The sequence below is a fragment of the Solenopsis invicta genome, chromosome 7, assembly GCF_016802725.1.
Source record: "Solenopsis invicta isolate M01_SB chromosome 7, UNIL_Sinv_3.0, whole genome shotgun sequence".
NCBI classification, from domain to species: Eukaryota; Metazoa; Arthropoda; class Insecta; order Hymenoptera; family Formicidae; genus Solenopsis; species Solenopsis invicta.
In genome coordinates this window covers 14,806,396-14,878,422 of record NC_052670.1, presented here as the reverse complement: position 1 = coordinate 14,878,422, position 72,027 = coordinate 14,806,396, and the positions used below count along the sequence as shown (strand labels likewise).

General features: G+C 32.3%; 6 protein-coding genes across 22 annotated transcripts; 5 read left to right on the top strand and 1 right to left on the bottom strand.

Annotated features, from left to right (window-relative positions):
• The first annotated feature begins 12,010 nt into the window (after positions 1–12,010).
• LOC120358203 (retinol-binding protein pinta-like) lies at positions 12,011–16,641 on the top strand. The gene is made up of 5 exons (XM_039451438.1): positions 12,011–12,311; positions 13,758–13,917; positions 14,378–14,483; positions 14,582–14,945; positions 16,121–16,641. Exons 1-5 carry the CDS (start codon positions 12,146–12,148, stop codon positions 16,216–16,218), a joined length of 894 nt encoding a protein of 297 aa, XP_039307372.1. The 5' UTR covers positions 12,011–12,145; the 3' UTR covers positions 16,219–16,641.
• A 3,489-nt stretch (positions 16,642–20,130) lies between these two features.
• LOC105199778 (nucleoporin Nup188) lies at positions 20,131–28,996 on the top strand. The gene is made up of 6 exons (XM_011167003.3): positions 20,131–20,433; positions 20,912–21,128; positions 21,310–21,777; positions 21,851–21,975; positions 23,778–24,306; positions 24,384–28,996. The coding sequence occupies exons 1-6, from the start codon at positions 20,405–20,407 to the stop codon at positions 28,800–28,802; spliced, it is 5,787 nt and encodes a 1,928-aa protein (XP_011165305.1). The 5' UTR covers positions 20,131–20,404; the 3' UTR covers positions 28,803–28,996.
• Positions 28,997–29,277: 281 nt separating this feature from the next.
• On the bottom strand, positions 29,278–34,318 carry LOC105199779 (mesoderm induction early response protein 1). Of its 9 annotated transcripts, none has more exons than XM_011167004.3 (5): positions 33,502–34,318; positions 33,213–33,348; positions 31,887–32,948; positions 31,491–31,618; positions 29,278–30,799 (listed from the first exon to the last, which is right to left on the bottom strand). In XM_011167004.3, coding segments are annotated over exons 1-5 (1,971 nt in total). In that variant the 5' UTR covers positions 33,504–34,318; the 3' UTR covers positions 29,278–30,156. The 9 variants fall into 9 exon arrangements, with proteins under 9 accessions (XP_011165306.1, XP_011165307.1, XP_011165308.1 ...); XM_011167005.3 differs by having other exon boundaries at positions 29,278–30,796; XM_011167006.3 differs by having other exon boundaries at positions 33,213–33,343.
• A 1,201-nt stretch (positions 34,319–35,519) lies between these two features.
• LOC105199781 (RNA exonuclease 4) lies at positions 35,520–40,611 on the top strand. 3 transcript variants are annotated; one of them, XM_011167009.3, is made up of 3 exons: positions 35,520–35,761; positions 36,708–36,924; positions 38,482–40,611. In XM_011167009.3, exons 1-3 carry the CDS (start codon positions 35,712–35,714, stop codon positions 39,040–39,042), a joined length of 828 nt encoding a protein of 275 aa, XP_011165311.1. In that variant the 5' UTR covers positions 35,520–35,711; the 3' UTR covers positions 39,043–40,611. The 3 variants fall into 3 exon arrangements, with proteins under 3 accessions (XP_011165311.1, XP_011165312.2, XP_011165313.1); XM_011167010.3 differs by lacking the exon at positions 35,520–35,761 and adding an exon at positions 35,939–36,054; XM_011167011.3 differs by lacking the exon at positions 35,520–35,761 and adding an exon at positions 35,972–36,092.
• A 120-nt stretch (positions 40,612–40,731) lies between these two features.
• Positions 40,732–47,992, top strand: LOC113004479 (dimethylaniline monooxygenase [N-oxide-forming] 2). 2 transcript variants are annotated; one of them, XM_039451436.1, is made up of 9 exons: positions 40,732–40,990; positions 42,407–42,675; positions 43,716–43,854; positions 44,178–44,439; positions 44,722–44,825; positions 44,911–44,998; positions 45,089–45,252; positions 46,517–46,872; positions 47,027–47,992. In XM_039451436.1, exons 2-8 carry the CDS (start codon positions 42,482–42,484, stop codon positions 46,847–46,849), a joined length of 1,284 nt encoding a protein of 427 aa, XP_039307370.1. In that variant the 5' UTR covers positions 40,732–40,990; positions 42,407–42,481; the 3' UTR covers positions 46,850–46,872; positions 47,027–47,992. The 2 variants fall into 2 exon arrangements, with proteins under 2 accessions (XP_039307370.1, XP_025993672.1); XM_026137887.2 differs by lacking the exons at positions 40,732–40,990; positions 47,027–47,992 and adding an exon at positions 41,098–41,321 and having other exon boundaries at positions 46,517–46,931.
• Positions 47,993–48,467: 475 nt separating this feature from the next.
• LOC105199817 (membrane-associated guanylate kinase, WW and PDZ domain-containing protein 1) lies at positions 48,468–68,762 on the top strand. 6 transcript variants are annotated; one of them, XM_039451427.1, is made up of 12 exons: positions 48,468–48,690; positions 56,200–56,277; positions 56,356–56,575; positions 57,653–57,730; positions 61,182–61,585; positions 61,665–61,853; positions 61,922–63,038; positions 63,940–64,075; positions 64,182–64,724; positions 64,847–65,017; positions 65,729–65,863; positions 66,830–68,762. In XM_039451427.1, the coding sequence occupies exons 2-12, from the start codon at positions 56,229–56,231 to the stop codon at positions 66,998–67,000; spliced, it is 3,213 nt and encodes a 1,070-aa protein (XP_039307361.1). In that variant the 5' UTR covers positions 48,468–48,690; positions 56,200–56,228; the 3' UTR covers positions 67,001–68,762. The 6 variants fall into 6 exon arrangements, with proteins under 6 accessions (XP_039307361.1, XP_039307360.1, XP_039307358.1 ...); XM_039451426.1 differs by having other exon boundaries at positions 61,919–63,038; positions 64,185–64,724; XM_039451424.1 differs by having other exon boundaries at positions 61,919–63,038.
• The last annotated feature ends 3,265 nt before the right edge of the window (positions 68,763–72,027 follow it).

Sequence of the window (72,027 nt, the reverse complement as noted above, 5' to 3'; positions counted from 1 at the left end):
GTTCAAAATCAGACCACCCCACGTTCCAAATTGGATATGCTATTTTTGTTGATTTTTAGATAGAATTTTAAAAGATTTTAATGTATTTTTTTGTATTGAGTAAAAATGAGCAATTTGACAGTCAAAAATAAAAATTTTATTTAAAAAAATTATGTACAAAAAAAATTGGTAACAGTTTATACGAGAAGTCCTGACCATTTCCTTCTGATTACTTCGCGCAATTGTTTCAAGGTCTCGCAGTATTGGTCAGCGGTCATCGTGTGCCACACGCGCAAAAACAGAAATTTTACGAGAAGGGAATTTTCAACCTCATCTCACGAAGCAACAAGTGCCTAAACCGCCATGAAAACTGTATCGAAAAATAATCCTAGGGATGATACTTTAAAGTGGCTATTTGGTTTTTATAAATAAAACGTTTCTTGTTCACTGCAGACTTTGTAACTTTACTTTTGAATCGCCCTTCGTATAATTAGAGTTGAAATCAATAAAATTTAATTATTTCGAAATTGTTCGAAAGCTATACTTTCCATACATTTTATATTTCCATACATTACAGTGATTATAAGTAGCAAATTTTTTATATTTTTTATTGCTTGTAATAAATTCATAACAGAATAATTTTTATACAATTTATTTATTTGTTTTCAATAAAACATTTTTCAAACATATCGTTTTTTAACGAGGTGATAATATTAATCCAGCAAAAAAATTTGTATATGGCCTGAGGAATCAATGGATCCAGTTAAGACTCTTAAAGACAACCAATCTTACCAGAAATGCCAGGAAGTCAGCATTAAAAATTGCATGTGACATAGAATTGGCGGAGAAAGGAGTCAGCTAATTGAAGGAACAAAATCCGTTGGAAACAGCCTTGTGTTTTGCTCCCTTACTGACAAAGTCAAATAAGAGGACAAAAAGCCGAGATGACAAAAAAGAAACAAAGAAAATCAACAAGGGCTGAAGATGGATACATCATCAACGAACCGTTCCAATTTCAACCATTTACTTATAACCCGTCGAATCGATGATGAGCAATGTACAGTGCGATGCAATGATTCGAAGGGTCATAGTAAATGGCTGACTTACCGATGCCACAGGCTCGTATATAGGGGAAAGTAGGGTTATTGTACGCACTGGGTAATTGTACGCTACGTGGTTTGGCACCTTCCCGATGAATAGAAATTATATCACGACGATATTTGTAGGCTGAAGGCATTTTTTAAATATATAACCATACGTTATATCATTTAAAAACGTAGTTAATTGAAAAAATAAGAAAAAGTAAAATCATGATTTTTCTTGGGATTTTGGCGTTCAGAAAATAAGGCAATAAGTCCGTATTTTTACTTTATCCATTTAATTTTGTTATATCTAACAAAAGTACGTTTTTTTCTGCGTTCTTTGAGCTATTGTTTATTAAATTTAATTAAATAATAATCAAGTAATTGTTTTTTTATCAAATCAAGTCCGCTGTTGACAATTTTACGCATCCATCTTGAAAGACGTGAGACCACGTGAGATCAACTATAGTGCCACTAGTACAGTGTAGTGCAGTGTAGTATAGTTAAAAGAATGGGCTATAACCTCATTTTTCCTCCGCGTCCATTTATCCAACTGCACGTACAATTACCCAAGGCCCGAGAAATTTTTTTGTTTATCCACTTGCCTCTTTTTGCTGAATATAGCATTACCAAATAAAAAATTGTTTAATATGACAATACATAATGATAAAAAAATGTTTAAAGTTTTTATTTTTGTACTCATATCAATTTCAACTTCAAAAATCACTCCACTGCGATAAATTTCCCTTATGTGCGTGCAATTTATCTACTTTCCTCTATATGTCAGACTGTGCCGTCGGTAAGTCACATCTAACAACCTCTTCGAATCATTGCACCGCACTGTACACAACTGCGTATGCTTGGGCATGTCGGTAAGATAATGCCGACATGCCGAAACGTACGCAGTTGTGTACCATCATACGCGTCTGTACGAATAAACCATCAGTTACCGACATGTATGACAACGCAACACCCTGTAGATTAACTTACCGACGCCACCGTCTGGCATGTATATTGTATATGTTAGACTTACCGACGCTGTGAATCGACAATGATAAACGCGCGTGCGCGATCGCTTCGGAAAAGACACGGTTTAAGGTGATGCTAAAGTCGTCTTTTTTTACCGACCGAACGTTAATTTTTGGGCATGCCGTTCTTCTAATTGCATTTACAGATTTAAAAATCCTTTTCCACAATTAAAGTATAGACAGTAATGTATAATGGACGCTATATAAGGATAAAGAAAACAAAAAAAATTGAAAATAATTTTCCAATTTTTTTCGTTTTCATTATCCTTATATAGCGTCCATTGTACGTTACTGTCTATACTTTAATTGTGGGAAAGGATTTTTAAATCTGTAAATGTAATTAGAAGAACGGCATGCCCGAAAATTAACGTTCGGTCGGTAAAAAAGGGACGATTTTAGCATCCCCTTAAGAATTTAAGGTGTATCGACTTGCTCAAATCACTGTGATTTTCCTGTCTTTGTTTCATAGTTCAATACTAGATGACAGTTTTGTATCAGTCCCAAATTTAAAAAGAGCGTTTTGGCAAAACAGAGCAACAAAAGAGATAAATGCAAAAATAAATGCCCAAACAAATGTAAACAAGGCAATTATTTAAAATAATTAAACTTTTAAATTTAATGAAAAATATTTTTATTCAAATTATCAAGTATAGTATACACAAGCTTGTTTCTTTTTTTCAAGACTCTTTTTTATTAAATCGTTATTAGTTTGCTGCGCGTATTGACGCATATATACGTATAGTAATATAATAATGAATGCAATAACTCAAAATATTTAATTTATGGTTTTCACAAGGAAATGTCAAGTTAAAATTTGATATTATATTATATCATTAACAGTTCTTTTTCGCATGCATCAATACAATCGATATTTTTTCTGAAAATCGTTAAAAAAATAAAGTATTAAAATATTATTACTTCATCATGCAGAATTCTTAATAATTTTTTCTATTAAAATATCATCTTTTTTAAAATGGTTTTCACAGAGAAATTTGTAAGTATCTTTAAACCCGAATACGCGCTTGAAATTAATGATATCCATTCCTTGCGACGTTTACTATCACATGGCATTCAAAATATAGATTTTTTGTCTTTACGTCTTTTCGTGCAATTAGAGATTACACAGTTTGATAATGTTACGTCCGAGGTGGTGTTACGCCGTCAATGAATTATCCATTATACAAGCCGAATTTTTGACACAAGATAAAACACAAATCTTCCACTAATCAAATATCTATTCCGCCCACTCCTCACCTTTTTTCAAGTCCTATAAAATGTTCAACTTCCCAGCACTTCCTAATTGACAATATGAATAATTTCCATAAAATAAACGTGCAGTCTTTGTCAAAACAATTAACTTAAATAATTTAATTATTGATAATTTATCTTTAGAAAATAACTTATCTGCTGATATTTAGCTTTTATAAAAACGAATAACCTATGCCTTTTGTAATGTCTAAATACACTGTAACAAAGTAATTTTAACAATTGCATTGTTTTTAGAATTCAACGCGAATTTATCCGGAATTGTTAAGTAAAACAAAAATTCATAACTCATTCGCACTAACTCACGACCTTCTCTTCTTTATTATTAATTTAATAATATATTATAATTTAAATATTATTAACTTAGATTCCTGTACACAGAACGCTTCTTTAATTAAAATAAAAAATTTCTAACATCTTTACAATGTTTCAAAGACGTTTCTGGAATATCAAAATATGCACTTTCAAAATCTTATAAAAATATTAGATTACGGAAATTTTTGAAAATTTATATTATTATATCAAAACGTTACTGACAATTTTGTTAAAAATTGTGAATTGTAATGCTCTAAAATATAATTAAAAATATTATTTCTCAAGTATTTTAATTTTAATTTTTAATTTAAACTTCCCGCGCTAATCGATTTGAGCAAACTGTTTTATTTTTATGTTGCTACTAGTGTTAGTGACATCTGTGCCAAATTTCATGTGAATGTCATCATTAGTCATATAGTTACGTTTGTGTTTTCTAAAAGTGATTTTGGCGATTTTTACAATGTCTGATTTTGCTGAGCAAAGAAGTGCCATTAAATTTTGTTTGCGGAATAAAATTTCGGCTGCGGAAACGTGCAGAAAGTTGCAGAGGGCCTTCAATAAATCGACTATGTCGCAGAAAAATGTTTATAATAGTACAAAGACTTCAAAAAAGGCAGAGAACGTGCTGATGACTTGGAACGCTCCGGACGACCATCAATGTCAATTGATGAGCAACACGTAAAGAAAATCAAGGAATTGGTGCTCGAAAATCATCGATTAATAATTAGAGACCTTGTCGATATGGTTGGCATTTCAATTGGATCAGTTCAAATAATTTTGAAGGATTATTTGGGCCTTAGAAAAGTCAAATCTTGTTTGGTGCCAAAAACACTCAATTTCCTTGAAAAAGAGCGTCGCGTTAAAGTTTGTGAAGAGATGATTTCTGACAATCAGGACGTCTACGAACGCATTATTACGGGAGATGAGACTTGGATCTATGCTTATGATCCGGAAACAACCGACCAATCGAGTGAATATCGTGCTAAAGGCGTCTATTGAAGAGATTCAACGTGAATCGCTGCGCGCTTTGAAGGCTATACCGGGAAACGACTTTTTGGCATGCTTCGAGGAATGGAAAAAACGTTGGCATAAGTGCATTGTATCGGAGGGGGAATACTTCGAAGGGGATGAATTTGATTTAGATGAATAAATAAAGATTTTTCATTTTGTAACAAAATTTACCTTACTTTTTGAACACCGTAGTATATTAAATTCAATTTGTCAAACAAATGTAGAAAAATTATTAAAGTCAATTTTCTTATCGCGTGCACTTTGGGTCATTTCTTATCTTGAAATAGAATGTTTACGTCTCGGCAGTAGTGACATGTATAAATTCAAGAGTTACGTTAATGTTTGCGTTTTCATGTTAGACACCTACAAGATCCGTAGCGCACGTTGCAATAGTCCACCAACCAATCATCTTGACTTATCAAACCCAACCAACGAAAAAACTCTAGTCATCGACCGCTGTGAGTGGTGGGGTGCTATCGGTTCCTTGTGCTATCAGAATCCGCCCGTTAGACACAGACTGTCTCGAAATGTTTTTGTTACCTTATGCGAGAAAAATATGCATTCAACTTCCATTGAGAACATTTTTCTCTATCTCTTATAATTTTGACGATACACGCTTCGAAAAAAAAAACCCGATTTTCTTCAAAGGAGTGTTTCACCCTTAAAAGTGTTTTAGGGCACGTGTAAAAAAATACGTTTCCCTTATTTTAATCTATACAACATGTTAAAGAGGAACGAAATCGGAGGGAGTCACTTCCGTAGCGCACGAACGCGCGGACGGGTGCGCGTACCGTGCGTATAGAGAGGTTTTTAATTATTTTTAGAAAACAGAAATGTATCGTAACTTTATCATATACGTTGAATTCGTAATAAAATAAGCTTTATTTTGCTTATAAAAAAAGTAAAAATTTTGAAAAAAATAAATAGGTGGGAGAAAGTAAAGATAGAAAAGATTTTTTAACATATATTAAATTTCTCTGTTTATTAAAGTTTTAACAAAATATATATTGATATAATAAAAAGAAACACGTGGGAAAATGTAATATGTAAGTAATTATATTTACTGCATACATACTGCATATTTTTTCTACTGAAATTATATTAAAACAAAAGTGTCTTAAAGAACAAAAATACAATTTGTTAATAATTATTTTCGCTGTAGGTATAATGCATATTTTATCTACTGAGATCATAGCAAATCTTGCAGTTATGAGCAAAAATAAAATTTAAATCGAAACTTAAGAATTACAAATTAATGTGTCACAATAGCATAATATAATCCTTTATACACATACACCGAAATTTCTGATACATAATTTTGATATCAGCTCTTGTATACAGATTTTATTAACTAATGCTTCATACGAACAAAGTGTATCAAAAGTGCAGCCATTTAAAGGTATTTAATTTCAAATAGTACACTTTTATCGATATTATTAATAATGCTTTGGTATATACATCTATAAATATATGTATATAAAGGAATAAAAATGCGTTAGAATTTAGTTGTTATCAACTACATAACATTTTTTAAAACGTTAATTATCATGTCAAACATTTTAACATTTAAATAACAAATGTTATTGCAGTTGATCGAAGAGATGAAATCGGTCGATCAACAGACAGTATAAGTCCAGAGATTGATATCAGACCGATGTAAAAACTGATTTGCAGCCATCTCCAATATAAGAGAGATTTATTGGACAGATGGAAAAATAAGATAGGACAAATCTGTTGAGTAAAAACAATGTTATGTTTAAAATTAATTTAGTTTAATGTTACATGAAGAAGAACAAATGCAATAAAATATATTACATTAAAATAAAATTAACAAAGGGATTAATAAATTTTAATATTAAAAAGTATTAGTAATTTTTTGCAATTATCACACTTAAAACAATTTAACGTGGAGCATCAAAGGAAAAATATATTTTACTTTTAAAACAATTGTGTCGATCTCTGATTTTATATGCGACTTTTGATTTTAACCTCTAATTATGCAAATTTGATCTTAATCTATTTTTCATATTTCATATAAGTATTATATAAATTAATAAACATAGAAAAACTTTTCGTACCTTTACATTACGTTCAATAAATTACAGTTTGATTAAAAACGTGACAAGATTACCTTGGATTATCTTCAGGAGTTGCAAAGGCGTCCTTCTCCTATGATGAGAACTAACGGAAAGAACGGAAGCGTGCAATGCTATTAGGTTGGAATCCCGCGTAATTCAAATTATATAACATCATCATACTGTCAATGTAATAATTGTTAGGTAATACGCAACATTGCAGTTATGTTATTATTCGGTAGTATTACATGTAAATAACAAAGTTTTATAACAGTTTTATAACTAAGTTATATTGTATATTTAAAGGAAGGTTACATAATTATAATATAATTAGAGGAAAATATCTGTTATATTATGTTGCTCCTATGTTATATTACGTTTATATTCGGTGTTTGCTGGGATAGTTTGTAACAATGGCTTTTTGTAAGCAATTATTATAGATATATGCAACAAAAGTAAGTAATTAGAGCTTTTATTAGGAGTATAAATAAGTTTCCGCCGTTTTTTATCAAAAATTGGGCATTTATTGTGAAAGAACGGTACCTAATGTTTTATTCGAAGTATTGTCCATCGCTAGCCACTACTTTTTCCTATCTTTCTGGCAGCATACGGATACCGCGTCGAAAGAATGCTTCATCTTTTGAAGCTATCCACAAATCGACCCAATTTTTTGTATCTTCATATGATGTGAAGTGTTGCTCAGACAGGCCATGTGCCATCAATCGAAACAGGTAGTAATCAGAAGGAGCAATGTCTGGTGAATACGGCGGGTGGGATAAAACTTCCGAATTGAATGTTTTCAGGTAGGTTTTGACCGGCGCCGCAACATGTGGACAAGCATTATCATGCAGAAGAATAACTTTGTCATGTCTGGAGTAGTAGTGGGCATGTTTTTCCTTGAGTAATTGGCTCAATCTCATCAATTGTGTTCGGTAGAGAGCACCAGTAATGGTTTCATTCGGTTTGAGCAACTCATAATACACGACACCAAGCTGATCCCACCAAATACACAACATGAGCTTTTTTCCATGAATGTTCGGCTTGGCTGTCAATGTTGAAGCGTGGTCCCCATGATTTCTTCTTCTTTGGGTTACCGTAGTGGATTCATTTTTCATCACCAGTGACTATACCATGCAAAAAACCGTTTTGTTTATGCCTGGCAAGCAGCATTTCACATGTGAAAAATCGGCGTTCAACGTTTCTCGGCTTCAGTTCATATAGAACCCAGTTTCCTTGTTTTTGAATCATTCCCAATGATTTTAAGCGATGTAAAATTGCTGGTTGAGTCACTCCTAATGTAAGTGCAAGTGCTTCTTGCGTTTGGCACGAATCTTCATCTAATAATGTTTCCAATTCCGCGTCTTCGTACACTTTCGGCCTTCCGCTACGTTCTTTGTCTTCGACGTCAAATTCACCGTTCTTAAACTTATGAAACCACTCACGGCAACTTCTCTCACTTAAGGCAGCCTCACCATATGCTTCTACAAACAATCGATGCGCCTCGGCTGCAGATTCCTTCAAATTAAAGAAGTAAATCAAAAGCTCCCCCAAATGACGCTTATTTGGCTCAAAACTCGACATTTTCGCACGAAAAAGGATATATGATGCTGATACAAAATCGCTAATATTTTAAGATTATGGTGTTGCCAGATGTACAACCTTACGATATAACGTTTTACAACAGACAATTTCAACCATAACATACTGGTGGCGCCATTTTTTGTGAAACGGCGGAAACTTACTTATACTCCTAATATATAAATATATATATATATATATATATATATATATATATATATATATATATATATACACATATATACATATGTATATATATACAATTATACTAAATACACGTATAATTTTAAGTCAACGTCTCTTTATTTTATGTACTAATGTCACACATATTTGTATCGAATGTAACAGATAGTTCAGCTTTGATTGCATTTTTGCCTCGAACTTCACCAAAAAGATCTGTTAATTATTTTTAAAAGAAGTTGATGTTCTATAGAATTCTCATTAAGGTGACCTCTTTCTTAATACAGTATTTCTCACGCTAAATAGTCTTTCTACACTTGCACTACTTGGGAGTGCAGTATTGTATTTAATAAAAAGTAATTTAACTTTTGGATCATTATTTAGCATCTCAATATTAAAATTGTTTGATTATAAAAATCGTTTGCTATTGTTGGATTGCTATCATATAACAAATTAATACACTCCATTTATACAAAGTAACGATAAAAGTAACTATTCAAATCGTTACAATTACTGACAAAATGTAACTCGTTACTCGTTATTGTTACAAATTATGAAACGTAACGCCGTTACTCATTCGTTATCAAAAAAAAGCAATTGTAACGGTAACGACATTACAAGTAACGCGTCACTTGCCAACTCTGGAAATATGTTATTTACGTAGTACTAAATAATTGGCCAATAAAAATTTATATTATCTAGCTTTTGGCTGAAATTATAATTTTGTATTGGAAAAAATATTTGTTTTTTGAGAGGATCCCATTGCGATTCCAAAATTTGTTTTATGGTGTGATATTCTACATATATTAAAGTATTTTTGAGAATTTTTTCAGATTTTTAGAAATAAATAAAATTGTTCAGTTTTTATTTAAAACTAAAAAATTATTTTTTTTGATACTATTAAATTATTGTCACTAAAAATAATATTTTTATCTGAAAGTACGGGAAAAATCCTAAAAAGTCATGTTTCTAAAAATTTTTTTAATTTTAGCTAAAAATGTTAAAAAAAGAAAAAAATTCTTTTTTAATTTAAACGATAGCCTTCAATATCTTTAATACAAAGCATTTAATGCTTACTTTTTTTATCATTAACCTTATACAGTACATCCACTAACATGTTTTCATTATTATTTAAAAAATCCCAAACAGTTTAGTTTAGGTGGACCCCTTTCTCGTAGAATGCCCCATATACTTTTACAAATATATATTTGTGAAAATATTATAATATTTATGGCTTGATCTCCTCATTAGAGATTCTTAATGAAAAGCATCATAAAACTAGTCTTTCTATCTAGAAACAACTCACTTTTGCAGTCATTTATTATTACGTGCTTCCATGGAAAATTAATGAACCAATAAATTATAAAAAACTTATAATTTTTTTTCTTTCTGTTAAAACATAATTTCCTAAAAATATGTCTTGCATATTCTTATCCCAGAAAAATCTTTGGATTAATTCTCTGTAAAAGCAAACGAATTGTTTAGTTTGCTTTGCTTAGAATTAATTCAAAAACTTTTCTGGGATTAAGATGTGCGAAAGCAAATTAGGTTAAGTGAGATTGATAAAATTGCAGCAATATAACAACACTAAAGCTTTACATAATAGTTACATTGCATCAATGTAACAAAGTGACGAACTAGGTTATTGGTATATAATTGTAATTTTGCTGTTACATAACAGCAATGCTTTCCTTCAGTCGCCTGTTACGTTGATATAATGTAACCATGATGTTCAATGTGTGGGAAATTGTAACTAACATGGACGTTACATGTAACAAACACGCTATATTGCGTGTTACCTTTAAGTTTATTGCATCAACATTGCTATTATATAGCTGTGTGTGCTGGGGAGTATTAGAGGAGAAGAGGGTATTATGGTTACTATCGACAATATGGCTACCCCTATTATTTCCGTTATTAGGTGACGTATTCTAATAATTGCTTATGGAATTATTTGTTTAGTAGCCCGCTGTTTATAGTGATGCTAATATGCTAATATATAATTACTGACAATTATTATAATGCATTTTTACTTTTGAGCATTTCTAAACTTTTTTAAGATACACTTTTAACATTTAATTACATACACTTTCTCATTATTTTTAAACTTGAGTGTATTATCACTCGAAGGTACATACACTCGAAGGTATTTTGTTATTTAACTTTTTATTTGGCCGTATACATTTTAAGTTATACAAAGTTAAAACATAGAATTTTATTAGTATGGTTTTTTAAGCGAAATTTTTATATTAAAATATTTCTTTGATAAATTGATCATCATTCTAAAGAGCGATGTTTAGAAACATTAAAGACATTATTTTATGCTTGTTGTTTAATGTTAAGCAGGTATAAAATGATATTTTTAATGAAATTTTTATTGGTATTTCTAAAGTTTCTGAACGCAGGAAAATTCTAAATCAGAAAAATTCTAAACAATAGAAAATTAAAAATATATAATTTTATAACAAGATACTGTGTTTTTTTAAACTAAATTAACTTTTTAAAATTATTTTTATAGATAACCATATTACAATCAATTATTTTCTTCCACCGATTATGCAGTGCAAAATCTAATGCATATATTTTTAATTTTCTATTGTTTAGAATTTTCCTGCGTTCAGAAGCTTTAAAACTTTCATTAAAAATATTATTTTATCCCTGTTTAATATTAAACAACAAGCATAAAATGTCTCTAATGTTTCTAAACACCGCTCTTTAGAATGATAATCGATTTATCAAAAAAGGATTTCAATATACAAATTTCTCTTAAAAAATCATTTTAACAAAATTCCATGTTATTGTGTTAATTTTGTATAACTTGAAATGCATACGGCCAAATAAAAAGTTAAATAACAAAAAAAAACACTCGAGTATATGTACCTTCGTGTGATAATACACTTAAGTTTAAGAATAATGAGGACCTCTATGTAATTGAATATTAAAAGTGTACCTTGAAAAAGTTTGGAAGTGCTCAAAAGTAAAAATGCCTTATAACAATTATTAGTCATTATATATTGGCATAAGGCATCACTAACAAACGGCGGACTAAACGAATAACTCCATAAGCAATTGTTAGAATACATCGCCTAATAACGGAAATAATAGGGGTAGCCATATTGTCGACAGTACCTATAATACCCTCTTCATTTTTACTTATTTTATCAGTTGTATTATTATAATGTTTATCTGTAGTTAGACATAAAATTTTAAATAGATGTTGCAGCAGGAAACATTAATAACAGAAAAATAGATTAGACCAGACAGCGCATAGTTACATTTGTGGTCACAGTTCAAACAAAATCTCTCTCTCTCTCTCTCTCTCTCTCTCTCTCTCTCGATTTTTTTTGTACACATTATGGCCCTCCATTAATAAAAACTGTATGAGTTATATTTATTCTTCGTTATTCCCCTTCCCTTTTCATTAAGTTGTTTGCTACTGATAACAATACTGCAACGATCCGTTTCGTGTTACATAAGATATTTGGGCGCGATTATTAAGAGCGTCGATCGACAGTTGGCAGAGTAAAGTAATCGAGAGTGCGAGTTTATAAAAAAATTTCAAAATTTTTGTGAGTTCGTCCGCGAAAACAAGGTTTTATATTCACTATAACTTACATTCATTATCATCGCTATGACGAACAAATGCGACATCACGCATTACGCTTGGCAAGAACTAACTAGCGAGGATAAAAAATATGCAGCAATACATTTGAACGAGACCAATGAGACTAGAAAGAATGCCATCGCAGAGATTAAACGATGGATTAAAGAAAATGACAACTTGCCCGAACAAATTGGTAAGAATGATAGTGGTCACATAATAAACGCGTTAAAATATGATCACTTAATGAAATTCAAATACACTTCATTAATTTTTGAACAATAAAACGAAATACCACTTATCAGCGTCGAATAACGTTACTTCTGATATTCAGCTTGTTGAATGAGTTGAGGAATAATACATGTTTGAAAAAAAAAAACAAAAGAATAGATGATGAAAGAAAAAAATAGATTTAAAGAAATAAAATAGATATTGCACTTTAATCAATACATAAAAAAAGTAAAATATTTTAAGATGTAGTATCGGAAGAGATGTGATGTATAGTGGAATTATCAAGAAACTTTATCGTATTATTACATTTTACTATTTTTCAAAAGTTTCTTATTTATTTTTTTACTTGTTTATTTTATTGAGAAAAAGAGAAGAAATCGTTTTATATATTTAAAATATAAATATGTTTATTGTGGTACATGAATTATTAATAAAGATAAAACAAAGTTTGAATACGATGATGTAAGATTACGATTCAAAAAAAATGAAAACAGAATACAATCCATTATCTTATTTATAATTAGAAGACCAACGATTAAATTCAACAACGTTTACGTAACGAATATTATCTTTACGTTTACTATATAGCGTGTCCCAAAATGCATATTCTACGAGATAAACACAAGCGCATATCGATATACACGGGCAAGGCAAAAATGTGAAATAAGAAGTAGGATTTAAAAATCTTATATTTAAAAAATTTTAGGTGACCTTTACCCAATCAGTAGACAATGTTTTTTAAATATTTATTTTTCATTATAACGTTTTTTAAATATTAAAATATTAAAATATTTTTAAACATTTAAAAAACGTTATGATGAAGAATAAATATTTAAAAAACATTTAAAAAGCATTATCTACTGATTGGAGGTCGCCTTAAATTTTTTAAATAGAAGATTTTTAAATCCTACTTCTTATTTTACATTCTTGCCTTGCCCGTGTACATCGATATCCGCTTGCATTTATATGTACGTTACGTACATACATTATATGAAAAGATAAAGGAAAAGGACTGCACTGGAAAGACATTAATGACCGCTAGTGTAGCTGACATTGAAACGTTTCCAAAACATTTGTTACTTTTTTCCATAAGAACTTTCCAAATTATGAAATTCAAAATTTACCACCGGAATTAGCATTACTCATAGTGAATTACGTAGAGATTGCACGGATTTATATCTCTTTTCACTCTTTTGCATGTACATACATAACACAAAAGAGATGTAATTCTATATAGTGTATAATGTATCAAAAATTTCAAAATTCTTCTTTCTCAAGAGTAATATACGCACTCTTTAATTGTAATTATAACTGTATTTAATATTATATGAAAAATCTTTTATTGGTCTTAGCACTGTTTCAAGTAGAATTATAACTTTATATTTGAAGGAAATCTTTAATTTTTACGCAGATAATTTTCTCATTTTACAATTTTTGAGAGTCGACAAATTTGATCTCGAAAAAACTAAATACAGAATCCGAAACTATTATAAGCATCGGTCCAATGTACCGGAATGGTATAGCAGTAAGGATCCGTTTCAACGGGAACTGCAAGTGATACTTAATCTGGGGTAATAATCATTATTAGAAATAATTTTTTTTAACTTTCTTTTAATATTTCTATTATATTTTAGTAATAAAACGTGTTTAATATTTCTTAGAGACAATTAGAGGTACATACAATGTTACAATCAAGTTTCCAGAGATCTATAAGACACAGAAGGATCGTAAACACTTACTAATTTTATCATTTAATATAATACCCACTAGTTTTTTTTAACAACGTTTACATGTTTTATACATCGAATTAAATGTCTAAGAAAATTTAATGTTTCTGCACGAATTACTTTTAGTTCTCTCGTCATAATCTGTTCGATTAATGATTTTAGTTCTCAAACTTATTGTTAGTCTATTTCATTACAATTTTTTTTTTTTTTTAAATTAGCTGGTACTAAATTGTCACATTGTATTGCTGTAAAACGAGAAAGTATATTTCTTTTAAGAATTCAGAAATGTTTCGTTTGCACCTAGAATATTTTTGCCCTTGCGAAAGCAGGATAGTCAAGGAAGAACGGTTTACCTTGTGCGCGCAGCTCGGCATGACCCGAGAATACACAAAATATCAAATCTAGCTAAGGTAATGTTAAAATAATGTATCGCTTAAATAATTTGTAGCGGATGCTGTCATGATAATGTATTTTTAATGTATATGTCCATTATTTTTGATGCTTTTAGATCTGTGCAATGGCGTTAGATGCTTCGATGAAATATAATGTCACAGGATCTGTATATGGTTATACATGGTACGTAGATGTATCCAATGTAACTACAGGCCATATTTTTCAATTGACACCGTCTACGTTAAAAAATTTGGTCGATACATGGCAAAAATGTTACCCGCTAAGATATCAGAAGATTGTTCTTTTCAACGTACCAACATTCTTTTATATTGTTGTGAGGATTCTCAGATCTTTCATGACACAAAAGTTAAAAAACAGATTTTACGTCTACTCCCACCAGAACTGTTTTGAAGAGATTCCAACTGATGGCTTGCCTGTCGAATATGGCGGTACCGGTGAAACAATTCAGGAGTTAACAGGTAATTACGGTAAATTACATAAATGTTAATGGAATACTGGATAATATAATATAAAAGATGTATTGCTAATGTTTACTCTAAAGCAGGTATTGCTGGAGAAAAAATAAACGTCTCAGAATTAAGACACAACCAACCCACGTAGCATATAAGGGTTTCAAATACGTTTTTAAAACGTATCCATAGTTTTATAACCGTAAAAAACCATTAAAAAACGTTTAAACAGAAACGTTTTTGAAACCATAGTTTAAGAAACGTATTTTTTACGTTTCTTCTGAGAATACTGTAAAAAAGTTACGTTTCTACTGTAATACTGTAACAGTTTTCTTAACATTAAATAGAATAGAAATGTTTCTTAAAGTAAAAAAAATCGAGAATTTTTCTCAAGAATTTTTTCCGGAAATTTTCAAGAGGTCACTCATTCAAGTTGTAATCGTAAAAGAGTATAATTCTATATGTGTTTATATAAATAATATGGTTTAATTATATGTATTATTTTTTCAATAACATATATTGACTCGATATACATGTGTTAACACAAATGTTCACAGATCAATCATCAGGCATCAATTCGCAGCAATCTTACAGGTCAAGCAACGTTCGGCGAGGTTACGACTTGAATGAGGGTGACCGCTTGAAAATTCCAAAAAAATTCTTGAGAAAGATTTTCGAATTTTTTTTACTTTAAATAACTTCTATGTTATTTAACATTAAGAAAATTGTTTTTGACAATTACTTAGAAATTCTAAAAGAGTAGAAATTTTAAAATTTTTTTATCCGTAAAAAACACATTTTTATAATGGTTTCTTAAACGTTATTTTATCGGAAAAGAAACGTTTCAGTTAACTTTTTTCTGAGTGGACATTTTAACGCATGAGAAACGTTTTTAAAAATCGGTAGTAAAACGTTTCGGAAAAACGTTTATAAAACGTTTTTGAAACGTATATGTGCTACTTGGGAATTATTCAAGCAACAATCGTTAAAAGTAGTTAAGAATTCTTTGCATATCAAATATATATGAAATTATTACGTATTAAATACGTATTTAAATTAGCATGTAATTTGTCGTATACACACACCCACACAAACACACACGCGCGCACACGCACATATATATATATATATATATATATATATATATATATATATATATATATATCAAATATTTATTTTTGTAGAATATTGGAAGAAATTTATCGAGGATAATCGCGACTGGCTTACGAAGGATGAGAATAATCAAACTATCCAGACAACCGAATCTACAGAGGATTTTTAGCATATTTATAATTTTCTGACAACTTAGGACAATAAATGATCAAAGCATTAAAACGAACAATCATTTGCTAACAGTGTTTAAAAACTCTAAGAATCAGTCATTGGATTTTAAAATGTACAATGAAATACTAGTTTATGCACTTTATACTGTTTACCTAGCACTAAGAACTTAAAGATTATGTTTTTAATAATATTTTAACGTAACGTAATATGTTCGGAATAAATTTGGAGACAAGATAGGGTACGAGAAACAAAAAAGTGTTTTGTACCCTATCGTGTAATAAATGTGTAATAAATAATTATTTTAAGTTATGGTTTATTATGATACAATGATTACAGATAAATATATATGCTTGTTATAAATGTAATTAAATATGTTTATTATTATAATTGTAAGATGTGCAATAAAAAATTATGTCTGTAAGTTAAAATTTGTTATACATGTGTATAATAAAGCCACATGTGTAATTATACTTATTATAACTGCGCGCAAATTCACAGGAAACCACATTATATTACGCTTAAATATGAACATGTTTAAGGAATATTATTATTATGCCACGAAAAACAATCATTCTTTGGCAAGGAACTCGAGCCTCTTTGTGGTTAGCTAGGTAATCAGCAAGTATATTTTTTAATTAACAGCTCCAACAGCTGCACGGTTCAAACTTACTCTGAACAAATTCTAGATATTAGATGCTGCAATATCTCTTCTCTATTCTCCTGGAATTATAACTCTATTGTCATTCTTTTAATCAACATATTCAGGGGTACAATATTTTTCAAATCCTTGTTGATGTTGTTCCGTTTTCATTATAAAGTTATTTAAGCTACTGTCACATGTGTATATATTTTTAACAAATTCTAGTAGTTGAGCTAGTTAAGTCCAAAGGATACGCCATCTGAAACATAAACACTGGTATTGACAATGATACTTTCCGGATGAGATAAATGTAATATTTTATTTCTTCTATCTTGTTGATAAAATTCCGGAAGCATTTTCTATTAATCGCCGAGCTCGGGAATGTCTGTAGTTAAAAATACGTACGTTGTGTCTCAGTTAAATGAATTTTGTCTAGAGTATGGGCGTATCAAATTATGATGTAAAGGAAATATCTCGTCACCCACAAGAAAATAAGACATCATGATATTTGTGACAGGCAAAGGAGATGGCGGGGGTGCCTTTAGTGTATCATTTTCCACAGTTTGATCAAATTCTGTAGCACTATAGATGATAAGCTCTTTCCCTCGATGAACCACTGGTACTAAGCTAATCGAATGAAGAATTTGCTTGATCGAAGAAAGGTCGCACAATAGCGACGGGGATACTTCCTTTACAAATGTCGTACATATATTGAAAGAGGAAATTTATAATAGATAACAAAATAAAAACAATAATAATAAAAAGTACAAATAATTTAATTAATGTTATTCATGTAAATAATAAAAGAACTTATTGGAACATTAAATGGATGAAGCTTATCACATTTTACACACGGTTTTATCTTGTACAATTCAATAATAAATTTGCAAGTATACTAAATTAAAGCTCGCAAAGCGACGGCATTTGTACGACTGTTCTAAAGGTATATGCTTACAACCATTGACAAAATTATTAGGCACCCTTTTTTCTAAATTTCTTATAACTGAATGTGCGTAAGCTAAAAAATAAGTCATAAAAAATAATGGTCGACCAAGCAAATATTAGTTTATGTGGTTACTTAATAAATAAATGATAACATTTATAAAGATAATGTTATGTATTTTTTTATAAATTGAAGAAATTGTTAAATAAATAGGGTGCCTAATAATTTTGTCAATGGCTGTACATAATTTACTCAAGCAGAACAACAAGTCGAAATGACATCAAAGTGATTCACAATTATGTTAAAATGACACCAAAGTGAATCGTAATTGATCGAAAAGTGACTTTTAATGATCATTTTGCAGTCACTTTGACATCATTTTGACGTCGTGATGACTCCCTGTTCTGCTTGGGTACTAACTTTACTTCGAACATTCTTCATATCTTCTGATTTTCACCTTTAACATTTAATTTTTTTGCAATTATATATTTCTCTTGATTACTTCAAAATAAAATGACATCACACTGAAATAACAACAATTACGGTATTGTAAGACATTAATTTTTTGTTTACAGAATAATAAATGTAATTAATATATATGTAAGTTGAATATTTATTTAATGGTCTACATGATTCGACTAGAATATTTGTTCTCTTCAGCATTTTACAAATAAGGAGACTTCATTTACAAAAAATTATTACTCACACATTTCATACCTTTACTGTCTAACGCCAGCTCATCAACTAACAACAAGAAAACTAACATAAAACTAATTTAAAATTTAATTAGAAATTTCACCTTTTATACTGCATTTATATAATTCAATTTACGTGTTTATTATATGCAAAGTTCGATTAGTGTAGAAATATGCATAACAACGCGCCACTTGGCGCGTGCATTTTGGATCATTTATATATTGAAATTTACTTTTTACGTTTCAACAATATTGACCTTAATTTGTATACATTCAAATGTTACGTAAATGTTTTTCTTATTGTTCGCAATTTCATAATATTTACGCAGACTGTTCTCAAAATGTTTTCATCATCTCTTATTACGGAAAAATACGAGCAAAACATGCTGCGTGAAATACCGAGCACACGTACCATATGCTTATATGGAAAGATTTTTAATTATTTTTGGAAAATGGAAATGTTGCAACATAACTTTATCATATACCATTGAATTTGTAATAAAATAATTTATTTTGCTTATAAAAAGAAATAAAAATTTTGAAAAGAATAGGTAAGTGATGGGGTAAAGTATAAGAAAAAATTCTTTTTAATTTTTTATTATCACTGTTATAAAGTACTCTCCAAGCCATATTAACTTTCAATCAGTACATTTTTTTTATCTCTTAGTTTCGACGATATATGAAGAAAGAAAAAACCAATTTTTTTCAAATGCGTATTTTACCCTCTTAAAGTCAGTATTGACATGTATAAAAAAATGTGTTTTTTATTTTGATCTGTAGTACAACATATTAAAAGCTTGTCAAAATCGGAAGGAGACACTTCCGTAGCGCACGGACGGGTGCCCGTACTATACGTTTAAAGAGGTTTTTAATTATTTTTGGAAAATGGAAATGTCGGAACATAACTTTATCATACATCATTGAATTCGTAATAATATAAGTTTTATTGTGCTTATGCAAAAAAATAAAAATTTTGAAAAAGTAAGTAGACGGTGCAAAAAATATTAAAAAATTTTTTTTTATTTTTTTTACTGCTGTTATAAATTACTCTTCAAGCCATTCAACTTTCAATTAGAATATTTTTTTCTATTTCCTATAGTTTCGCCGATATACGCTTCGAAAGTAGAAAATCGATTTTCTTCAAAAGGGTGTATCACCCCCTAAAAGTAAGTATTGGAAAGTATTAAAAAATACGTGTCTCTTATTTTGATCTGTACGATATATTAAAGGGTCATCAAAATCGGTGGGGGACACCTATGTCCTTTTCCTTGTAATATAATGTGTAATTATGTTCGACACATTTCGTTATCTATCTCAAAATTATCGATGGTCGGTATTCATAGTCGATTCTTATATTTAAGATCATCTTAAGTATCATCTTAAAATGCCATCAACCAATCAGAGAGTCGTATTAGCATCTTAAGACATTACTTAAGACAACCTTGAAATAAGAATCGACTATGAATACCGACCTTATGAGATCGTATATAGCACAGATTAAAACCACGAGTTCATAGACATTACCGATATGATCGTGGAAATTGGCTACGTAGTTCAAGGTCCATTTTTTATGACATAGAGGCGTTTTGAAGTAAGCTCCACGATCGCTCTCAGGCTACTCTCTGGTTTGAAAATACTCATGCCATATGCCGCATGTGTTCGTTTCTTTGAGCGAATATTATCGCTCATATCAATTGTACCTAATATTACCCGCCAACGGCTACCATCAGATATAAGGTTATGTAGTAGATGTAGTAGTGTTAGTGTTTATGTACATTTAAAGCAGACCATTAAGATTGAAACATAGAAAATATTTTCTTACAACTATACATAGCGTATTTGTTTATGTAAAAATTATAAAATTTGACACAATTTTGAATACGGTGATATTTTCACCGTATTCAACATGGAAGTAGCACCAATGGGCAACTTGTCGTGAGTATACACACATTATTTCTTTTTTTTATAAATGATTAATATTTAACTGGTTTCACCAACTCCAATTAACCTAATAAGTCGATTAAATTTATAAATTGCCAATTGCAAAATTTAAAACCTAACCTAATTTTTTATTATTTTACTGAAAGATTTAGTTATTACTTTAAAGTATATATTATATATTACACAAGTAAAAATTTGCAGAAAATGAAGAAAAACTTATCATTAATTTTAAGTTTTGTAATTGATTATTTTAATTGACCAATCAAACTACTTGGAAATGATGAGATCAGCTTTATCGAAATGTGGAATATCTTATTGTGAATGAAACAAAAATAAAATAAAAATAAAATTTGTCAATTTTATGTTAATATTATTTTGTTACTCGTTTTGTTAATACTTTTTTTATGTGATTCATAAATTTATTTATTGAATAATATAAATGAAATAATAAATAATAATAATTTACGTAAAGCTGTAGCAAGGAACTGTGGTCTATCATATCCAGCACAACATGTTGTTGTGCTAAAGAGACTGTTGAAGAAGAAATAAAAAATAGCACTGTTTTACTTAAAGAAGGACTTCAGTTTTTTAAGCCATATACAGATGCATCATTACAAAGCATTTCCAAAAGAGATCCACCTCCTCTACAGCAAATGTATGATTTGATAAGTAAACTTGCTCCACTCCTTGTAAGTATATTGTTTAACACTTGTAAATTCTTTTGTAAACAATGTTGTCTTTAGGTAACTTACAGTTTAGATAATTTTATATATATATATAACAATAAACACTGCTTATAAGATTTATATGGATTACAATCTAATTTTAATATCATGTTTTTATTTATATTATGTTTTTAATTTACTCAAGAATCTAGATGCTACAATTACCTGGGACCTGGTGTGCAATTTTGTGTCCTACGAATACAGAAATTGCGCTGAGACCTTTGCATCACAATTATCTGATCTTACTTCTATAAGAGCATTAATCGATGATATCTGGAATTTTTATTACTCTGAAAGAGTGACTCTGATAAAATGCCTTAAACTTATGATTGAATATAAAGATAACAAAAGACATCCTCATCACAAGGAATTTGCAAAATTTTTTAGTGAGGTGCTAATGGGAAATTTACTCGAGTCTCTACGAAAACAAATAGAAGCATTGAAATTTGTAATTTCTCCTATACGATCGCAATTCTGTACAGAAGATCATTTACATCGATTGTATAATAGTACTTTAATTGAAATGCGCGAGCTACTTCATATACTGACTGTGATTGTAAATGATGTACATATTCCTGGTTACGAATTTGCTAAGTTATATGGCAGTATTGGGGTAAGGCTCATGCTTAAAAATTTTTTATATTTTTACGATAAAAAATTTTGCTAAATGGTGAATTTTTTTTTAGGGTGAACCTAGACGATTAGTCAGTACAAAAAGTCATGAAGACAAAGAAGCTATCACTAAAAAACTTGAAGAAATACAGTATAGTCAGACAGCATTGTTCCTTGTAACACTGGATGTAAACAAGCAGTAAGCTAATATAGTTACTTTGCACAATTAAAAGACAATGAGTACAATTAAAGCTTTAAAAATGAAAAGCAGATTTAGCAGCTCAAAAAAGTCTATCTTTTAGTTTTTTAACTTTTAAATTTTATTTTGGCCTTAAAAATTTTTTATTTGTTGGGAAAATTTAAAATTAGCATGTAAATCCTAAATATCTAGTACCATAAATTATTGTTAAGCTTTATGAATGTATTAATTTATAAATAATATGAAGCTCTGAGAATAATAATTCACAAAGATTATCTGAGCTGTTATTTTTATGTGAGTTATTGAGTGTATATTACATTAATCAATACGTACATATTACTTCTGTTTTGCAAATCATCACATAAGATCAATTATATCCATGTACATGTAATCTTTCTTTGATTTACTCTATAAATTATAACATATATTATGACAATTATAATGGCATTTAAGGCTCCTGAGTACTTGCCGCGGCCATATTGAAGTTGTGACGTTAGAAGTGAGAAATTGCATGAAATGACACGTAATTTTGTTAAACATGCCATTTGTAAATAAAGCCAATTTGGATAAAACAAACTAAGCAGATGGCTTTAAAACACTTCTAGATATCAGTCACGACTATTCTTTTTCTGCTTAACAGTCAGTAAATAGTCGTAAAAGCATGTAAAGTGAAGCTATTGAAATAGGAAAACACATGGTCAGGTAATTTTGTCAAACATGCCATTTGTAAATAAAGCCAATTTGGATAAAACAGATTAATCAAATGGCTTTTAAATATCGGTCACAACTATTCTTTTTTTGCCTAGCAGTCAGTAAATAGTCATAAAAAGCATGTAAGTGACGCCTATTCAGACAGGAAAACATACAGATAGCTATTGAAAGGAGTGAAAAATGTACTTTTATGTATAAAATTTAAAGAAACTTTACTCGCAATCCATTTTTACGAATTTAGTAAATACAAGACAAGTCATATTTTCACAATGAAACATATAATAACAAAATGACATGCACGACACATCTCGACGTCAATCTGTCACGTTTCACGTGTATTAATTCTAATTTTGTCCGCGACGGAATGTCGCTACTGTCAACGCGGAGTTCTCGCCTGAGGAGTCAGGAGCCTTTCAATTTGACACACATTTTAACAGAGATAAAATGAGAATTCAAAAATTTCAATCTTTGTGAATATAAATATTAGTTTTTGTTGTTAGTGAAACATGATAATGTTTTCATCTCTAATAGTTCATGTTCTGCTTGATAAAAAAAATACCTATTAATATTTACAAAGGCATTATCAATGAATGGAAACTATTTTAAATCTTGACTATGGTACTACAGAGCATTATTGTTTATTATATTTTTTAAGGACTTTCTCTCAAAGTACTTTGTATTTTATTATAGTCTTTTATTACTGGAAATTATAAAATTTGCGCAAAAAATTTTGAAGCATTAAAATTCTCTTTAATCAAATAAGGCCTTTTTCACTTAATTTGTATTATTCACATATCGATCGATTTTTACTTAATATTGTTTATTTAGTTTTATACTTTTATTAACATACCGTTTTTATAATAGTATCTTTTATATTTAACAGTTTTGTGTTTAACAGCTAATTTCAATACTTTTCCAACAAATTAAATTTCTTTTTAATCAAAATTTAATTCAACAGTTTAAAAACTATAAAAAAACATATTCTTTTTACTTGTCATTCCAGAGGCCAAAATTGCCCCATCTTATACATTTTCTTTTATATTGTGATAATTTTATTTGTGTATACGTTTTAATTTATTATCTCTTTGTAGTGCTGATATGGAAGATTGGATAAATGGTGTCAGAAGTAATATGCAAGAAATCTTTGAACACAAATGTGTCCGTGAAAGTTTACCACAAGATGGACCGTTACTTCTATCATGGATGTTAGCAAATTATGCGATTGATCCAGATAACATGGACATGCTAAATCGCTACAAGCCGTTTGGTATCAAAGCCATACAATTGAACGTATTCCAGTATCTGCGAAATTTAATAAGCTGCGAAATGTTTCAAGAAGAAACTCATTATGCTGAAATCGTGCGAAGCAGCACTTACAATCTTCTCTCTTTGATGTGCGTCTTTGTCGATGAAGAACGATTAAGTGGTTTAAATGGTATATTCGATGCTTTGGCTGCCATAGTCAAATTTCCAGAATGTGCAGCTAGATTCTGGAATGAATCATCCGACAGTATACAGTCGATTTATAAAGTTGCCAAAGAATTATATCCTTACAAATTTGAACCGTTAACCAATATAGCTATTGGTCTAGCATCTTCAACAACTACGAATGCTAAAAAGGTAATAAATTATATATGTATATCAAATTTATTTCATCAAATATTTCATGTATTATATGAAATGAATTTTTTATTTAGATTGCGTCGGAATTGGATAATTTACAAACAGTAACTATAGAGATTCCTCGTCAAAGAGATTATAATAAGCCATTACAGCCATATGAAGCGGATTGTATAATTCAAAAGAACTCATTTATTATACCCAGCAATTGTGTACGCGAGAATATTACTGTGTTATCAAATGAGAAGGAAATAGTTTTGTTTCGTACAAAGGCGAGTTATTGGGATGCCTTGCATCATAAAATAGAACAGTTATTTTCTCAAGCGAGCGGCGGAATTGCAAATATCAGCGCAGTGAAGACTGACTTACCAGAAAATGTTTGCCAAGGCCTGAAATTGTTGGAAGCATTATTGGGTCATGATATTGAGATACCATCGAGTATGGTTGCTTCTACAGAGTTAAGTTTGGAAATTATCAATCGATTTTCATATCCGGTGCTACCAACAAACTTATATAGAATTGTTGCCGTATGCATCAGCATTTCATCAAAATTGGTCTTGAGGTATCCCGAAGATATTATTTCGCGAATGCGATCTGGTGTTTATCCAAAATTTAATAATTGGGATCAAAAGCCATTAGACTTCGCGGAAGCGATTTCCTTCGATAGTGGTCTCATCGCGTCATGGCTCTCAGGAATAGAAACCATTGAGCATACGTATCCCATTCTACGCGCATTTCTGGACACATTGTATAATTATTTAATCGCCAAGTACAGTAAAGAGGCCATGTACACTATTGAAATACCGGGTATGGTATTTCTACTGCAAGCTGTGTTACCCAAACTAGACTCGTGGTATTTTGAATCAAATGCAGAAAGAATCGATTTATGGTTGAAAAGTATGTTTTGTATTCATCGAGCTTTGGATTCAGCTTTACCGAAAAATGACATTCGCAATGAGTTGCAACTTGTTGTAGTATATAGTCTACTCTACTTAGAGCCTCGTCACGCGTTATTGAAATTACTGCGAACGGGCGAACGCACATTGCACAATAAAATGATCACGGAGACAAATTGGATTAGTGGAAAAGGATTCAAGATTATCAAAAGTGTAGAACTCGCTCTGTCGATAGTCAATCGACTGTTGATGTTTAGAAAATCTTTAGGTCTTGAATTGAGCGACAGATCACCCCTCGAAGTTGCTTTGTATTCCTCTCCAAGAGTACCCAATGGACTTCTTATAGTACCAACTATTGTCAATTATCTATATGTTTGGTTTAGCCCTTCGTTACAAAAAATGGCTGTAAGACTACTGAAGAAATTCGCGGAAGAATTTTCCATGTCTTTGCTTGTTTGCATGGGAATGGATGGAACATCTATACGAGAAACTTTTGCATTTCGATTAACTCTACCGACATGCGCGATTGAAGTCAAAGTCGCTATCTTAGAATTAGTTGCCGTATGTCTGGAGAAACAACCTGGTTTGACAGAAGCTCTCTTCAACATTATGCATCAAGCAGAATGCAAGAGGATCTTCCCACGTCCAGCCGATGAATTTCTTACCGAGGGTTGCAGTCAATTTTTGGATTCATATTTAGAACGAATGTACAAAGAAGACGACATTGTATGTGACAAATTGTACGACAGCACGATGACAGTATTGCGCGCCATGTGGTATCACAGAAATGAGATCCTTGTCAATTTCTTCCGGAAACGAGAAAAGTTCTGGAGCCACTTATTTGCACCACTTTTCAAAACTTTGGTGGCGGGCGCAAAGGGTTATTCTCAACTGTTAGATGTAATTACGCTAGAATTATATAAAAGTCCATTATTAGAGAACAATTTCTCAAAAAGTCTTAAGGAACTGTTGGACAAATCCAAGGATCATTGGAAAAAATTAGCTATGTATGTTCTCAATGTTTCTGCAAATAGCGAAAGCGAGAATAGAGAACAACACGCAAGGCAGAACAGACTCATAGAACCGTTGTATGAAATTAATTTAGAATCTTGGTATCACTTTATTGTTATGCTCACTGATGATCGAACGGCGAAAAACTATCCAATTAACGTAACACAGGCGCATCTCCTAACTCAACTAGCTTTGGATTCTCTACTAAAGCGAGTAAAAGAACCTAATGATTTTAGCAGTGGCAAGATCCCAATGTTACTAGCTTCTTTATCTCTGAGATGTATTACCTCCTGGAAACAGATGTGCGTTGGTGACTCGAGGGATTTTAAAACCAGGCTGTCGCAGCTCACGCAAGAAATAGCACAAACTTATCGCGGTTTTGGAAAAGCCCTACGGCAGACGATGATCTCGTTGCTGCTTGGATGCGTACAACTGGTCAAAAGTACCTTGGCCGAAGACTCGGCAAGCCTGGAGTATCTTTTAGCGCATTCTTGTACAATCGCTATTTGTGAATTAGAGGAATTGAAGGAAGCTGCTCTTCAATTGGAACGTCGAAAGCAACAATTCTCTGTCGAGCTCAAAATTGATGAAAAAGATACGCGGAAGAAGGCGGATTGTCACAGCGCCGAGACACTTCGTGGTATACGGGAAAGTCTGCCGGCAACATTGGCTATCAGCATGGTGACGCAATTGTTACGATCATATGTCGAACGAAATGCAAACTTCAAACATCGCCTGAGAGCTAGTTGCGTGCAGCTTCGTCAGATGATACCTGAACTGATGGTATGCGTCGGTTATACACTTCAGAAATATCCATATCTAAAGTTCAGTGCAGCGGCCCTGAGCCTGCTGGGCGTTATATCACGTTCACCATACTGTCCATATCCTATCAATGATAATGACATTGCAAAACTCTGGCTTAGCTTGATTCCACCGGCAGACATCTCCAATAGCATGCTCGACTCGCTGTACGACGATTCGGCGAATGGTCAATGGCGTTGTCAGGATTGGTGGCCATTGTACACCTTGGGTTTAGAATATTTGATAGGTCTGGTCAGCAATGAGACCCGCATGATGTTTGTCAATCATATAATTGTTTTTTTAAATTCTCATGAACATCAATTGATGGTGGTGTCTACATTATTAAGACACACTGCTGATCTACTAGCTGCCGATCTAATACAATCGCTGGTCGCACTTATACATGCCATAGCCACGCAAACGTGTGTTTGGAATGCGATTCAGCCAAGTGTTCGCGAGACTCTTATCAAATGCATGTATTTGGCGTACGATAGTACGGTGAACCTGTTGCTGAGGCCGCGGATACTCAAATTCATCATTGACGGTATCAGCGTGGAAAGTGCTGAAGAACTCGAGTCCTGCGATAATCGATTGCCCAGTGGCGAACTGAAACTGCTAGTGAACAAATTGATCGTGATAAACACAACCTGCGCGCTAAGCTTCGTTCATTTTTCACCGAAGCTGAACACTCTGGTGGATACAATATATACCCAGGACTATTGGTACACGCCGATGGCTGAGATGAACTTTGGACCTCCGCAGATGAGCATGAACTCCGGTCCACGACTCACATACGGCACGATCATCAGTTCGACGCAACTGTTTACCCAGGCTCTTCACTCTCGCTCGCATCCCGTTGTTGCCTCATTACCTGCGGCTTCAACGTCGCATCCTGGACGCGAAGACAAAACGGATTCGGCGAAGAAGGAATGGGAACGTGCCGCACCAGAAAATCTCCGGCGCATGCATACGAGCAAAGATTTGCGACGAATCATTCATGCGGCCTCTGGTTCCACCTCCAGAACGTCATCCAACATTGGTGGAGAATTTCTAGGATACGTCAGTGGCCTAGACGTCACCGTGCCATTACTTAGCAGTCCTAGACTCGTACGTCGGCCCTACGATCCATTGATATGTGAAAACACTATTCTTTCGAGAGCAACCGCTTTAGCGACTGGTAGACACGTCACGAAGAGTAGCGGCAGCGGGGCTGCGGGAGCTCCGGGTAACGGTAGCCCAATCGTAGCGAGAAATCACAGATTCAGCGATCCATGGTTTGAATCCATGGATGAGAACAATACACGCTTGGCACTAGAAATTAATCTTATTCTGATACTGTCGCAGGCTTTAGAAGGGGTGAAAAACCCCAGGCTGGCTTTGCGAGATCGTCAACTTATAGCAAGAGAGACCGATACCGAGCTAGGAGTTTTCTTCGAATTTCTCGAACACCGCGGTACTCCTGATATCTGGCAGGTGAAGGGTTCTCTGATAGATGCGGATACAAGAAGTTCCAGGACAATTCAAGATACGAGCGATCCAACGCAAACGAATTTACCGGCGAGACTCCAAAAGGATAGTACTATTGACAAAGCACCGGTGTGCTCGCCTGACCACGAAAATTCTTCATTGGAGATGCACCAAACAGAGACACGAGAGAAAAGACTTGACGACAGTGTACTCACTACTGGCGTTTTCAAAACGAATGTCAGCAGTGTACAGTTTTTACCATTAATGGGAAAACTGCTTAAAACAGTTGTCGAGTCGTTAGATTTGGCACAATTCCGATAAACTATATTAAAACATAATTCTTAATATATAATTCATCATTTTTTTTCAAATAAAAAGTAAATTGAATACTCTAATGAATATAAATGATGAGTACAAATTAAGACCTACGTTTTTATACATTACAAATTATCACTTTTTTTACATAATTGTGAATAAATAATTTGACAATTAAACATGTATAATATAATTGAACATTGTTTGTATGAATATTTTTGTTTTGTGAAATTTATGAAAATGTATGCAAATATTAATCGATAATGTAATAAACATATTCATTTATACATTATGTATTATATACAACACACACACACACACACACACACACACACACACACACACACATATATGTGTGTGTGTGTGTGTGTGTGTGTGTGTGTGTGTGTGTGTGTGTGTATATATATATATATATATATATAAAATGAAACACGACCAGGAGTGAAAAGGCCAAGGGGAATCTAAAAAATAATATTCAACGTTTTTCTAATTTAGCCTGTACTTTTTTATATCAACACTATTTATAAATGATTAAACATAATATAATATGTATCCAGTAAATTAAAAATATTTCGTGTCTCTTAAATAGTTCGCTAGGAAAACGTGAAATACAAACTATATGATTTTGTACACAGCCAACTACTTAACGAGGGAAATGAATTATTAGGATCGCTATTTATGGCGCATCCTTTACAGTAAAATAATGATCATGTTTCTATTGACTTTCATTTTATCTTTATCATTCCAACATTTATCAGATTCCACTTTATCGAACTGATAAATCGTTCCGTGAAATTTCATATATACCATACTTTTATAAATTTATTGCCAATCCGAGGACAAGTATGTCTCGAACAATCGTGATCAATTACATGTTAATTATGCAATACAATGATTTAGCCATGAAAGTTTACACTCTCACAATGTATAATACTATTCCACTTCTCTGTTGAATACTGGCGCTTTCCAACGAATCTCTTTCGAAATGCGTCTTTTTGTATCTGGAATATCTCTATGTTCATAAACAGAGAGAAGAAAAATAGAGAAAGCTACAGTGACCCTCGCTTGTCTTTGCCGCGTTTATCTCAGTTTATATCTTTAATCTTACATATAATATATGCTCTAATCTTCCACGCAAAAGCGCGTCCTTCCAACTTCCGCACCACTATATAACATCGCGCACTCGCGCTAAGGACAATCAATAATTATATTACGCGCGATACAGTATAAAAATATAATCCTTGATATTAACGAATATTATGCGTTACGACAATAGCGATGGTGCGAGTGCCGAGTTAGACACACCGCGCAAGGACATCCGTCGCCTTTCAGGATGAACACCTGAAGGTCGAATTAGACGCTAAGGGGGCAGATGAGGTAAAATGTTCTCAGGCGAGGGCGTATCGTGAGATTCATTGCTTCTGGATGATGTTACTCGTTGATGATAGTAATTATTAGAGACAGCAGTGGCGGCAACAGTGGCGGCAGGAACGGAACTAGTGGTAACTGTATTCGTCGAACCAAGACCTGTGACCATTGCTGCAGATGTAGTGGTTGTAGTGGTATTTATCGTTATCGTTGTGATGACTGAAGAGGTAGGTTGACTTCGGGGCGTTAGACTACTCCACGTTAAGGGATTCACACAACCCGATTCGGACGAGAGACAGTCTGAATGACGCGTCGATGACGAACAATATGTCGGTGTGGTCAAAGCGCTGGAATTGCATATTGACGAAGATACGGTAGTCGCACCTGACGTTACCAAGGGCGGTGGTGGTGGAGGCGGTGGCGGTGGAGGTGCCGTTGGACCATTAACATCTGCCAATGGATCAACTGCGTTTCCATCCCAAGCATCAGTTGATTTGGACTCATCGTTGTTAGTCACGCTAGTGCTCGATCTTTGCCGCTTGACGTCACCATATAGCAAACAATGAACGTTCGGCGAACTACTACGATCTCGCACTCCCTCTTGCTCCTCGAGGAATCGGTCCATATAGTCCCTGCTTGCAATTTAATGGTTCTGTCATTCACGCTTGCAATAATTATATTAACGAAAACAATTACATAAAGTGTATTAATTGGGTAATGTTATTATTGAATGTTATATTAATGTTATATTATGTTTTAATAGATTGCATATATCCAATACATATATCCAGAGTTGGATGAGTTAATATTTTTTAACTAAATCAAATGGAAATTAATGGTTTATAAAATTCATTTAGTTACGTTAAAAGTGAACAAATTAAAAATTAATTTTGAAAAGTATTTATATTAAATTAGAAAGTAATTTTTCGAAATAAAATTACTCAAAACAATTGTAAAATAAATTATTAAATAGATTTAATGTTTTATTTGTAAATTAAGTTTATATGGAATAACAAAAAAATATTCTTTTTTATGTAGGAAAGTATTTTTTCTTTTACAAATAAATTTCTAATTTGGGAAAAAGGTAATAAATTAAAGTTTATGTTTCTCAAAAATAACTAGTTAAAATTAAAAATTAATTACTTAAAATTTAAAAAAAATTAAAATTTTAAATAAAATTAAGTTGAAAGTTAAAACATTTAACTTTTATTTTATTTAACTTTTAACATTTTAACTATTCAATTCTAAATATATTTACTTAAGATATTTCAAAGTTTTCGTGTTTTAAATGTAAAATTCAAAAATTAAGATAGAGAAAATACTCACGTGATACCGGGATGAAGAGCATATTTTTTCTTTTCTAATCGCGCTTTGTACGTAAATATGTCATGCCGTTCCGTTTTTTTCCACAAGTAATAAAATTGTACTAACTCTCCAACCGATCTCGTTCTCACCTATAAAAAAAAAAAAAAATTTCTTTCACTATAAAGTTTACTGATATAGCAATAACAATTTGCATAAATATATTAAATTGTATCTCAATTAGCAAAAAACTTTTGCAATAATGTTTTTTTTTTATTCCATGCAATAGTAGCATTACCAAATAAATTAGTAGCATTGCAACTAAATTTTTGTACTTTTAGTAAGTTGGAAGGACTTTATTTTTAAAATTTACTTTAATCTTTAATAATTTAAAGTTTAATTTATATATATGCTGCATACCTTATTTTTCTGTATAAGGTGAAAATCCTTGCCATAAGTGCGCAATCCAGATTCAAAATTATGACATTCTTCTTCTGACCAGAGACTTACTGCATCTGTAGGAGGAAGTACGTTCATTCGACGTCTTCGTAATGCCTCTTCAAGATTGTAGCCGCACTGAAGTAGAAGATACAAAGCCTGCTCATCATCTCTAATATGTGAGCCAGCTGGCAATGAGCCTCCCTTTACCGCCGGAAGTTGCGCACGTTCTAAAAATTCTTCCGTATCTTCTTCAGATATATGGCTGGGATCCCATAACATTTTATCTTCGTTCTCATATGGCAAGGCATCGTCGTAACGACACAGGCCTTCTGGTATCGCCGCCTGATAGTCGGTGCCAACCATAATAGTTTTCTTCCAGTCTTCCTCGTCTGGACTGTAATCACAGTCATCCTCCTCTTCTTCACTCTGAGGCCTCGAAACACTCCGTAACAATCTCGAACTGCCACTGCCTATGTTCGCACTGACTATCCTATCTTCCGGACCATCAATCGCGCCACCGGCGCTACCCTCTTCAATAGTGCTATCAGCCGCACTGGCCGTCCCTAAATTAACTATACCAACGCACGCAACAGCATTAGCACTGTCCGTCGTAGGTGACGCTCTAGTTTTCTTTCCACTTCCACTTTGGGTGCCCGTCATCGAGCATTCTTCAACTTCAGCATCTTCATCGTCGTCCTCGTCGTCATCAATTCTACGCTTTCTGTTATCCCTGCTGCCAGGTCCAATACCGCTATTGCCCTTCGCTGCTGATCCCGTCAACGACGACGCCTTATCCTTCCCCTTTACCAGCATCTCTGTGTAAAACTGTTTAAGGTCCGGTTCGTTGCTGGTTGCATCAGCCTCGTCATCGTCGTCGTCGTCGTCCGCATCGTTGTCGCCCTTGTCCGAGTAACGCTCCTCGGTCTCAGGGTCGCCGCTTCCCGATGGCAGCAGCATATGATCAGAACTGTTCGAGTTCTCCGTCGAGGGATCACCGTATCCATACATGGCAAGAAGATCTTTCAGTGGCATATCACCTTCCTTGCTCAAAGAGACAGAAATAGATCATTATTACATCGAGCTTTTACTCTAACGAGCTAAACAACTGGAATCTCACTACGAGAACGCACTTTGAGTCCAAAGTGTTGTAGAAACTTATCATAATTGTAATTATTTATGGGCTCGACTTTTTCATTTCTCAGGCTTGATCCTAGAACGGTTGGGATCAGAAACTTTTGTTACAAAGTGACAGATGCGTATACGTATGTGCAAAGTGCCAATATATCAGATATCGCGACGATATACCTTTTGCAAGTTGGACAACTCGTTGTGAGAATCCTCGCTACCTTCTAAGGCTTCTTCCTCGTCCAACGTTCGTTCGTCATCAAAATCATTTACCATCATTTCTGTCGCTGAGCCCATATCATAATCTCGATCTGCCCTGCAATGAACGTACACCGTTACAAGCGACCAACGACTCGGCGATTGGCGGTGGCAACAGCCTACACTTAAGTCTACGTCTCCCTCGGTCTACGCGAAACAAGTTACGATTCCTACAAATTAGTACGCTACGTAAGTGGATGTACGCACTTACATGATTCTACAATCCCTATTCACCGAGATGGGAACATAACACACAAACGGTAATATACACACATCAACGCGTAGACGGAGCACCGGAATGTGTCACCACAACAGTACAACGACCACGCTCCCCAGCAGTCTGCGTTGTCCCTCCGCGCCACGGGGAGTCGGTGGTTCTAACTTGGGTTTAGCTTGACGAACTTGAATGTCCCACAGGGCAGGCGGGATAAAGACGTAAGACAGGTTTACATTCGGAACGTCACGAGCGGGCGAGGGGGAGGAGGGGGTCTCTAACCTCAACCTGACGTGACCACTTGTGTCACTTAGCGGTACTCACGACACCGGCGTCACGAGATCTGTCCTCTCGTCACGGCGCGACCTGACATTTCACGAAACGTCACTGGATATAGCCCGGGTAGCCGCCAGTCCCGTCGAGATGCCTCGCTCACACCGCGAGCGCGGACCTACGCGACTCCTTTCCCACCGTCCTCGTTCGCGGACGACAACAAACCCAGTCTCGACTTGGGCATACGAAACATCAGAGACACATAAGGCACAACATTTCATCGAGCAGAAAGCGTGCGACTCGCGACGTCGCGACGTACGTCACACGCGGGAGATCGCGAGTTTACAGGCGGGTCAACCAAACGACGCACACTCCATTATTTGTATTCGTCGCATTCGTTCCCCCCGAGCTCTGTGTGTTCGGAAAATGGACGCGACAGCCGAGCGCAGCCGAGAGAGCGTCGTTACCCCCACAAAAGTGCGTCGTATGTACTCGCTCGCTTCCACTCGCTTCCGTGAAAGAGAAAGATGGAGCGTCCGCGTGCGTAATTTCGGGACGCAACGTGATTGATCCGTAAACATAAGACATAACAAAGATGGGGGAGTATCGGAAAATATCTGTCGTGAATGGATGCATCCAGACGCGCAACCGCTCATTAATCGGTCAACTAGCAATTTAATGTGATTGGTTGGATGTATTGGCAACAACCAATCACATTTGCTACTTAGCTATCAGTGGTTCAATTTCCACTGAAATCCTCAATTTAATTCTATTTCAAAATTATATGTGTGTTATAAATACTTGATCAAACGAGAACAAGTTGCAAGAATTATTATTTTAAATTATTTGTTTAAAGTGTTTTGAAGGATAATTGAAAAGGTTTGTGAATCATTTAGTTTATTCAAGACTGGGTTAGATAGTTTATAAATTTAAAATTTTTTTAACATATATTTTATTTAAATTAAATTATGTTAATAGCTTATTAAGTTAATTTAGTTACGTTAAAAATTATATAAATTAAATATATGTATATAAATAATTAAAAGTTACGTGTTAAGAGTATGCTAATCCAACAAATAAAAATAAGTTAAAATAATGGATAGAAATAAATTTATTTTAAATTCAGTTTTTAAAGTTAGATTAATTAAAACAATTACGATATAATAGATCATCAAATAAATGTAATATTTTATTTTTAAATTAAATTTATATAAAATAATAAAGAAATATTGTTTTATATGGGAATGTATTTTTTTTTATAATTTTTTGTTTGTGTTATAGATAAATTTTCAATTTAGGAAATAAATTAATAAGTTAAAGATTACGTTTTAAAAATAATAACTATAGAACTAGTAATTAATGAAACTGATCAATTTTCCATTGGATCCATCAACTAAAAAATTTTCTATTAAATTATAGTCAGAGAGGAACCTAAGAGCGGACACTTCGATAGAAACGCTCCAAGGTCCATTTTCACGTCGGTAAGGTCCATTTTTTTATGGTTCTCAGCAGTGCTATGTGTTAATTAGATAAAAATGAACAATAGCTGTCTTTATCTAAGTAATGCGATATCTCGTCAAAGCGATATCTAATGTGAAGTTTATGATGATATAACGATGTTCAAAAATACAAAGTTTTCATTGAATATCGCTCATTACGTTCAATAGTTACGTGCGAAAATTATTAGCCAATTGGCAATGTGGACAATCGAGCGCCACTATACTGTGATGAGAGATTGAAATACCGGCATAGAATTCCACCATATGTTAGTGCATGTTCAAGCATTCATATATTATTCGTATATTATTTATAAAATTCAATTACAAAAAAGTCTCATCGTTCGAATAATCGATAAATTTTCAGTATTTCTGAAAGTCGAGTTAAGTTGCGCCTCATAACTTGCGCAACTGCAAAACTTAGCATCGTAGAGTGTAATGTTATTCTTAATAATCTTTGTGTGTTTCGTTGTTTGGATACTAATCAGGTAAGAACCGATTCGCTATCTTTGGCTGCACAATAATATCTCTGAAAGAAGATTTAATTGTATAAAATTGTTCTTTTGCAATGAAAGTAATAGTCATATTCTATAAGGTTAGGATTTCTACAATACCGACTGTAATGGTAATTTCCGCCAACCAATCATAGTTGAGCATTTTATAGAATACCACGTTAGGTTATGACTTTATATATGCATATATATGTTCTGTGGATTGTGCTGGTTGTGCTACAGTTTAGAATTCCACGAGATACGTTAGAATGTACTATATTTGTTCAAAGGTGTGGAGCGAATAAAGTTACAACTTCAAAATAATTAAGTAAACGTTATAATTACAAGAGATTTATAATTATATGCATATTATTATCGACAATGTTGTTATCAACAATGTAATAAAATAATTCTGTCTGCTAACCTTGAAATTCTCTGGATAAATTTTCTAGCACTAATTCAAGTTTAAAACTTAAAAATTTAAGTTTAGAAATTTTAGTACTTTAAAATAATAATTGATAAGATTTTGTATTGGAATAGTGTTTAGTTATTTTATCTTGTAATTTATAAAATTGAAATAAAGTGTTAAAGAAAATGTAAAAGAATTCTTTATATGTTGATGCTAATGTAAGAAAAATATACTCCAGGATTAATGTTATGTGCAGTTTTAATCAATAAAATGATTATTACATTTTGTATGTTGTCCAAAAGTACTATGAGAAGAAACATAGAAAGTTTTTTAACATTTATGAATTGTATTATTAATTCATAAATATTAATTTGTATTGTACATACATTACTCGAGATCTTTAAGTATACCATTATACAGTATACAGATACAAAAATACCAAATGTATTTCAATGATAAGATTAAGTAGTTATATAAACTGTTACTACTAATTTTTAAAGGAGGATAATAACAAGAAATTTTTTTCTTTTCAAGAATGGACAATGTATCGACCAGTACAAATAAAAAGAAGAAAAACAGAATGGCAAGACAACTTGCTCCAAGCACCGAACGGAAGACATCTGGATGCAATTGGGAGACATATAAGAATTTGTTTTCCAAGACGAAGATGGAAGAAAGTACCATAGAGAAAGACATCTCACAGAATAGGCATCCAAAGTTAAAAAAAGTATACACTACTCCACTTTATATGGTAAATATATTTGTAATACTGTTTTGAATCAATTTTATTTACTTTTTAGAAGCTGCATTGTTATTAAAAATTTTTTTTTACTGATTTTTCTTAAAATATCGTATAAGTGCAAAATATATTGATATTTTATTTTTTATTTTTATTTTTTGTTAGTGCGTAGCCTCTTTGGTGATAAGAAGGACTATATTTCAGTGATCAATGTTACATACACTTTTATTTTCAAATTTTAAGTGTAGATAATGTTTCTCGTAGTGTAGATTAAATTTAATTGTAGTTTAATTTACTTTTTATTTTTTTAAATTTCTAAGATATTCTTCAAAATCCTTTCAAATTCTTAGAAAAGAATAAAGAGTAAGTTATTTAGTAAGTGGTTAAGAGTAACCAAGATTAAAATTAATCTACATTGGTAAAAAATGGTCATAAGGCTTGTTTGCACCAATTAATTTTAATCTTGATTTAATTTATTTTTCATTGTTTTTTTATCTCTAAGAATTAGAAAAAGATAGAAAGCAAGTTAAACTGAGTTTAAAAGTAATCTACATTAATGCAAACTAAAATAAGTTAATCCATATTGGGCTTAAATTGCATACTTCTTGAATTTGCTAATATATTTTTATTACAAAATGTGTGAAAAGTGAATGTTGCAAAACTGCAACAAAGTTCTCAGTAAACAAAAATGGATTGAAATGAATTGAAAATTTTAATTCATTTGAATCTATCTGATTATCTACGTTAAATCCAATTCAATCTATAAAAATAGATTGAAATGGATTAAATTACTCCATGAAAATGAATGAATTTATATTAAATAATATGATTAGAGAGATATGTCAATGCTTCAAAAGGTATTAAAATGGATTCAAATATTTTTTAAAAACTAATATATATTTTTAAATAAAAACTTTCTGGCTTTAGATTTATTAAAACAATGCATTTCCTATTTACAATTTTTAATTGCATATCATTTATTTCACAGATCAATTAAAAAAAAAACTTTTTGATTTAATTGGATTAAAAAAATTACATTTTTTATTCACGATTTTGATTTGAGCAGCATTCATAATCAACTTTTTAAAACTTATTTCTGGATTGAAAGTCATAAAAAATGTAAAAAAAATTAAAAACAAATACGAAAGTTTAGGACTCATATGAATAACAATTCAAAATAGGCAAAACGAGCTTAAGCATCGTGCTGGATTGTTGTGTGCCAAACAAAAACAAATTATTCAGCAGTCATTTTCAGTAAAAAAATCTTAGGATCTATACAATAAACCATTAAATAATAAGTCTTATTACAAACTTAATGCATCAAATTAATTAATAATTAAAATCTCACCAAGTATATCTGCAACATCCGTTTGTAAAAAATGTACTTTATTAAATTTTTAAATGTATATAAAGGCATTGGGCTTTGAAATAGATTCTGTTTTTCAGAAGTATGCATTGAAAATGTTGAAATGAATCCTTTTCAATTTATTTTCGTTTATTAAGACAATGTTGACTACTACAGAATCAATTAATGAATTATATTTCTTGATATATATCTACTAATTGCAGGAGCCACAGAAGGAAAATGCCAAGTATAAAGAGGACAAGAAGAAAGAGAACAAGAGTCTGACAAAACAACTCGCCATGGATTGTGAAATGGTCGGAATTGGCGATGGCACAGAGAGCATGATTGCTCGAGTGTCAATTGTAAATAAATATGGCAACTGCGTATACGACAAATACGTTAAGCCGAGGGAGAAGGTTGTAGATTACAGAACGGCGATCAGTGGCATCCGACCGGAGCACATACAGAATGGAGAGAGCTTCAGCGTCGTGCAGAAGGAAGTGGCGGAAATCTTAAAGGGTTGCATTCTAGTGGGTCACGCGTTAAAGCACGATCTCAAAGTGCTTTACTTGTCACACCCACGAAGGTATTGGCGGGACACCTCTAAATATAAACCCTTCCGTCAGATATCCAAGGGAAACACTCCCAGTCTGAAGAGGCTCGCGCATGAATTGTTAGGCAAAGAGATACAAGTTGGCGAGCACAATTCCGTGGAAGACGCTAGGACGGCGATGCAATTGTATATGCTGTATAAAAATAAGTGGGAATCGGAAAGAAAACATTGATAAGTGAATCTTTATAGACAATATTATATTCGCAGGAAGATTTTTCTCAAGTCTGTTACAAAGCATTGTGTCCACAGACCGAAAAAATTAATATTTTCACATTACTTTTATTGATAAATGCGCACATTTATTTTTTAAATTCTGTAGCATATGTAACGTACTATATGCTTAAAAACATTTATCAATAAAAGTGATATGGAAATATTAATTATTTGTTCCATATAAAAAAGAATATGAAATTTTTAAAGAATTTGATAATCTCTCTAGGTACACATTTGCGAATGAACACCGAACGAACACGAACGTTTGCATCCTTCATTTTTTTATTGTAGTTCATCACCAGCATTCGGTTAGATTCGGTGTTCGCTATATGTGATAAATCAAGATTTTTTATATTTATACTATACATTTAAAAAGAATAAAAAAAAATTAATATTCAAACAGACAATAATTAGAATTGTACAATAAACGCGTTTAGAAATAAATTACATATCCAATAATTCGTAACTTTTATTATTAATTTTTAAGATTTTTATTTAGTCTCTTCCATTGTACTTTGTTAACCATCAAGAGATCAACTAATATCGGTATTGCTCTTATAAGTACGATTACGATACGATAGCGATAGAAAAAATTATGATTTGAAATAGATTTATGATTTATAGTTTGAAAAACTAACAATATTGTACACATGCACGAATCGTCTTTGATGTACCGCCTCCTAAAAGAATTGAGTCGAACACGAATCGAACATTCTATTTGTATTTGCTTTGGCGTATATATCTACTGAATGATAATCTTAAATGTTCGCGTTCACTCTTCATTCGGGATTTGTTCGCAAAATGTATACCCAGCTTTAGACATAGCTTGCTTACATGGAAAAACTTTATGTAGTTTCTTATCAAAAGAAATATATTTTCATCTTTATTCAATAATAATTCTATTTTTATGAATTAAGAGGAAAAAATATCTAATAAGAAATATATTTTCAAACTGAGATTTAAAATTTTCTATTATTATTATTATTATCATCATCATCATCATCATCGCAACAATTATGTATTGCTCTAATTTATAATAAATTACCAGCTGAAATCTGTTTTGGCCCGGAAGATTTTTAAAACAATAATAATATACAATGGATGATGAGCCAAGCTGGATTATCATGCTTACATTTATAAATAATACAAATATAATTTTTGCTGAAATTTAAGATTAAATTCTTTAAAGATTTTATATTGTTTATATATGAGAAAGTAATTATTAATTTGATACCTACTTTTTTGGCATATGTAAGAAAAGGAGAAACAAGAAGTCTATTCTTTTTGACTAAACTTCTTGCACAATTTATCTTTTCTGTTTTTTTTTTCTAACGTAAAAAGAAAAAGAGGAAAGATTAACCGTTCAAGTAGTTTAATTAAAATTAATAGGCATAAACTTTCTCGAAACTCAAGAATAATATAGTGCAAATTTCGACTATTTGACTATTGTATGATCATAGCTATGACCATGTTTAACTATATATGTATATTTAATAAGTTGTAATATATTTTATTTTAATTAATAAAATCGGGATACATATTTTATTGTAAAGTAATCACCTTCACATCACATAATATAATTTCAATCAGTTTTCTCTTCTTCATATTTCTTCTTTATAAACGTCACAGATTTTTGAGGAATAAACTTAAAATTAATTGGCATTGAGCATAGTGTTAATCATCACATTCAGGGATAGCAAAGTTGTAAAAGAGGTTGAAGGTCGAGCTTTGTGTTTATTTGTGCGGGATATACAACCTTATCGGTATCACTCTTGTATTTCCCCCTTACTTTAATGATCACTTGATACTCCATTCGGACATTTTTGTTTTTCGCTTCAGTTGTGACACATGTATCGCTCACTCCACTGGATCTCCTTCTGATGCTCACATTTTGTATTTTTCCATTGGTGAGTTACTAGATCGTGCTTTATCTCGAATTTGATTAACATGTCACACACGTTTGTCTTGTCTTATCGAATCTCGGCAAGCAGTTCTATTTGTGCATATGTGGCGCGTACATCTAACATAGAAGTTAATCGTATCTTCAAAATTTGATTCGCATCTTTGAGATTTAACCGACCGTTAAATGTGAAAAGTTTTAATAAATGATAAAAAAATTTAAGTAAAATAATATATAAATTACTATACCTTTTCCTAACGCATGATAAAAGTGTGTGAAAAAAAGAACGAGTGTTCGACTTTCGATTGAACCTGTTGCACCTTTCACAAGTCTAGCAGGTTCGCCAGAAGCCGTAGATAATCGATGCCGTCGTGACCGATTTCGACAGGAAAAGTTGCATAAACAGATATCGCGCTCATTCGCAGATCGTTATTCATTAGTTTCTCATTAAGTATATAGAGAAAATTTCAAAGCGGTACTTTTCTCTCTTCAGTTTAATTCACTTTACCTGTCCACAAGTCGTGATACAGTTATTACTATTTTCGAAAAAAAGTCTATAATAAAATATAAATGTATAAGAATATTTTGTAACACAAAGTGGAGACAAACAGGGAGAAAATTTAAAAAGTGATGTGTTCTAGATGATAAAATAAAAATCAAAACTAAAAAAATTATGATTAAGCTTTGCTTCTTGATTACAAATGTTTAATGTTCACGTAAAAAGTGCGCAAAACACGTGAATATTTAGACATTATAATTGAAAAACAAAGCTTTCACCGAAATTTTGTTATTCTTGATTTTCATTTCATCATCTAGAATCACTCTTTAAATTTTCTCCCACCTGTTGCCGAATATATCCTATAATAATATCTAAAATTATATATAATTTATATATAAAAATTATGTATAATTATATATAATATCTATATATTTTCTTTATCTTGTATAATCTTTTTTTGTCCATCTAGGAAAAATAACTTTTAAGAATAATTAAAAAAAAATTAATTTTGAAAACAACTTTTCTCTTGCGCATGTTAATAAATAAATAATGAATAGATAATTATTCACGCGTTTATTATCTATCAGAATACATTTATCTATTGTTAGCTTATATGTTTACTTACTTTTTCTTAGGTAAAAAATAAAAAAAACAGCGAGTATTAACAGAGTCTCTCGAAAAAAAAATTAACTCTATTTTTTACAAATTTTCAATTTTAATTTCAGCCAGAGCACAAAAGATTAGTTAATTTTATCGATTTTCTTTGTTTTTTTTTTCCCATTTCATGGAGCTGATTACGCTTTGACCTTTGAGAGACTTAATTATTCTTCCATTCTTATCAGAGATAAATTTCTTCTCCAAGAACGATATAAATAAGCGCGGTCCAGGATTCTTATATATTGTGGTTCATTAATTACGGAATAGGTTGCCGGTATAGCACTTTCGCTGAAAGGATTCCTCGTGTTCTGTGAAGCTTAAACAGCTAACAAGTGCGCAATCATGAGAATCGCCGTAATCGGCGCTGGAGCCGCGGGGCTCGCTGCACTCCACAATTGTATTTCCGGTACTTACGGCGATCAAGTGGTGTGTTACGAAAAAACAGATCAAATCGGTGGAACCTGGGTCTACCGGGAGGAAACTGGTTCCGATAGATACGGTTTGCCGATTCACACTAGCATGTACAAAAGCCTCAGGTACGATGCATATGTTTCTTTGCAGACAACTTTCGTTTTTTCAAAAATCCTTTTAATACAAACAGCACATAATAAATTCATCGCGATTATTTTAATCTTAAAATTTGTCAAAGTTATTACACTAGTCAATGAATAAATATAAATAGTAATATAATTACTTTTTCGAGTAGAAAAATTTTTTTATTAATTTAATATTCATATTTTAATCTAATCTGTGTGAAAATTAGATCTGAAAAATCTAAATTAGATTTAGGTCTAAAAAGTATCAATTTGCAATTTATTATTTTGAAGTCTTATACATTTAATATTTTTTTTAAACATTGATTTACTAGTCAGTGATTATTCAGTGACTTGTTTAATAACCTTACATCTTATTTTTATATTTTGCATTGTTATAAAAAGTTTTACTACATTATACGTAGAAATAAATCCTCGGTAAATTTTATCCTAGCGCCGGTGTATTATAACACTGGTAAAATACTTTTAAAAAAATTTTTTATATAATTTTATATATATATATATAAATTGATTTTAAAGCTGAATGTTTTTGGATCCATTTATAGGAATTGAGTAAAACACACTTTCTATGCCTTTCAATTAAGAAGTAGAAATAATTTTCAGTTTTAAAAAGTAGATTGCGAATACTGTTCAAGTCAAATTTCTGAATAAGAAATACTGAATAAGAATTTTTTAATCCAAATTGAAAAAAAGTTTTTCCATGAAAATGGACCGTGAATGCTACTCGAAAAAATGTGAATCAAAAATGCATTATTATTTCAATTCATTTTAATCCAAAAAAAGTTTTCATTTAAAATGTGTATAAGTTTTTGAAAATATTTGAATTTATTTCAATATCTTTAAAAGCTTTGTCATTTTTATTCATGTTATCAAATAAAAATGCATTTGTTTCTATGGAATCTAATCCATTTCAATCCATTTTCTTGGATTTAAAGTACGCATTCGGATGGATCAAATGAATTAAAATTTATTTTAGTCTATTTTCATTTATTGAACGGCTAAAATTAATTTACCTATTCTAGAACTAATTTACCAAAGGAAGTAATGGGTTATCCGGATTTTCCGATACCGGAAAAACCTGAGAGCTACCTGTCGCGCATGGAGATACTGCATTTCCTGAATGAGTATTGTGATCATTTTGCGCTACGTCCTTACATTCGGGTAGGTATATTCAACTATGAACAGAAATAACACAAAACTATATCTGCATTAAATATCATAACTACATTTTATCTAAATTATCATTAAACTTGAATACATAAGCTCTATTAGTAATAAGATAATATAAATTTTAATAAGTATTATTACTAATTTTTAAGAATAATAATATTATAATACTACATTAATTGTTATGTTACACCAATACATTAATATAGTAATGTAATAGTATTATAATTGTGTGAAAAAAATGAATATCTGGAATAATTATTGTAGTAGCTAGATGGTAATAGCATCAACTTGTTATGCCGTAAACATTCCGACAGCTGCTGCACCATGTAGAGCTGGTGGAGCCGGCTGCAGGAGACCGGAAGTGGTCGGTCAAGGTCAAGGACTTGCAGAAAGACACGGTCGCGACCGAGCCGTTTGACGCAGTCATGGTGTGCAACGGCCATTACTTCGAACCTAGGATCCCGAATATATCTGGCCAGAATGTCTTCGCAGGCAAACAGATACACAGCCACGATTACAGAGTTCCCGAGTTTTTCGACGGCAAGAACGTCGTCGTCTTGGGAGCTGGACCTTCCGGTATACATATTATACACGTGAATCACTTGCACTTATTCTTGAATAAGACTGATTTTATTTTTGTGATTCCAGCGATTCATGCAATTTCAGTTATTTACGTTTTTTTTTTTACAATTAACTTTAATCCTTTCCTTCAAGTTTTGTTAACGTTTGCGTAGGCATCGTTGCGTCGATATTTGTGGATATCTATATAGTTTTGGAGGCGCGAACGATTGAAAAACAAAATTTCTCGATGTTATCCGCGGCGATTTTAAAATGCAGTACGTTTCTATTCCACGGTAGGTATGGATTTGGCGTTGGAAATATCCAAGAATGCGAATCGCGTGATTCTGAGTCATCACCTGACCGAGACCATCGCCACCGTGTTCCCCGAGAATGTCGTGCAGGTAAAAGTGCATAAGCCCAAGAACGAAAATAGTAAAAATCACAGGGGAGAGGTACTTCTTAGCGGCCGTGACGGTTTCTTTTTAGAAAGCTGACGTAGTAGAATTGACGGAACGCGAAGCAGTTTTTGCGGATGGGACGAGGGAGCAGGTCGATGTCGTCTTCTATTGTACAGGTAGATCCTCTTCCGTCTTTATAGTAATTGTTATGGAATATTGTCACGTTCTAATTGAACTGACACTGTTTGAATTTCTTTCCTCAAAAGGCTACAAGTACAGCTTTCCCTTTCTCGCCAAATCTTGTGGGGTTCGAGTGGATGATAACATGGTCACGCCTCTTTGGAAACATCTGGTGTCCATAGAGAACCCTACTCTGGCATTAATTGGTCTTCCGTTTTACGTTTGCGCCTTTAGTATGTTCGATTTGCAGGTATGAAATTTTTTTGCTTATCATCTCTCTAGAATTTACATGACAAAATATTGTGTACTTACGTCTCTCCTTTTTGGAACAAATAAATTCATCTTTAAACGGTATTTCATATAAGGTAAAGAAAAAAGGCTGTGACAGAAATCTAGCTAGGAATTGTCAGAGTTAAATAGTGCCAGTTAAAAAGTTGAAAGTTAACTAACAAAAATTAATGAATAACTCAATAATTATTAACCTAATTAATTTTAAAAGAATTAATGTTTAACTTCAACTAATTACTTTTAAAACATAATTTTTAACTTATTAATTTTTTTTTCCTAAGTTCAAAATTTATCTTTGTAAAAATAAATGTAAAGGAAAAAATACATTCCCATATAAGAAACAGTAACTATGTATAATTGAAAAATTGAAGGCTTCTTAAGTTCATTCTTTTCTTTCTTAATTAAATTTTAATCGTAAATATCCGAATAATTTTAGTCCTGAAATAAGCTGCAAAGAAGAAAACAATAAAAAAATTTGAATTGTAATGGTTTCTGGAGCGAAAATAACCCTGTTTTGTTAGAGTTTTAGGTAAATAATTTTTAAACGAGTAATGGATCCAAATGAACCTTGCACGAATGTTTATTATAGTTTTGTTAGTATAAAAATTTGCGTTAGTTAGTAATGCTACTTTTTCATTAAATTTGCAAATTACGAAATGCGATTTTACATCTCAGCAAACATCAAGTTACAGTTACTGTTTGTTATAATTTCCCACTGCACAACGTAACTGTTATATAACAGTTATATTGCTGAGTAAAAAATTATAACAGTTATATAACTCGGTATTTGCTGAAAAAAGAATCAGGAGCAAATAAAAAGTTAAATAACCTTTAAACCAATAAGAGAAGTTTATTTTACACAGATTTTACATAGATATTCGAACGTAATACTAGAACAATCTATAAATTTTTAACATTTTTGGTAATACTTTGATATGTAACATATACATCTTTAGCTTAGCCAACTCAACGCCAAACGTATAACAAAGGCCGCGCGTAATCTATTTTAGACACGCGACATTCCAAGCCCGCGGGGCATCCGGAGCGGATGAGATTGTCCTCCGAGCGTGGCTGAAAGGAACGCGGTCGCGCGCAAACGGGGAAAAAAATGCTAGAAAGTCACCGTCGCGCATCCGGCGCGGCGTCAACCGGCCGGCCGGCCGACCGGCCGGCATTACTATATGCCATCACCTGTAAATGGTAATGCGATTACTTGCAATTTCAAGGCGCGATTCGTCCTACGACACTGGCACGGCGAGAGGCAGTTTCCCGCGCGAGCGGATATGCTGCGCTCCGAGGCGGAGGAGGCGGCGAAACGCGTCGAGAGAGGTTTGAAGAAGAGGCACTTTCACATGATGGGCCCGGAGCAAGGTCACTATTACGACGACCTGGCGAACGTCGCGGGGGTCACGGCGCTGCCATCCGTGCTGACGAAGCTCCACAACGAGAGCAGCATGCGCTTCCTGGACGACCTGGTGCACTATCGGCAGGACCGCTACAGGATCATCGACGATTACAATTTCGTTCAGCTTAACGCTGCAGCGGCAGACACGGATTAAATATTATTCATTAAAGGTTAAATAACTTTTAAACGTGCACTGGAAAAAAGTTGTTAACTTGACTAAATTTTTCAACTTGATTAAATTTCTTTAGTTGAAGTATTTATATATTTAATTTAAATAGATAAATACTTGAACTGAAATTTAATTAAATTGAAAAATTTTAGTCAAGTTAACAACTTTTTTTTCTCAGTATAAATGTTTTGTATTTTATTCAATATTTAATCCTAGCTTCCCACACTTGAGTACAACGTACCTTTTGCGACTTTTTACATTGCTGCAACTTTTTTATAATATAATTTGAAGACTAGAATTGACGTTAAAAAATCTTCAACTATCCAAAGTACTCATTTTTTGTGAATTTTTGCAACACAATTTTTCTTTTATTTTAATTACTTAAGAATAAAATATTTTTGATTCAGGTCTCGTTTATCATCTTTATCAGATTTTGAGGTATCGATTTTATATATTGTAAGCTAAAAAATATGCTTTCTGTTCAGAGATATAACATTTCAAATTTACACAAGGTTCCACAAATCCATAGGTGGGAAAGAAGGTAATCAAAAATAAGTGTAGTGAGCTAAGATTAAGATCATAAAAGAAATGTTAAAACCTATTGTTGTTCAATTGTTAATCAATTCTTGTTCTTTTTCGTGAAATAAATGCAAATGTTTTTAAACATACAAATAATTATCTTTTAATATTAATTAAAGTTACTTGTATAAACATAATTGTCTAGCTATAATTTTGTTATGATTAATTAAAACTTTTTTAATTCTCTAAATTTTGTACTAATGAAAATACCAACGTTAGTCTCGCTAAATATGTATAAAGAGGAAACATTTTATACATATTTAGTTATACACGTTTTATACATATTTACTTTTATATATCAACTGCACTTTTATTGTTACTATCTTATTACACTGTTCAATAAAAAATAAGTTTTCTTTCGAGCATAAGAACGAGGATAATCGTTTCCTGTAGTTTTCTGAGCATACATCTCCCTTCGCCAAGATACTCTAATAACGTCAATTTTAGAAAACTTGTAATTGAAGTCCCGAAAAAGTTCTTTGTAATGCCTAATATTTTGACATGTTGCAATTGTTGTTTTTAACTAATAAAGATTTAAAAATAAAAGTATGAATATGTCGCTTTATATCCTAGTTGTTTTACAATTTTATACAAGAACTCAATAGCAATATGAACTCAATAGCAATATTATCTCAATAAAGTCATGTATAATTTTATCTTTTGTCTATATAAATTCAATCATTTTGATTTTATATTAGATACATTACATGTAATTTACCTTTATACCTAGATACTTTTACTCTAAGTTATTTAAGCGCAACACAGTGCTCGTCACGGAGGAACCTTCGAAAGATCGCAGCGGAGTTTATACTTTCGAACTTCCCGCACTCGCTTAGAATCACGTGACTCGAGTTGCGCGCACGGCGCAGGCGCAAGCGCAGCTGCGGCATCGGCGGCGACGACGTACGGCGGTCGGTTAAATGTCTCGTACGCACGTACGAGAGACACGGCAAGTGAGTGGGGCGGTGCGCCGTGTGATGTGAGTCCTGTGGGTCGTCGTCGTCGTCGTCGTCGATGCTGCACGAGCGTCGTGTGCGTGACGTTCTCCCTCTCACCGTCCGCCTCACGCCGAGCGAGCGCGCTAATCGTCCCGACGACGGTGCCATGAGCGTTTTCGCGGTCCGCGAGTGATTCAGTGCCGCAGACACAGTGGCCGCCCCGACACGCGGATACATCGCTCGCGCGGCCAACTGGAACCATGACGGTTACGCGTGCTGCCGAACGCGTCATCGTGCAGGAAACGCAGCGTGAGTAACTCCGCGTCCCGTGTTGTCGTCGTACGTGTTGTCGCCGCCGGGAGAGAACGGAGGAAAAGCGTTCGCCAACGACGACGACGACGACGACGACGACACACGCGTATCTCTTCCTCTCTCCGTCTTCTTTTTTTCGCTCATCTGCCCATCACGACTCCCCATCTCCCTTGCTCCTACTCTCCCCCCTCCCCCTCCCCTCCCGTTTACTCGCGATATAAGCACGTACGATAACCGCATCTCTCGCTCTCAATATCGTCCCGTTCGCGTCCGACGGCCGATTCGATCGGAACCAACGAGACGTGCGGATCGGTGCAATCGAGCGAATCCCCGAATGCAGATCGGGTAGGGAGAGTCGCGCAATATCGCGTGTGCCATTGTTGGTTGTTGCACCGTGCGGGTGCATGTGCCCATGCAGTGGCCACGTCGATGCGGGAGCGCCGTGGGAGAGGAGAGGAGAGACGGAGCGCGAGAGAGGAACGGAAAGAAACCGACGTTGAGGGAGCCGCCACCCTCCTCCTCCCCCCGACGAGCAAACGCGAAAAGTGCGTTTTTTTTCTCCTTTCTCTCTCTCTCTTCTATCTTTCTCCCCCCTCCCCCCTTTCCTCCCGCTTCGCCTCGCACGCAGAGGAATTGCAGACGGGAGCAGACGAGCACGGAGCGGAGTACGCACACGCGTACGCGCGCGCGTGCTACTCCGATCGGATCCGTTTCTTATTCGTTTCTACGCGCTGCCCCTGTTTCCGCGCCTCGCGGCCGTAGAAAGTGCAGGAGAGCGAGCGCCCGTCCAGCTCCAAAGACGAATGGACCTAATGATCGCCGCACGCTCTCGCGCGCCGCGATCACGGGTGAATGCATTCGTAAGAATGCATTCACGTTCGTGTGCCCGCCTCGCCCCGCATGCGTGTCTCCCCTCCTTCCCCCCCCTCTCTCTCTCTCTCTCTCTCTCTCTCAATCTTCCGTCCCACTCTCCCTCCCGCGGTGGCGTTCCTTTCCTCGCTTTATGTAATTACGTTCCGCGCGGACACCTGTCTGTCTGTCTGAACGCGCGCGTCGAGCGTCGACGATCGTAAGCACGTGATCGAATCCACCCGAATTCGCGCGGATCGGAGAGATGCGTCCCGATATGCGTTCTGCGTCGGCCGCGCCTTCCGCCTGCTTCTTAATTTTTTTTTCTTTTTCTCTCTTCCTCCCTCTCTTCTATTTTTTTGTTCCCATTGCCTCCCTTCCGCTCCGGAACCTGTACTGTACGTCGATCTCGTTTTCAACGCGGCTCAATGAGGCGTGCATGCGTCTCTATCGAAGGTGCGATTGCAGAAGCGGTTACAGGACGTACGCGTGCGTTACGGAGATTAAAGACTGGATTAAGAACGTTCTACTTTCTACTTTCCTCCTCGCGCTTTCCTCCTCGTGTACGCCGCCGTTCGCTTTTCGAAATGCTATCAAAACCGGCGAACATCATACCGGGAAGGACAGGGGAAGACGCACCGGTCCGTGATGCCTGCAACGTGATACAAGACGCGTGTGCATGCTGCGGTACCATGTCGTAGGGACGGGTCTCCTGTTATGGCTGTTATGGTGAATTCACACACAGAAAAATGTCATACTCTTGCTAAGAAAAGCGCTTGCTCAATTTTTAGTTTTTTTTTTTTTTTTCCATTTTAGTAACAGTTGTCTTTGCAAAGAATTTTCTTAATAATTTTAAAATACACTTACCATTTCTTTGAATCGAGTAATATGTGCTTAAAATATAAACATCCGTACACACAGAAAAATATATATTTGACAGAGTTGGGTGGTAACTAGTTAAAAAGTTAATAAGTTAATAACTTTTGACTTAATTTTGAATAATTTAATTTTTAACTTTAACTAGATTTATTTTTAAAACACATAAATTTCATTTTATTAACTGGGTTAAAAATTTATTTATGTAAAACACAAAAGTTATGAAAGAAAAATACATAAATCCATATAAAAAGAATAATGTTTCTTTATTATTTCATATAAGTAAACTTAATTTACAAATAAAATATTAAATTTGTTTGATCATCTATGTTACACATAGTTTTGAGCTATTTAATTTTAAAAACTTACGAATTTCTAATTTAATATTAATAGTATTTTTTTAAATTAACTTTTAATTTAATGTAACGTAACTTTTAACTAGTTAGTTTTAACCGTGATCTATAATTAATAAATCACATTTTTCTGTGATAGCAATAAATATCAACTTGCTATAAAATTTTTGATTTTTGAAAAGTGTTCAGTCATTCTTTTTACGGGGCATTTTAATATTACGTATAATACTTATCAATAATACTTATCTATAATGTTCACTACATGCTATAATTTATTATATGCTATTCATTGTCACTTTTTGAAAATAATGTTATTGCTTAACATTTCTGATAGCCAAAAGCCCAAAAGACGTCATAAAAATATTTCTTAAACATCTTTTGGGCGTCTTTTTACTTTTGTATCGTCTGGGATATAACATATTCTTTTATTTAACTTTAATTAAATGTACACAACCATTTTCTTTACGAAGTAAACATTTTACAAATACATGTAAATTTTTTTGAAAAACAACCAAAAAGAGATCCGCAGAAAAATTGAAGAAAACCAATCTTTTTTCAAACCTTTAGAACTGTATTCTGAATCCCAGTAATTCATTATTTCAAGCAAGAAAATTAAACAAAATTCAATTTGCTTATTATTATTATTTTAACTTTTCTTCAATATAATTTTATAATATTCTTGGAAAGAATATAAATACTTTTTATCAGTATGGTAATAATTTTTTTCTAAAACTTGTGATGAGTATATTTTAAAATAATTATATAAAAAGTATTCTTTATTAAAGATAATCGTGACTTACAAGAGATAAAAAGTGAGTTGAGTGAAGGTTTTCTTAGAATTGATATTTTTCTGTGCGCAGTCATTCATTATACTGATTAGTGTGCATTAAAGGCTGCTACATATAAAATGCAGTAGCATAATAATCAACTTTGAAATTTTATATATATATATATATATATATATATATATATATATTTATATATATATATATAAATTATCTGTGACAGTATCATTAGGCGATTTTTGGCATGAATCAGATAGCAACCAAAGTATACCAGTACGTGTTTGATTTTAGCGGTAGAGGCGTGGCTAGCTGTTGAATAAAAAAGTAGAAGTACAGAGTAGAATGAAGAAAAGAAGATACAAAAATAAACTCCATCCCTACCAATAACAATCTTGATAGGTACATGTATCTAACGATCGCCAAAAGCCGCTTATTATTGGTTATTTAATTGTTTAAAATATTTTTTTGTTTTTACATTTAACTTTGTTAACTTCATGTACAGCAACTTTTAGTTTGCACTAATCTGGTGTAATACAAGTGACTGAATTTACTATTAATTACGCGAAAATCATTCTGTGTTCATGTTCGTCTGCAGATGATAGAACAAGTGTGTGTATATGTGTGTGTTCGATCGACGAATTTCTCTTCCCTAGAAACTGCAATCTTGGGCCCCAATAAACTGCTCAATCCTAGATATACACACTAAGGACTCTTCGACTCCAGTAAAACAGAATTTTTAAATTCTATTATTGATAGAATCAATAACTCAATAAATAAAAAATGGATTTAAATAAATTGATAAGGATTTATTTCAACGTTTGCGAACTTCACAACCCAAAATTTTGTACACCAATGCCGATTTTTGGCATTGCTGTAAAACACTGCCGACATTTTTGTACACTGCCGACAATGCTTATTGTTAGTCAATGCCTACAATGCCGTCAATCCTATATTAAAATTAAGGCAATGCCATGCAATTATGAACACTACCGCGTGCCCATTATCATACGCCAATGCCTGCACAAGAATTCTAAAGCTTTCCCGAAGTATTCAAAATTTTTGTGCTCAACTCCATGATCGAAAAACCGACTCTGAAGTGAGCTCACCACTCCCCAACCACTGACGACAATGCCGTCAATATTATAGGTCACTGCCTACTTTCTTCGGCACTCCAGTAAAACAGAATTTTTAAATTCTATTATTGATAGAATCAATAACTCAATAAATAAAAAATGGATTTAAATAAATTGATAAGGATTTATTTCAACGTTTGCGAACTCTCCAGCAAACAAAAATGAATTGAAATGGATAGAATTTATTTCAGCATTTTCGAATTCACACTTCGAATTTTTCGAATCCATTTGAATCCAAAAATAATATAAATTCAACATGATGATTAGCTCATTTTGTATTTCAATTCATTTGAATTCAAAAATAATATAATGAAGACATGAATCTGTCCGAATTAAAAATGATGAATATCGCATTTTGTACAAAACATTATTTCAATTTATTTGAGTTTATTTAAATCTAAAAATACTTCTGAAGTCTACTCTAAAGCACAAACTCGTGTAAATTAAAATAAATTGCAATTTTCAATTTATTTAAATTAATTTTTGCTTGTTGGGGCGTATTTCTGAAAATCTGAATCCATTTCAAAACCCAATGTCTTTGCATTCATTTATAGGAATTACATAAAATACTTTTGATATGCTTTTCAATTCAGAAATAAGTTCAGTTTTAAAAAGTAGATTGTGAATACTGCTTACGTCAAAACTATGGACAGAAAATGCAATTTTTTTTAATCCAATTGATTAAAAAAAAAGTTTTTCTGTGAAAATGTGCCATTAATGCTACTCAATTAAAAATTGTGAATAGAAAATGCATTTTTTAAATCTATCTGAATAAAAAAAAGTTTTTCCATGAAAATGGATCATGGATGCTGCTCAATTCAAAATTGTAAATGGGAAATGCATTGTTTCAACAGCATTGTACAAAATTTCTTTTTGTCTTACTGATTATTATTGTATACGAAACGTACAAAAAATTTATACATAAATAAATTTGGTTTCTCTTATATCTTATATTAATTATATACCTTTAAAAACAAACGTGCATTATAAGACGTTGAATTTGTATTTTTTAACATAAATTCTAATTTTTTATTAGGTGTACAACTTTGCTTCCGCCGTTTTCCAATAGATGGCTTTAGCGGTATGTAGTGGTGGTAATAAACAGATGCAAACAGATGTAGATGTCATACAATAAGCTTGGGCATTTGTTAACATAATCCCATCGAAACATTAGTCGATTTGTGTCCGCATCATAAAGTTATTCTCGATTGAAAATGTCAGTTTACGAACCAAATTCTCGTCATTTGCGGGAGGTTTTAATTTTCCGCTTCAATATGAAGAAATATGCAGCTGAGGCTCATCGAATGCTCTCAAATACTTAGCGAACCGCTGTTAGTGAAAAAACGTGTGAGTGGTTTCAACGTTTCAAGAACGGTGATTTTGACATTGAAGACCGGCATGACGGTGGAAGAGAGAAGGTTTTCAAAGATGCAGAATTGGAGGCATTACTTCATGAAGACTCGTGTCAAATGCAAAGAAAATTGGCAGGATTATTGGGAGTGACAAGCCATTTCAAAACGCCTGAAAGCCATGGTTCAGAAACAAGAAATTGGGTGCCGTACTAAGTCGAGAGATGTCCCAAGCAGAACAGGGAGTCGTCACGATGTCAAAGTGACTGTAAAATGATCATTAAAAGTCACTTTTTAATCAATTACGATTCATTTTGATGTCATTTTAACACAATTGTGAATCACTTTGATGTCATTTTGACTTGTTGTTCTGCTTGGGGTTGAACGGCTTCAAGTCGTACAGCACCCTTGTTTACTTGTGAACAGCTGCTTGAAAGGCAAAGACGGAAGAGATTTTTGCATCGCATTGTAACTGCGGACGAAAAATGGGTTCATTATGATAACCCCAAGTGCAGAAAGTCATAGGGCCTGCTCGTCCATGCTTCCACGTCGACGACCAAACCGAATATTCACAGTTTAAAGGTCATGCTCTGTATTTGGTGGGACCAGCTCGGCGTAGTGTATTACGAGTTGCTAAAAACGTCTGAAACAATCACAGGCGATCTGTATCGAAAGCAATTAATGCGTTTAAACCGAGAATTGAAAGATAAACTGCAACGATTGCAATACAACGAGAGACACGATAAAGTGATTTTGCAGCATGACAATGCTCGACCCCATGCAGAACAACAAGTCAAATGACATCAAAGTGATTCACAATTGTGTCAAAATGACATCAAAATGAATCGTAATTGATTGAAAAGTGACTTTTAATGATCATTTTGCAGTCACTTTGACATCATTTTGACGTCGTGATGACTCCCTGTTCTGCTTGGGACTCCATGTCGCAAAGTCGGTCAAAACATACTTAGAAACGTTGAAATGGTAAGTCCTATCCCACCCGCCGTATTCTCCAGACATTGTTCCTTCTGACTATCACTTATTTCGATCAATGACATACGGCTTGGCTGACCAGTACTTTCGTTCTTATGAAGAAGTCAAAAATTGGATCGATACGTGGGTTGCCTCAAAAAAATGAGCAGTTTTTTTCAACGCGGGATTCATACGCTGCCCGAAAGATGGCTGGGAAAAAGTAGTGGCCAGCGATGGACAATATTTTGAATCGTAAATGTATAACTAGTTTTTTACAATAAAGCCTCGAATGTCGAAAAAAAAAACGGTGGAAGCAAAGACGTACACTTAATATTAATCTGTCAAACTATCAGAAAACAGAATTTGTCATTTTTCAATCCTTGCACGTACAGTTTTGTCGATAATTTAAATTTTAATCACCTAATTTTTTGATAACTTTAAATATGTTTTTAAATTTAAAAAATTTTGATTAATAAAAAAATTGTGAATTTTTCCAACAGAACAGTAAAATGACGTTTTTCTTAGATTAATAAGTAATATTTTTTAATGCACATTTTTCAATTCTTATTATGATTCTAAACTACTTCTGAGTAAATAGTTACATTTTTAGTTTGTGTACAATTGATTGAAAAAATTAGTCATAACACAATTTTCTCAAACACTTATATGATGAAAATACTGATGAAAGAGTCCATTGTGAATCATGTATACAAAAAATAAGTGTGTATATCTAGGGCAAAGATGCATCACTCGTATAATGCCTAAAAGTATGAAATTGGAAATATGTTAGTATTTATACTTTTTATACTATTTATATGTTTTTAAATGAGATGATATATTTTCATTAACGTAATAATGTAGTTCATAAAAAATACAATTTAATTATATAGGATATGTTGACCTTAAGATCATTTTATAACCATAAAAAACATCACATTTAAATTTTAATTTTGCTCCTTTGGAACGAACTATTTTTTCCTTTGGTATTTCTTTATCATCTTCTATCTATTAAAAACAATAAAAATATTCTGAATGATTAAGTTATAGAGAACATCATCCTGTATAAACTATTACTAATAGTTATTTATGATTTTAAGCTATTTCGCTATGTTTATATTTATTAAGTTATATTTGTAAGTTACAGGTTGTGGTATCTAACATCTTGTAATAGTTGTGTTCTTCTTATTAGGATTTTGAAACAAACGTAAGGACTTTGAGATGGCCGCGAAAACGGACGACACGGCGTCTATCGATAATCCCAACGATGGTAATTATTTAGCCGCCTTCAAATATAAAGGTAATATAATAACAAAGTTTTTTAACGCATGCGTGTCTCATCTTGAAGGAGAGAGTCTGGACAAGGAGATATTGACGATCGGTGGAAACGGTGGAGGAAGGATTCCGCCATCGTATCTATACAATACGGGATCGGAACAGAGTACGGGAACGTCGGATCAGGAACAGACCGCTCGAAACCGTACTCCAGCTACGGAGGATCAATTAGGTCCGTTACCACCTAACTGGGAAAAGGCGTACACGGACACTGGAGAAGTTTATTTCATAGAGTATGTATACAACAGACAATTAAACTGAATTGAAGCGTTAAACTGTGAGTCATATACAAGGAATTATAGATAAAATGATGTAAACACATGGAAAATACACTACTTATTTTAAAAATATAATGGTACAATGGCCTTATGAAAATTTCAAGTTTTACGCTGACTAAGAAAGACATTAAAGTTTTGGAGAACAAAGATTTTCCATTTTGGAAAATAAAGTGAAAAACAAATTTCTTCCTTCAACGTTACTCATCTAAGCAATTGATAGAACTGTTCTGCTAAAAGAATGGTATAATATTCTATTGATAACTACGTAAGTCAATTGTATAATTTTATTCCACAAAGATAGGAATTGTATTGAAGACAAATAGTGAGTTAATCTTTTATTAATAAAAAAGTAACTTATTTCTTAGGTGTTTACATCATTTTGTTCAATCTAGTATCTGCTATAAAAAAAATGCAGCATACTATAGATATATAAATATGCGGTTATTGAGATTTGGACAGTAGGCTCTGTAAAGTAATTAAAATACTACAAACACTTTCAACAAACTGAGAAAAAGCTGAAGGTCAGATTTGGGATGCTCCTTTTTTCTAAGAAGCTTTTTGCTTGACTTAAGAATTAAAGGAACTAATAATAATAATGTATACAGCATTTATGCATTTGCTTCGTTATTTGTCCTCTTATGATGAGAAGATTAAGTGACAAATTCTTATTAATAATGATTTGATAGAGCCGGCTATTTCATACATTTTTATCTCCAAAGTTGGCAATATTACAAAAACAAAAGAGCATTGATTCAAAGTCAGACTTCTCCTCTACCTCCAGCTCTACAGCTGCAAGCTGCAACTTGCTGACGTGACCACCTATAATTTCACTATCATTCGTGACAGTGTATGTTGATGGGTCACAAAAATGAGAAAAAAAAAGAAATATCGCACAATGTTATACAATCAAATTTCGTGTGAAACTAAAAGAAACTTGCCTAAACGTAAAAAAATTGAAATTGTGTTCAATAATAATTCTCTGTTTCGTGTGTCGGCACATTCGGTACGTGATGGTACGTGAATTTTTCGCAGAAAAGCCCATTTCAATGCAGCCAGTCTCGTCCCTTCTATTCATCTGATCTCTTGTTCTGCGACTTCTTGTTTTCAAAGGTAAAAAAAGAGTAGGGATCAAAGGAAAGTTATTTCTTAAAACTGTAGAAATTAAGAAAAATAGTTATTTTTTATTTTGTAGTAAAAAAATCGAGTAAGACCCAGTAAACGGAAATGGATTAAAAATTTGTAATCCTTTTTAATTTAGTTGAATACATTTTGGATTGAAATACAGCAATTAAGTGATTTCAGTCTTATACCATTAATTAATTAAAATGTATTGGATTAAAATGTATTGGATGACTTGCGACAACTCTTTTTAGATTGAAAAAATAAAAATCACTTTATTTCAATCCCGTTTCATGGATTAAAATGGATTATACGACCCGCATAACTTTTTTTGGATTGAAAAAAATATAAATTCCATAATTTTAATCTGACTTCATGGATTAAAATGATTTCAAAGAATTCTTATACTTTAATTAGATAGAAATGGATTTATGTGGTCCGAATCCAAATTCTTGATTTTTTAAATCTATTTCTATCCATTTTAAATATTTTGAATCTATTTTCGTTTGTTGGGGAAACTAATTTTTTATAGCAAAAATTGTTTTTTTATAAAATCGTTTATAAAGTGAAAAAAGACAATTTATTTTTTTATTTAATATTTATTGTATATGAAAAATTTTTATGTATGTCTATTATCTGTATCTTTTTTTATTAATTCATCATTTTTTATCAATTCCTAATCATTAAATCAACCCAAAGAAATATCTTGTCAAGCAACATAAGCTTTGAACTCAGTTCTTGTTTTCTACCAATCTAAGTATAAAATAATATAATGACTTAAAAAAATTATATTTTGATTGTTTACAGTTATTTTTACACAGAAATCTTTTGGACAAATACAAAACTTGAATTCTAGAATAATATGATATCAAATACGAAAGAAAATGTATGTACAAAAACTTTCGAGACCAGAGTAAAAAATTGGTTTTTACCAAGCTTTTTTTTACTTAAAATTTCTAGTTTTTTTATTATTTTTATCTTAAAGCTAGGGATTAAAAACATAAAGTAAAATCATTATTTTTTTATTTTTAAATAATTTTAATAATATAATAACCAAAATAGAAACCTGTTGATATAAATATCGGTATGACGTAATATGTAATATATTTTTGGGTGTTATACCACCTATACTGGTATTACTAAATATCGATATTTTCAAAAGTCAATTGGATTTATAACATTCTTAATGCATTTTTAAAAAATTACAATAAATAATATTATAAATATATCGAAATAAAATATTAGTAAAACCGTTTTACCATAAATATATCTATTTCTTAGCATCATAAAAGTTATTGATATACTGAATTCGTTAATATTCTTTTCATAATAATATTATACAAAATGGTATCAATGTTATTGTTTAAAATGAAACTAAATAAATGCATATGAAATTATATTATTTGTCGTTAACTATGAGATTTATGGCTTTTATTAACTGTAAAGTAAGCATTGTACTGTCGTCTTACAGTAAAATTATGTATGTATGTATTGGTATTATGAAAATTTTAATTATACACTGAATTAGATATCTAATACCGGTATTCATTAAAGGTTTCTAGAATTGGTATTATAAAGTAATTACTTTATAATGATATAACGAGATTGGTATACAATTGCTAGCAAGTTTATTTCGATATTCAGTTTCTGCTCCAAACTCATAAAATTCAAAGATCTATGACGTACCAACAGATCATACTGATACAAATAATTGCAGTATCACAAGCGCTCATTTTAGTAAGTGAAACTTACACTGGAGGTAAAAAAGGAGACTAGCTTCGGCTCGATACTTTTTTTTGTTTTTGCAGTATTTCAAGATCTAGATAAAAATTCAATCTCATTACTTTCAAAACATGTCGTATATAAATATGGAGATTTATAGAATCGCAGCATAAATAATATAATAATATCAAATTGGCAATTTTTAAGTGAATATCAAAACATAACAAAGTAACTTGAAAGAATACAGTGTTTGAGAATATGGAAAAGACAAACTGAAATAACTTGGAACATTCTAGTATACATACAGAATGTGTCATTTCAATCTCCTCTGGCAGATATCTCAGAAACTACACAAGATACGAAAAAATGTTTCAAACAAAAATTGTATAGCTCTGAGGGGAACATAAGATGATACAATTACTTTAACTATTGGTTTGGCCTAATGCCGGTAGTACTGTAACCTTCAAGTCTTATAACTCGAAAAATATTTAATAACAAAATACTTTGTTATAACGTTTTGGAAACGTCTCGACTTCAGCTACAAGAATATGCTATAAAAAATGGGATGTTTTATTTTTAAAAAATTGATATAATCTTTGTGACGCTACCGAACATCAAACCAATGGTATTGTTTTATCGTTTCCCTCAGAGCAAGGTTTGAAAAAACCCGGGTTTTTTAGGGTTTTCTTCGAGTTTTATTCGTTTTTATTTCTTATAATCCAGTAATAATTGACAAAATTTGCTATTCAATCGATAATTCTAATATGAAGTAAATTTAATTTAATCTATTTACGATTTAATTTATTAATTTAGTTATTTGTTCATTTAATTTAATTTATTAATTAATATAATAGATGTGTGTATATATATGTGTTTGTGTGTGTGTTTGTGTGTGTGTGTGTGTGTGTGTGTGTGTGTGTGTGTGTGTATATAATGAGTAATCCATGTCAAATCGAGTCTTTGAATTTGATCATTTTTTTTATTGAACTAATTTTTTTTATTAAAAATGCTTCTATCGTGTGTATGAGGTTTCAAAAAGTTTGTTACGTATAGTAAATTTTTTAATAAATTTGCAATAAAAAATGGAGTTTTTAACTACTATTTGAAGAAAGATAAAAATTAAAGCAAAAATTAATTAAATTAAACAATTTTTTAAATTCTCTTAAGAAAACGATTTAAAAAAGGGATTAAAAAATTTATTATGTAAGAAGTCTAAAAATATTTGTTACTTATAATATATTTAATATAAATTATTATAAATATATTTTAATATTATAAATATGTTAATTTAAATTAAGTTTTATTATGTTCTTTTTTTTATGTTTTTTTCCTTTATGTTCTTATGTTTTTTTTCAATTGTACTATATATTATTTATTTTATTTATAATATTAAATTATATTTATAATAATTTATATTAAATATTTTATTTATACTATTATTAAATTTTTATTAAATTTTCTGAGTAGGTTTTTGTAGATGGGTTTTTTAAGTGGATTTAAATGGGTTGGACCCATCTCAGCAAACCTTGCCTCAGAGCTATACAACTTTTGTTTGAATCATTTTTTCGTATCTTGCGTAATTTCCGAGATATCTAGGGAAATTAAAATGTCACACACCTTGTATATAAAATCATGTTCGCACAACGTATTCTCATTTTCCTATTAATTAATTTTATTTTGTGACATTTGTAAAAAGAAGTATTCGTAAATTATGTTACAGCCATAATACAGGCACATCTCACTGGCTGGACCCGCGTCTGTCAAAATTTCAAAAGAGATCTCTCGAGGAATGCCTTGACGATGAATTACCTTACGGTTGGGAAAAAATTGACGACACCTTGTACGGCACATATTTCATTGATCACGTGAATCGTAGAACTCAATATGAAAATCCGGTGTTGCAAGCGAAAAGAGCGCAACAGAATGTGCTCGAGAGGAAAAGTCCCAACTTCACCAGAAATCCCGACAAACTGAAGGGTCAGAAGATACGGATTACATTAATAAAGAGTTCGCGGGGTCTGGGATTCACCATTGTCGGCGGTGACGACACCGTGGAAGAATTTCTCCAAATTAAAAGCGTCGTGCCAAATGGCCCAGCGTGGCTGGATGGGAAGCTACAAACCGGTAATTTCTAGAGAACCATTAATTCTCAAGCGTGTGATTCAATCCGCTTCCGCATTTGTCCGCATTTGTTTCTTTTCAGGGGATGTGTTAGTGTACGTTAACGATACCTGCGTGCTAGGATTCACACATAACGAAATGGTAAATGTATTCAAATCAATCGGCAGTGGTGAGACGGTAACTTTGGAAGTGTGTCGAGGTTACCCGTTGCCCTTCGATCCTAATGATCCTAATACGGAAGTTGTGACCACGATCGCTGTTAACGCGCCAGGTAAAGCTGCGGTAGTCAATGCATATTGGAGAATTAGAATAATGAATCTACCCTAATCTTTTTAGAAGATCCTGCAATGTATATGGACTTAAATTCGTCTCTCCAAGACAATGGACGTTTTAATTTTCTCGACTCTACGTTCTTGCCGGTACACAGTCTTCAGAATGGTGAGAATCTTGCCACAACATCTGTCAATTCAATGCCTGATCTCTGTATTTCGGACAAAATCAACACAATAAAGCGACCTAGCAGCACGGACATTCTGCTGTCGGAAAGCAGCGATCTGAACGATTGTAAAGACTCGTCTTCCAAGCCAGAGTTTCTTAGCATCGCTATCGTAAAAGGAGCCATGGGATTTGGGTTTACGATAGCGGACTCCGCTCACGGTCAGAAGGTTAAAAAGATTCTAGATCGTCAGCGTTGTAAAAACTTAATGGAAGGCGATATTCTGGTTAACATAAACGACATCAATGTTAGGAACATGTGCCATTCAGAGGTGGTACAGGTGTTAAAAGACTGCCCGCGTAACGAAGAGGCGTTGATACACGTTCAACGAACAACAACAAAGTCGAAGGAGAAGAAGGAGAAAAGCGCACAGGACTTTTTCAGAAGCAAAACACCCACTGCAGACATCTATAGCACCCAATCGAAGACAGTGATACCTAGCAGACCGAAAACGCCATTAATCGATACCAGGAATCGTCCCAAATCTCCGACTAACACGAGTAGATCGAACTGGAACGAACAGGGCGAAAACGAATTGAATCCACTGGACAATCACTACAAATACTCCGACTATTCGCACGGGATGTACTATTCAGATCCGTATAAGGCTAATATCACGTCTAACCTGTCAGACAATTTCGCGGTGATGAATCTCGACGAGGATTCTATCAGAAACGTTCCGAAGCGTGACTGGGTGGCGAATGACAAGTTGAATATCAGTAATGACATGTACTCCATCGACATCTCTCATCATAATAATATGCTCAAACAGAACGGATACTTACACTCCGATTATTATAAGGATGTCTATCCAGTTCAATCGCATTCCCAGTACAATGAGGACTACAATATGTATTCCATCGGACAGGAGCAGAACGTTGACACTGGCGAGATCTGGGATAAACGGAAAGAGACCACCAGTTTCGAGCACGAACAGCCACATTCCAGTTCCATTTCTCGGTACGTATATCGTTTCGTATTCCATCCATTAAAAGTGTTTAAAAAAATTTATTTAAATCATAATTGTTCTTATCTTCCAAAATTCTCTCAGATTAAGGCAGCACTTTTATTTTTTTAATATTTACGTATTCTTTAAAATTACGTAATATTCTTTAAAAATCTTTTTAAACGTTAGAAAAGTTACTGTGATTTAGGCTGCTGAAATTATCTAAAACAAAAAATTTTAAAAATTCTGATCTATATGTATCTATACATGTAACTTTTGTCCAATGTACAATCAAGTTAAAAATTTGATCGTGTATAAAACGGCAAAATTTTTCAGTTTTACTAGTTTTGGCTTCTTTTTTTTGAAATTTGATTTCTTAAAAAAAATTTGACTGGAAAAAATTGAAAAGTTACAATTTTTATTTAATGATAATTCAAACGAGAAAGAGAAAAAAATTTATCTATACAGTTTACCAAAAAGTAAATTTCAAAATATTATACAATTTCTTAAAAGTTTTGAGTCAATTAGATTAATAGATGAGCTAACGCAGCAATTATTTTGCAAAATGTTATTTCGGGAAAAATGCGTTAAAAATTTTATAAATAGTTAACATGTTTAGTAAATTTTTTACTTTTTTCCTATTTAATTTTTTCTCTCTCTCTTTCACTTATTTATTCAAGGTTCAAACAAAGTTTCAAAAATGTCGAAAAATACTCGATTTTTTAACACCAAACAACCGTTTTAATATAATTATTAGATAAAATTATTATATAATTATTAAATAAAATATATTTTAAAATTAAATATATTTCTAAATTATATACACAGAAATTTAAAGAAATATTGACAAAGTATGTAATGATTTTATTCCAATTGTGATTCAATAAATGATTTCATTTGTGATATTAATTTAAGATATCCTCAATACACGAACGAATTGGTTTGTCCAATGGTACCCGATATAGAATGGATAGAAACTTTAGTGACTTTAGTCAGACAAGACACTGGATTTGGATTTAGAATAGTTGGCGGTACAGAGGAAGGATCTCAGGTTGGTTTTGATGATCCGTATTAATGATGTTATTATCATGTGTTGCAAAGCCAAACATAGCCATCACAGCTAATGAAAACGGAAGTGTTAAAAATGTTACGGTTAGCAGGTTTCGGTTGGTCACATTGTCCCCGGTGGAGCGGCTGATCTTGATAATAGACTCAGTACCGGCGATCTAATCATGTCTGTCGATGGAGAGAGCGTCATGAATTCGTCTCATCATCACGTAGTGCAACTAATGATAGCGGCGGCACAAAACGGCCGAGTAACTTTGGGAATACGACGCCGAATCAACACGCAAGAGCATCTTCAAGAGAATCTTCAGTCTTCCTATGGCCGACAAATGAATCTTCAATATCCGTACGACGTTACTGTCACTCGAATGGAAAGCGAGGGATTTGGTTTCGTGATAATCTCGTCCGTTAATAAAGCTGGCTCCACGATCGGTAGGATAATCGAGGGCTCGCCCGCCGAAAGATGCGGCAGATTGAACGTTGGAGACCACATTCTCGCTGTTAATCATATAGATATTACAAACGTTTGCCACAAGGATATCGTCAATTTGATTAAAGATTCCGGCTATTCGGTCACATTGACAATCGGATATCCGTTGGACGATTGCTGTAGCAATACATCTCTTTCTCAAAAGGTAAACTTGTTTTGGAAACCTTTATAATTTAGCCATATATTGCGAAGAGCATTTTCTTTTTTTTACTCAATGACTTAAATTTTAATTGCGGAGCGATTAAAGTGAATTCTTTTTCTGTTTAGGACGAGCCTGCAGGAGATGGAGATGGAGGCCAATACCATGCTGTAGAGTTAACTCGGGGCACCCGAGGTTTTGGTTTCAGCATACGCGGTGGCCGTGAATTTCAAAATATGCCGTTATTTGTCCTGCAAATTGCAGAGAACGGCCCGGCGTCTATCGATAACCGACTTAGAGTGAGTGAAATTTTGAAGTATTTATGTTTAATTGAGTAAAATTCATCCACTCATTTGTTATGAATTATGAATGTAGTACACGATCAATACAAGCCTTAAGCACATAACTAAAAACGAGAAAAAAATAAAATTAAAATTTTTATTGCGCATACATCCACATCTCAGGTTTTTATTGGTTTATAAAAATGAATAAGGTTTTCTATTTTATCGCGTTAATTTTATATATATATATATATATATATATATATATATATATATATATAACAATAGGAAATCAACCTTCAAACAATAATAAATAAAGGACAAAAAATAATTTTGAGAACTATTTATCCTAAAAACGTTTTCAAAAAATCAGCGCAACAAAGTAAAAAATCCCCTTAATGTTTAACTTTCTAACCATGTTCAGATTTTTTTGATCCGAACGCTTTTAAAAAATTCTCTTCATATTAGAATATTATTAATAAAAAGTTTTGTGATTTTTCTGAATATCTACAATATTTTGATACATTTTAGTGAATAAAGTAATTTATACTATGCAAAAATACAACAATACTCTAATACCACAATAATTCCCCGAAAATGTTCAAGTCGAAGGAAACCCGAACACGGTTAGAAGATTAATTAGATATAAATTTAAATAAGATATGTTTCTAGAAATATAATTTTAAACTATGAATATACGACGTTTCAAGTATTTTGTGTTACTTCTAGATTGGCGATCAGATAATCGAGATAAATGGTATTAATACCAAAAACATGACACATACAGAAGCGATTGAGATTATACGTAACGGTGGACCATCTGTTCGTCTGTTAGTGCGACGTGGCTGCCAGATGCCTTCAGTGGTAGGTGCTCCTCCACATCTCTACGATATGAACATATAGAGAATTAACCTTTTGATAATAACATATATTAATCTTAACTTCATGACATTTTCTCCTACTTTTGACGATACTAATGCTAACATTAGCACTGTATAGAATCTCTTTGAGATCTGGAAAACAAAGCTTTTCAGGGTACATAACATTAGGTATTATGCTAAGTGAAGAAGATGAAAGACAATACAAGAAAAAAAGAATCTCAAATAGATGATTACGTAATAATTCGCTATTACGATGACGGTAATGTTTCATATAGAAAAATTATTGTGTTGTATTGCACAATTCTTTACAATCTTATGCGATTCTAAAACAACAGGGATAAAAAAGATGAATTATTTATAAAAATTGTATACGTATGCAATTCATTTTTGTAGCTACATTACGTGATTCTTCCTTTTTACATTTATACACATCTAATATGAATGATTTAAACTATGTGTACTGTAAATTTGTCGTTATTATGAATGTTTATATCTGCCTTTAAAAGTAGCACCGAACTAAATTTGAACACCAAATGTGATCAATTTGCGATAACGAACGTTAATGCACAGTGATGACAAAAAGTTTCTATCGTAATTATTATGCTTATAGGCGTATTAAAAAGTATTCTCTAAATAGAGAGAACGGATATTCGAAAGGGAACACACAGATGACTTTTTTTCTTGCAGCTATCATTACGCAGCTTGCGAAGGTTTTAATATAAGGACAATTGTACTTGCCCATCCTAACAAAAATTAGGCTGATGCTAACCTAGTTTCTCTTAATTGGTCTAATCAACAGAATAAAACGTAATTTCATCCTAACACGTGTGATAGCTTTGAAAGTATATGTGCCTTGTTGCGCGTGTTCCGTATTTAATGAGATTATTAAGTAAAATACAGCCGCAGCCTTCAAAAGTGGATTGTAAACTTGCATTGAAATTCATTGTAGAGTAATCTCACAATCGACCAAATAAGTATTCGACCGAACCACGAGGGCACCCCGTGCAGGCATTTATCGAAATTACCCGAGAAGGGTGTGCCCGTGCCCCGCAAAAAACGTCAAAAAGTTCGATTTTCCATTTCATTGAACTGCTGCTCATCCAAAAACAGATACTTATAGCTACTTGTATTGTAGGCTAATATTTCGTAAGATCGCGAGATTCGTTTTTTTAGAGAACAATTTTTACGGCATTTATGAGATGCGTTTGAGCGAAAACCTCTCATTTTTACTACTTTTTTCTCTTTTTAAAGAATGCAATCTGTTAATTTATACAAATGCGAATAGTGTAAATTACAAATGACTTGTATTAGCATATGTGAAAATTCATATATAGGAAATGTAGCGCAATATATTGCGTCAAAAGCATAAAGTTACAGACGCTATCTATTTGCTGACGCAAGCAGCATCGATACACATAGAGAATCTCAGAATTCGATATCTGATATCACATAGAAATGACACAAACAGCTGTATGTCCATACACGCTGTAAGGTGATATTGTAGACTGGCGATATTATAATAATATAAATTTATTACTCGTCTGCTCTTCTCGATAACGTTTCAAAGTTGTAGACTTTTAAAATTTAGGCTTTTATCATATATAGACACCACTTTGTGAATCTTTTTTAGATAGCGACATAATTGTGGCCTTGATAAAGTGTTACGCCTTTTGAAAAAGCACATGGAAAGACCTCGCGTGAGAGAAATTTTGTCTAATTGTTCTCATAACGCGCGACTCTATTTCGGATTATTACAGGATGTTTACTACTCGGAAAAACCAGGAAGACCTGGAATTTTCAAGGAATTTTTTATTCTTAAAAATCATGAATTTTTATTCGATTTTTTTGTACACTTTTATTGCTTCAGTAAAATTTTGGGAATTTTGTTTTTATTTTAAAATAAAATTCTCTTTTACTGTCAAAATTGTTTTTAATAAACATGGCATATACATCTGCGTGCATTCTTGTATTACATAAATTTTTATAAAACAAATTAGCGACACTAAAAAACAATATATCGTTCTACATTGGTGTTGTGTTTAATCATCACGAAATCCATTGCTGACAGATTGTTGTATACTATATTTATTTTATATTATTTCTTTTTAATACTTTTTTAAATTTAAAGTTCAAAATTTAAATGTCCTTTCTTTGCGATTGTTGATGTTCAAGGTACATTAAAAAGGTCATAAAAAGTTAATTTATTTCAAAGTCGAATTAAAAAATTCTCTGGTCTTACTTGAAATTTTAAATAAATTTTAGGTAAGACTGGAGAATGTTTTAATGTAGCTTTGAAATAAATTCCTGGAAAGTCCAGGAATTCTCAGGGAATTCTTTTACAAAATTTGAGTAAACATCTTGTATTATCAAAACTTGAAAATTTTGTCAATGTCTCTGCGCCCCCTTTTTTCCTAAGTATTTATTATCACTTATATGAAATATATATGTATGTCAATAATTATATATAAAATTAAGGACTCGTACAACCAAAGAAGTAAATGCACCTATCAACCATTTTGTTCTGAGATTGAATGTGGTGGAAGATCGATATGATAGAATCTATTATTGTAATAAAAAATTAATCTCTGTTTTACGGGCGACAACTCTCATGCCCGCGACTAGCACAATGTATCTATCGACGAATCATGCGTAGTAAAATTATGGTGGAGAACGAATTTGATAGAAAATTTTCTTCTTCACTCTTTTCTCAATGTTTATGAAAGTTGCATGTTTGAAAGAGTAACGTATATATTTTTTTACCTGTAAAATAGTGAGATGGCAGATGTTGTTCGGCACGATGTATTAATAAGAAAAATGGCAAAAAAGGAAAAGATAGATTGTATTTTTAGATCTCAGGATTGATGTGTAAGAAAGAAAAAAAATATAAAATGCATATATACATATATATATATATATGTGTGTAATGTATATGTATGTATGTATATATGTGTATCTATAAACAATACATGTAATATACATTATACATACATACATAAACATGTTTTTTTATATACAATATGTTCAGCAGCAGATGAAAGAAAATTTAAGGAAAATCTAAATAATAAAATAAAATAAAAATTAAGAATAACAAAATTACGATTAAGGCTTTGTTTTTTAATTATAAATGTTTATAATTATAATATGTTTATAATATCATGAGCTTTAAACATTTTTGTAAATATTTAAATATTCCGAATTATAAATTTAAGAATAATAAAATTTCGGATGGAGACTTCGGTTTTTTACTTATGTCTAAATATTGATGTGTTTAGATACTTTACGCGCGCGCGTAAACATTAAATTTATAATTTAAGGAAAATGAAACCCTTAATTGTAATTTTGTTATTCTTGATTTTCGTCTTATTTTATTGAGAACTTACTCGTTAAATTTAATTCTTCTTCCTGTTATTGAACAGACTGTATATGATATATATGTTTTACTTATTACATGTACATGCTTAACGAACAATTCGTATAAGCGATAAGTAGCAGCAAACGGAAGCATTTAATCGGATCACACAGTATCCATTTTATAATCATCGCGTTTATTTTTTATAATTATATATATATAAAAAATTTGTATATTGTATAGGATATATTGTAAGTTTAGCATAAATGTATATACTTGTTTTTGAAGACTAAAGGATAATGTTGATAATTTATAAGGTTTGCTATCGTAAGAAGCAATAATCGCGTCAATCGTTCGTATCATCGACTCGAGAAATCCACTCGTCGATAATTTCGAGTCTTTACTACTCGTTCTGCCTTTTCTCTTGCCAAAGCTCCAGTTACATCGCATTTTTTTTTTTTTTTAACGCGACTGTCTCGAGGCAATTGTGGCGAGTGATTTAGAGAATTACTAGTTCGAGAAAAAAATATCGGAACGTTTCGTCGTTTTCACGAACGTTCATTGCGTCTCGAGTAGTAAAGACAGCACGGATCACCATTAAATTCTTCATCGCACGCACGAAAAGTATTTTGTATTCGATATTGATATACACCAATTTAGCTGGATCAAACAGTTATTTTATATGAGCTTCATATATTTATTGTAATTCAAATGTAAACCGAATTCTGTATATGTCCGTTACAACTTAATTAATCGTCGTTGAATAATCCGAGGTAAAGAAACTGATATTGTTGCTAAGGATAGAATGTACTACCGATATATATTGTTGTTGAGATATACTGAGATAATAAATACTGCATTTAAAAAAAATTTCAAAGAAACATGATTTTATATTCTTATAAATCTTGTATCCTCCTCTTTTCTCTTCCTTTTTACTCAGAATTAAATTAAGAGCTAAATAGATACTTTACATTTACAACAAAAGAAAGTATGATACAAAATACAGCTATAACTGCAGAATAATCCTGTGAGGTATCGTCAATAGACAATTCTACGAATGTCAAGTATTGAGTTATCACATTAATCAGTTATTTATTATCGATATAAAGATATAAATAAATAGAGATGTACAGATAATTGAAAACATGAAACTGATGACAATCATTGACACACGCTGAGATTTCGAAAAAGTTTTTATTTTTTTGGAAACAGAAAACACACCTTTTTGATAAATAATATCAAGTATTATACATTTTATTTGATTTAAGATTAACTAATTTTGTTGTGATTTTATTTCAGACAAAGCTTAATTATTTATTTTAATCTTCAGTTTTATTATATTCACTTTTTATTATTAAAAAACCGAAACTTATATTATATAATGTGTTTAAGCTTTTTATATTTTTAAATTATTTAATAGTTGTAAAAAAATGTAGAGAAGAAGGGATTATGGATCTCTATTTACATTTTGTATAATAACTTTATAAGTAATCAATATTTTAAATTGAACTTAACTGTTATATTTATCAATGTGCTGTTCAATCGATTCTATATTCGAAGTTATGAAATATTTATTACTTAGAATGCTATTTATAAAAATGTGTCGACACTGCATAATGGAAGAAAAAGAGAGATAATAATATGGCCCCTCTGCTAATATAGACTCGATTCTTAAAAAATGATTCTACAAAATATCATATAACACTTTGCAACAGAAATGTTTTTAAAATCTAGTGATATGAAATGTTGCCATAGGAATGTTTTTAAAATTTATCATAGAGTGAATTTTTAAATGTTTAAATTAGGCAAATTTTCTACTCAAATATTAAATTTAAGTACTTAGAAATAATATTTAAATTTATTATATACAGAGGCTTACATACGATTAGCAATATTTCAGAAAAATTTTTGATTTTTTTTTTTTTTTAGTAACCCTTCAATTTTTCTACTAGGTTTCAAATACAAGAAATTTCGCGATTTTAGCGACATTAAAAAAATGGTGCAGACATATTTCGTATTATGAAATATTTTATTTCTTCAGTTGAAATATTTCTGAGACATCTCTAAAAAATTTCAGTGCAGTGTAGGAGGAGCCAAACAGTTTTTTTATTTTTAATTATGCGACAGACTATAAACGGAAGAAATCATCTCTCTCTAAAAAATGTGGATAGTGAAGACTTATTGGCAATAAGTAACATCATATTTTATCACTTATATATTGTGTAACAATTGAAACTCGAGCATTTGTCACCAATAATGCAATTAGACGAATGGAGTCATTTTTTTGCTTAAGTGAATCATATTTTTAGTCTTTATTTCGATATACAAAATAAGTGAAAAATTATTGTGATCATGATATAAAAATTCAGAACAGATCCATATTGAAGATGGGTGAACGCTCTATATAAAGGAAATCATGTTTTCTTCATGCGAACGATTGCAAGATTTATTTTATGACGAGCTTCCTGACAAAAGAAACAACAAAACGAAACTGACAAAGGAGGTCAACGAGAAGATCAAAGATGAGCAAGAAAGATGACGAGAGAGATGTCAATAAACGTTTAATTCATATTCAAATTTGTTTGTATATATGAACAGTTTACCTAATGCACTGAAATTGATCATGCGTAAAATCTTACAGCTTGAAAAGGATCCGCGTGTTACAATAAGTTAGAAAATGCTTTGCTTTTCGCAATTAGAAATGCGGTAAAAAACTTTTTATTACTATAATTCAAAAAGTGGTGAAAAGCAAACATATTTTACGCATTTTTGTAAAAAAATGCAGTACAATTCTTATA

Coding starts and splice junctions, on each gene's coding strand:
- LOC105199779 (XM_011167004.3), bottom strand. Junction 32,949..33,212: donor AGTTGTCCAACTTGCAAAAG/GTATATCGTCGC, acceptor TCTTTGAGCAAG/GAAGGTGATATGCCACTGAA. Junction 31,619..31,886: donor ACCTTATACAGAAAAATAAG/GTATGCAGCATA, acceptor TTTTTTTTATAG/GTGAGAACGAGATCGGTTGG.
- LOC120358203 (XM_039451438.1), top strand. CDS start 12,146: ATGACGAACAAATGCGACATCACGCATTACGCTTGGCAAGAACTAACT. Junction 12,312..13,757: donor CAACTTGCCCGAACAAATTG/GTAAGAATGATA, acceptor ATTTTTACGCAG/ATAATTTTCTCATTTTACAA. Junction 14,484..14,581: donor AAATATCAAATCTAGCTAAG/GTAATGTTAAAA, acceptor TGATGCTTTTAG/ATCTGTGCAATGGCGTTAGA.
- LOC113004479 (XM_039451436.1), top strand. CDS start 42,482: ATGAGAATCGCCGTAATCGGCGCTGGAGCCGCGGGGCTCGCTGCACTC. Junction 42,676..43,715: donor AGCATGTACAAAAGCCTCAG/GTACGATGCATA, acceptor TACCTATTCTAG/AACTAATTTACCAAAGGAAG. Junction 44,826..44,910: donor TCCCCGAGAATGTCGTGCAG/GTAAAAGTGCAT, acceptor GTTTCTTTTTAG/AAAGCTGACGTAGTAGAATT.
- LOC105199781 (XM_011167010.3), top strand. CDS start 35,954: ATGACTTTATATATGCATATATATGTTCTGTGGATTGTGCTGGTTGTG. Junction 36,055..36,707: donor TGTACTATATTTGTTCAAAG/GTGTGGAGCGAA, acceptor TTTCTTTTCAAG/AATGGACAATGTATCGACCA. Junction 36,925..38,481: donor ACACTACTCCACTTTATATG/GTAAATATATTT, acceptor TACTAATTGCAG/GAGCCACAGAAGGAAAATGC.
- LOC105199817 (XM_039451424.1), top strand. CDS start 56,229: ATGGCCGCGAAAACGGACGACACGGCGTCTATCGATAATCCCAACGAT. Junction 61,854..61,918: donor GATCGCTGTTAACGCGCCAG/GTAAAGCTGCGG, acceptor TAATCTTTTTAG/AAGATCCTGCAATGTATATG. Junction 64,725..64,846: donor ATACATCTCTTTCTCAAAAG/GTAAACTTGTTT, acceptor TTTTCTGTTTAG/GACGAGCCTGCAGGAGATGG.
- LOC105199778 (XM_011167003.3), top strand. CDS start 20,405: ATGGAAGTAGCACCAATGGGCAACTTGTC. Junction 21,129..21,309: donor GTAAACTTGCTCCACTCCTT/GTAAGTATATTG, acceptor AATTTACTCAAG/AATCTAGATGCTACAATTAC. Junction 24,307..24,383: donor CAACTACGAATGCTAAAAAG/GTAATAAATTAT, acceptor TTTTTTATTTAG/ATTGCGTCGGAATTGGATAA.